General features: G+C 35.0%; 2 protein-coding genes across 4 annotated transcripts; both read right to left on the bottom strand.

The window, feature by feature from the left end:
* Positions 1-21,405: 21,405 nt before the first annotated feature.
* Positions 21,406-34,771, bottom strand: LOC145062140 (uncharacterized). Of its 3 annotated transcripts, XM_079009775.1 has the most exons (7): positions 34,629-34,771; positions 34,266-34,518; positions 34,042-34,198; positions 33,793-33,884; positions 33,555-33,678; positions 33,344-33,473; positions 21,406-21,536 (listed from the first exon to the last, which is right to left on the bottom strand). In XM_079009775.1, the coding sequence occupies exons 1-6, from the start codon at positions 34,759-34,761 to the stop codon at positions 33,390-33,392; spliced, it is 843 nt and encodes a 280-aa protein (XP_078865901.1). In that variant the 5' UTR covers positions 34,762-34,771; the 3' UTR covers positions 21,406-21,536; positions 33,344-33,389. The 3 variants fall into 3 exon arrangements, with proteins under 3 accessions (XP_078865901.1, XP_078865900.1, XP_078865902.1); XM_079009774.1 differs by lacking the exon at positions 21,406-21,536 and having other exon boundaries at positions 33,237-33,473; XM_079009776.1 differs by lacking the exon at positions 21,406-21,536 and having other exon boundaries at positions 33,237-33,473; positions 34,042-34,177.
* On the bottom strand, positions 28,179-28,706 carry LOC145064418 (uncharacterized). Its single transcript, XM_079011876.1, has one exon. The coding sequence runs from the start codon at positions 28,704-28,706 to the stop codon at positions 28,179-28,181; it is 528 nt and encodes a 175-aa protein (XP_078868002.1).
* Positions 34,772-72,089: the final 37,318 nt, after the last annotated feature.

Below are 72,089 nucleotides of genomic sequence, written 5' to 3'. Positions count from 1 at the left end.
GTTTATGGCAATTAAACCCTTGTGGAGTAGAGATTTCGAAATTAGGGTTGCTTAGGCCCAGAGTTCGAAATTTAGGAAAGGGTTGAAACCCTTTGCCTTGTTCTACAAGTTTCGATCTTGAAGGGTTTCTTTCTCCCCAAGATTTTTAAATTTAGTTAAGGATTGAAATCATTACCTTCCTCCCCATGCCACAAATTTCGAAAATGCTAGATGATGATAGAGTTATATATCTTATTTTTGGTAATTATCTAGTTAAATATGATAATTATAAAATTGGATATATCCCAACCCATTATTTTCAAAATTAGGGGGAAGGATTAGGATTAAATTATCTTGATTAATTTAATTGGATAATCCTAAATTGATTTAATAAATTTGTTAAATTTTTAATTAATAGATAATTATTAAATCATTTGGTTTAATTTTAAATTTAAATTTTTTTTTTAATTTTAAAAATTTGGTAATAAAACCTAGTATATTGAAAAGTTTAAAATACACATTATACTATATGTAAAATTAAATGTTTAATAATTACCATATGTATAAGAATAAGTCAGTTGAACTGCTAGTATGCATCATTCATGAAGTCGGTCTATAAGGGGAATTTAAGGAAGCGGCCTATTAAATCATCGTCATTAGGTATCTACTCTTACCCACCGCTCCCTTGATTGGTGGAGGGTCGTTAGCCGAACGGCTTTGAAAGGACAAGTTGAATTCTCATTAATAAGTATAATGTGATTAAAAAGCAACTAAACTATTTTCTTAAAATCTCAATCTTAGTTACTTTAGAAAAAATGTGAATTTGTATGCTAACCCATGAAATTGCACATTACACGTTGTAATTCGTTAATGGAGCGTGTGTGGTTAAATGACACACTAAATGGACTAATAAAGAGTAGAAATGGGTGTCTCGAAAATTATCATGTATTAATGGAGCACGTGCGGTTAATCGACACGTTAAGATGAGATGATAAATGACATCGAGAGTACCAAGCTAACTTGCATGGTTATTCACATCTTGTTTGTGATCCTCGGTATCCCAGTAACAAATGGAAGAGCATAATCAAGATTAAACATTCCATTGAAAAGTTCAATGAATCTCAAAAGATCTAGGAATTTCATTTGAAAACCTAATTCATTCAAATTTCGTTTTTCGGTAGTGAAAACGGTAAATCATCATTTACCTACCTTTATATAATTTACAATTAGACTACAACATCCCTTTTCTAAGTTGTGAATTATTTATTTGGATCATATCCTTGATATTTCATTTGGGTGTTATATTGAGGATTATTCTTATCTAACTAAAACTATCTATTTTCTATTTCAGATGTCTACTCCAACTGATGCTTCTGGTTCCTCCTCCTCCAACAACAACAACAACAACTTCTCTCTGTTGAACATCTGCTCGAAGGTGCAATTGGATGGCACCAATTACAACGATTGGATGTGTAACATTAAAATGGCATTTTATTTTGAGGACAAGGAATATGTCCTCGAGAAACCATTGGATGAATTTGACAGAATGTCACTCCTGATGAATTGGCCGCCTACAAGAGACATTATAATGATGCCATAAAAGTTGTGTGCATCATGGTGGCCACAATGACTCCAGAATTGCAAAGGAACTATGAGGATTATTGGTTGTACAATATGAACAAGGACCTTATGGAGAAATACCATAAGTGAGCTCGTTAGGAAAAGTATGAGGTGGTAAAATCCCTCATTGCTAGCAAGATGAAGAAGGGTGAGTATGTTAGTATCCACATTCAAAGAATGCAACGATACTTCGACAAGCTAATCAATCTCAACGTCAATTTTGATGAAGAGTTGACAGTTGACATAGTGTTGAACTCTCTGCCAAGTTGTTATGATCAGTTCATATTGACCTATCATTTGAACAACAATGAAACTACTTTGTCTTAACTGCACAACCTCCTGCGAATAGTTGAAGCAAGAATGAAGGAAAAAAGTGTTACCTCCACTCCTATTGGTGCTCCTGTTCTGGCCATTGGTCAAGTGAAGGGGAATAAGAGGAAAGGTCCTCCCAAGCAAAACTAGAAGGGAAAGTCCCAAGTTGGGTCATTAAGCACAGGACCCAAAGGAAAATACAATTATGATGCTCCTCCTATTTCTGATCCCAAAGAGGCCACTTGCTTCTATTGCAATGACAAGGGGCATTAGGAACGAAGCTGCCTAAAATACTTGCAGGACATCAAGGATGACAAGGTGAAGCCAACCTCGGCAGGTATTTACACTATCTTATATAATAACACATCATATTCTTGTTCTTGGGTCCTTGATACAGGATGTGGTTTTCACATTATTTTCTGGTTTGCAGGGGCTAAAAGGAAGTGAGAATGTGGAGCATGGAAGAATGAACTTGATCATGGGGAATAGGTGATCTTCACCTATCACCAAGATTGGAGTTTATGGCTTAGTGCTTAGTAGTGGGTTAGGGTTAAATTTAATAAATTTTTGCTACTCGTTAGAGATGACACAAAACATCATTTCTTTTCATGCATTGTTTAAACAAGGTTTTAGATATTCTTTTAATGATTAGAATGGTTCTATTTCTGCTTTTAAAAATTGTGTTTTATATTTTTAAGATTTACCTTGTGATGGTGTGTATGAAACTTTGATGATTGTGGACAATTTAGGTAATAGTATTTTTCAAATTGATTCGTCTAATGGTATAGACAAAGCATGCTTGTGACATTGTCGTCTTGGACATGTTAACAAGAAACGCATCACCCAACTCCAAAAGGATGGAGTGTTGGAATCATTTGACTTAAGGTCAAATGATACATGCGAGTCTTGTTTACTGGGAAAGATGACAAAATCACCTTTTATTGGTTCCTGTGAAAGAGGTGAAGGATTGTTGGATCTTGTACACACAGATGTGTGTGGGACCTTCAGATACACCACAAGGGATGCAAATCGATTCTATGTGACTTTTACTGATGATTATAGAAGATGTGGCTATATCTACTTAATCAAGTATAAGTCAGAAACTTTTGAAAAGTAAAAAGATTTTAAACATGAAGTCGAGAATCAATTGGGTAGGAATATAAAGATGCTTAAATCCGATAGAGGCGGTGAATATCTTAGTTTCAAGTTTCACGGCTACCTCACGGAATGTGGAATAGTTTCACAACTGACACCTCCTAGATCACTACAACTTAATGGTGTGGTTGAGAGGCGTAATCGAACCTTGTTGGACATGGTTCGTTCCAAGATGAGTCGATCTTCACATCCAATCTCATTATGGGGGTATCTATTAGAGACTGCCGCCCATATTCTTAATCTTGTCCCAACAAAGAAGGTTTCCAAAACACCTCACGAGATGTGGACAAGGAAAGTTCCCTCATTTTCACATATTAAGGTCTGGGTTGTGAAGCTTTCGTTAGAAGAGAGACTCGCTACAAGATTGAACCTTGAAGTGAGAGATGTATTTTCATCGGCTACCCACAGAAGTCCTTTGGATATTTTTTTTCTATAGACCTAGTGAGAATGTGGTCTTCGTAGTATGAATGGGAGTATTTCGTGAGAGGGAGAGAGAGAGATAGAGAGAGAGAGAGAGAGTGAGAGAGAGAGAGAGAGAGATAGTGAGAGAGAGAGAGAGAGATCATATGGAAAGAGGACAATGGGAGTATAATTGATCTTGAAGAAATTCAAGAGTTAGTCAATGAAGGAACCTCTAAAAATGCTAGGACTCAACCTGAGGAATAAATTCCAGTTGAACTAATTTACGAATCGTTACCTCTTAGGCGTTCCACTAGAATTAAAATGCAACCTGAGTTGTATAGTTTCCATATCACTACAGATGGTGATACGTTTATTAGTGCTAGTACACTAGTAAATTTGGATGAACCAACTAACTACAAGGAAGTAATGGCAGGACATGAGCCAGCCAAGTGAAAAGAGACAATGGACAGCGAGATCAGGTCCATGTATGACAATCAAGTTTGGAACTTGGTTGACAATGTATCAGGTCGTAAGACAGTTGGGTGCAATTGGATCTTCAAGAAGAAGACCGACATGGATGGAAAGGTACACACCTTCAAATCTCGACTAGTTACGAAGGGATTTACTCAAACCCCATGGGTTGAAAATGATGAGACATTCTCACCAATAGCTAAGATTAAATCTATTAGGGTAATGCTAGCCATAGTTGCGTTTCATGACTATGAAATTTGGCAGATGGATGTCAAAACCGCTTTCCTTAATGGAAAGTTGGTTGATGATGTTTACATGAGTCAGCCAGAGGGTTCTGTAGATGTGAAGTACCCTAATAGAGTGTGTAAGCTTGAGAAATCAATATATGGATTGAAACAAGCTTCTCGCAGATGGAATCTTTGTTTTGACGAGAAGGTCAAAGACTTTGGCTTCTCTAGAAGTGAAGATGAATCTTGTGTATACGTCAAAGCTAGTTGGAGTATAGTAACCTTCCCAATGTTGTATGTCGATGACATACTTTTTATATGAAACAACATTCCAACTTTGCAAGAGGTTAAGTCTTGGCTTGGAAAGTGTTTCACTATGAAGGATCTAGGAGAGGATGCTTATATTCTAGGGATAAGGATTTTAAGAGACAGGAGAAAAAGACTAACTGAACTTAGTCACATTACATACTTGGAAAAGGTACTAAAGCGTTTTAGAATGGAAAATTCCAAGAAAGTATAACTGCCTATACATAGTACTACCAAACTGAGTAAGACTCAGAGTCAGAGTGCCGATGTAGAAGATAACAGAAATGAGTAGACTTCCATATGCTTTCGTCGTTGGATCTATCATGTATGCTATGAAATGTACTCACCATGATGTGGCTTTTGCTTTGAGCATGGTTATTCGTTATCAGGGAAATCCGGGTAGAGCTCACTGGATAGCAGTTAAGAATATTCTCAAGTATCTGTGAAGAACAAAGGACTGGGTCCTTGTGGTTAGTGGCAGTGATAACTTGAGAGTAACTGGGTATAGTGATTCCCGCTTTCAAATAGACAAAGATAACTTCCGTGATCAGTATGGTTGGGTGTTTACGCTCATTGGAGGAGCAGTAACCTGGAAAAGTTCCAAACAGGAGACAGTGGCTTATTCTACCTATGAATCGGAGTACATAGCAGCGAGCGAAGCATCAAAGGAGGCTATTTGTTTGAAGAAATTCATCGGAGACCTTGGAGTTGTGTCAGCTATCAAGGAGCCAATGAAGATTTTTTATGATAATGAAAGAGCGGTTGCCTTAACAAATGAACCAAGAGATCATGGTAGATCAAGACATATCGACATAAAATACCATTTCATTAGACATAGAGTAAAGAATGTCACCTAGTTGTGAAGAGGGTATCATCAGAAGAGAATCCTGCATATCCCCTTACTATCTTTTGTCAATTTATTTGTTGTTTCATTTTGCATGTTTTACTTCCCGAATAATTGGATTATTCAAACATCCACAGTCGATCATACTTTTGGAAGTAAGTAGTGAATTAAGACTGTCATGAATTGGATTGTAGATTGACTAACGAGTTTTAGACATAGAAATAGTTTTGTTGCAATATTCATGAGTGCTTTAAAATGGAGAATTTAAGTATTGGATTAACCCACGCTCAGAGAATTACTTCATGGAATTTATCACAAGTAATTATAAGATGATAATATCTTATAGTCTTCAAACGGAGATATATGAGCTGTGGTTTACAGATCAGTTGTGCCTTCATGATACGTAAACGCATCAGTAACTTGATGTTATAAAACGTATTGTTGTGAGTGATTTGATGAGTAGATGGTACAAGAATATAAGTCAAATTTTATATGTTCCTTTTTTCCTTAAAGGGAAAATGTGATATCTTTGGGCCCCTTAGTGATTTGGTGTTGACTTATAGTGTCGGGCTCGGCCAAGACTAAATTGATGTGTTCGATTAGTAGTTCTTTGTCATTACAAATTAGAAATGGGGAAACAAACTATTGGAAAATGAGATTAATTCTATTCCATGTCTCGTGTCTAAATGATATCTTGAAGAACAGAGGATTATATGATCACTTATCTTAGGACACATGACTGACTAGGTCAGAGTTCGACAACAACTTTTGAGAGCTACAATTTGCTAATGAGTTTGGAACTTATACTGGCAATTATAATTATTAGACTTATCCAAGTGGGAGACTATTAGATTAGGTGTCTAAGTCCATAACTATAATTGGTATATAATTGAATTGATAGTAGCATAGTCCTTTTGGGTTGCCCTCAAAACTAGTAACTGGATATGATGACTTTTAGAGAGAGAGGTTGAAGTTATTATTTGATTAATAAATTTGAATAATTGATTTATTAATGTATTATAAAAATAATATATTAATTAGAAATCATATTATTTAATTTACAATTAGTCAGAAATTAATTGGAATTAATTTGGGGACTTAAAGAATTAATTAAAAGTACAAGGTCTATAGTGTAATTGTTCAATAGTTGAACAAGAGGCTCCAGAACCTTCCTAGGGAAGACTTAGACGGATTCTATATGGATAATCTAGGGTTTCTAGATTATCCCATGTGGATAAATAAAGAGTTGGATAATTACCAATTTCAAATATTATTATTATATTCAAATTAGGGTTATCCAAGGCATCCTTGTTGGACTATAAATAGACCATTACCCCTTATGATTTTCAGCCACTCATAACATTGAAGAGATAGCCGAAAATTATAATCTCCTTCTTTTCTCTCTTCTCTCATCCTCTTGCTAGTGTTGGGTGTGAACCACTAAAGGCACGACATTTGTGGTGCTTACTCTCAAGGCTTCAACAATACAATGATTCTTTGTTATTTGTCAATAACAATCAAGTTATGTTTCTCTTAACCCTAATCATATTTTCAAAAATAGGCTATGTATCTTATGGTTTTATTTTGATGTTCAAAGTTGTATGTTCAATTAGAGAAAACATAGATCAAGAATTAGGGTTGCATGCACACATAAGAATTTTGTTTCTTATGCTTAAAACCCATGACTTTCGTTTGGAAATCAGGTCACCCTTTCTAAATCAGTCCTTGGCAGTTTACCCCTTTATTAATTCTCTTTTTATGGTACGGAAACCTTTTATCGAGTCATTGGACGTAGAAGGTTTTTCTGGGGTGGTGACGATAAGAGAAATAAAATCCATTGGGTGGCCCGGAATATTGTTCCAGGCCCGAAAAGCAAATGGTGGGCTTGGAATCGGTTCTTTAGCTTCTCTAAATTGAGCCTTGATTATCAAGTGGATATGCCGGTTTAAAACGGACCCGTAAGCGTTGTGGCGGAGGGTTATATGTGGGACTAATAACTTATCTAGGAAATTGGTGACAACCCTCTTAAAGAAAACCATTTCGGGCACTTGGCACATCATCTCTAAGGTGATCACAAACCTTGAAGACACTGACATCTCCTTTTCTTTTGTGTTTGAAAAGCAAATTGGTTCAGGTAGGGCTACGTTGTTCTGGCTTGACAACTAGACTAACGATGGAGATTTTGCTACTAGGTTCCCTCATGCCTTAGAGCTGGATAAAAGGAAGTCTTGTTTCATTAGTGAGCGAATTTGTCCAAGGATGGGGGGACGGGTTTGGAAACAACAATCGAACATTCATGTGGAAATTGATGATGTTGCGGTGTTGCAACATGCAGTTTCTTCTTTCTCTCTAAGTGATGTGGCTGGCACTTGGAAATCGACATTATATTTCGATGGAAAGTGCTACATGAATGACTTGAGGTCGCTTATTGATTCCTTTGTGACAGAGTCGATGTATAATGTCATGATCTGGGTGTACCTTGTCCTTTTAAAGGTTAATTGTTTCATATGGAGAGGTTGCATTGACAAAATTCCCACCGCAAGTGCTCTCTCTCATCGTGGGTTAAACATAGATGACGTTTAGGGAATTATAGATGGATTGATTGTTGTTGTTGTCCTTTTAACATTATGTAAGTGTTTGTTTGTTTTTTGCGCTTATTAGTCCCTTTCTAAGTATTAGAAAGTGGCCGTCGTTTCAAAAAAAAGTTGCCTTGTTTTTACAAACTTTTGTTGGTAACCCTAATTATTATAATCAAGTTATCATTTACTAGTTTATACATAGATAAATTGGTATTTTTTTGTTACAAATTATAATTATTGTTGACAGATTGTTATATAATAGTATAAATATCGATGGTTGACAGTTTGTTGTGTAACACTTTTGAAATCATTCTAGCTTTTTTTGGAACCGGCAAATAATATATTAGATAAAAAGACCAAATAGCAAGAAACTCTAGGCCAAAAGTACAAAAAGTTGACAAGAAATATTTACATACAAGAGAAAGGATTAGTATACCAATCAATTCATTTATAAGACTAGTTAGTTCCCCCATGTTTAATCCATGTAAACATCATGGACTGAATGTTTTCTGCCAGTTGGTTAGGTGATCTCCGAATCTTCTTAAATATATAGTCGCACATTGCTGTCCAGATTAGTCATGCAATACCATAGCAAATGCTAATTAAGTTCCTCCTCTTTAAGCATCGGCCCATACAGAACAAAACTTCACCATGTCGCTTAGATTCTCAAAGTGGGGATGAAATCATCCTAGCTATTTCATCATTTCAAGTATCATTAAACATGGGAATGGTTTTTTTATGTACAATTACTAAAGGTATATTCGGGATAATTTAAAAAAGCTTGGTATCTTCGTTAAATTAATGTAGTATTGATGGCTTTTTAAAAATACCTTAAAACCCTTTTTTCTCAAACAAAATAGCTTAACTGACAAATCTAAAAAAAATAAAAAATAAACTAGTTGCAGTGTGTCAAACTTTTTGATTAATCGAAAAGATCATTAAAACACACCACATGACGTAAGAAGTAACCTTTGGGTTTGATATCAATAGTTTTAAACAGATATACAATGAAAGCACAAAAGTGAAAGAGTAAAATCAATTAAAAAAAAAAATAAAAAAAAAAAAAAAAACTTACATCAAATAGAACATGAGTATAAACACATCAAACTCTACCCAAAACAATGATGATCATTAATTCAGGAGGATGTTCAACTTTAATAGTACAATGAAAATTGGCCCCCTATATTTATTTCTCAGTTATGCATTAACTGTAGGGCATGGACCGTGTTAGGGATTGACCAATTCCCACGGCTGAGTCGACTCGTAACGGAACCACCTTTCTTATTTGAGTCAACTCGACTTGGTTAAGCTAAATTTAGGAAGAAAAAAAAATCAAATCCATCAACGAACTCTTTTTATTTTTTTGTCATAAAAGATTTTTTTTTATACGTCAGGTCCCTAAAAAATAATTGGTCGCTAGATTTTTTGTGTACACTTATGGTCCCTAAAATATTATATATTGTGCTTTTATATGATTTATCAAAGAATTATAAGTTATTATCGATTTTTTTTTATTTATTAAAAACCAAATTTATTTTTGTTTACAAAAAAAGACAGATTTCCAACTAAAACTTTTGAATAATTATTTTTGATTGGTTTTGCAAATTTAGCAAGTATTCTGTCTTTTTTCGTTAATCTGTCAAAATATTTAGACTTTTCTAAAAATTATATTATTTTTTACTAATAACCAAAATATTGAGATTTTTCTGTAGATTATCTTTGAATGAATCTATATTATTACTTTATTTTTACCGATAATCAAAATATTGAGACTTTTCTAAAGATTACCCTTGAACTAATTTTGGTTATTGGTAAAAAAAATGTTTCTTCAGAAAATTCCTAATATTTTGGCCAATTAACTAAAATGACGAGATACTTGCTAAATTTACGAAACCGGCCAAAAAGAATTATTCCGAAGTTTTAGTTGATACTCTGTCTGTTTTTGTACACAAAAATTAATTTGGGATTAAACCGTAATCTGACCCAGTATATTAAGACTTTATTGAAGTTTTCCCTTTTAATTTCAACACAATTTATTGTATTTATTTATTTATTTTTGGAAACGGAAAATGAATTAAGTGGAAGCTTACTCGCAATATTTCAACAAGCACCTCGTGTTCGAGCTCCTTTACAGGGTAAACCCGGCCCCTGTAGGGATTTCCAAGGAAAAAATTCTCACATGTGGCACCATAAAAGGTAGTTTAAGGGAATCGAACTCCCAATCTCACGCCCCACATGGATATAAAATCTGGTGCATCAACCGAGCTAGGTTGTACTTGCATTTGTTGTATTTATTTGCTTAGGTTGATTAATGGATTGACATATACTATAATGAAACTTTTTTAATTTTTACGTGTTAGCCAAAATAAATCTTTTGCGTTGCTAATACTTGTTTTCGTATTTTTAACTTTTATTCTAAGTCATATAAATATGAGTTTTATCTAAACAAACTGTATCACTTAAACAAAAATAAAAAACATTTCAATATGGTAGCCAAGTTACTAAGTCTCAACATATTGTTCGGTAGTAGTAAATTGTAATATGAATATTACATATAATAAGACATAGATAATAATATAATAACATTTGGTTAGCATAAAATCACATAAAATGTAAAAAAGAAAATGTTTAAAGACCATAAGTATACAAAAGAAGGTTTAGTAAACAAAATGGAACAAAAAGAGTTTCATGCGTTAATGGTTGCCCTTGAGTTGTCCCCGTGTTCCTCTCGAATGCCTCTAATTCCACGATTTCGGAACTTATTGGTTAGACCTGGCAATTTCAGACACGAATACATGAATCTGTGAAAGACACGACACGACACGAATACATCTTAAAAACTGAGATAAAGTTTATTTCTCATCGTGTCAAATTCTGACACGTTTTTATGACACGAATACACGAATTGTCAGGTCTATCATTGGTAGACTAGGATTTTGCAGTTCGCAATCATATTGACTCCATGCACCTCGGACATTTGGAGGAGGGTGGTCGAAGTTTGTTCCAAATAAAGTTTACATTTTTGTTTGAACGTGTATTACTAGATTGTCTCCTAACTAGAGATAAACACTCTTTTATGGAGTGAAGTTCTCATCATGGGTTAAAAGTTTACAAGTGATGTGAAGTTGTTTTGCTTATTATTGGATCGATCGGCTAAGTCTTTAATTGAAACTTTCTTTTGTTCAGAAAAAATGTAGTAGAAGCTATTTTTACACGATGTGGACGTTTGAAAATTTCGTAATTATGCTACGTTCGTATCTTTCTAATAATGTAGTTGCTACTATTTATTTGTGGTTTGTATTTAGATGTCGAAAGATAGTTATTTTGTGGGTAGGGTGGATGTAAATTCTGGCTTTGGCTTGTACTATGTAATTACTTCTAGCTCTTGCTAGTTTTTTTTTTTTTTTTTTTTTTTTTTTAAATAAATTCAGCCATTAAAAAAAGAGTTCAGTAAACACAAAAAAATCTACTTAATTAGTAAATCCATTGTAATCAGTCACACAAATGTTAACGCAACAAAAGAAAATTTGGGACCCAACGTCAAACAAAACAAAATTCTCATGATCAATTTGAAAAAAATGAAAATAGTTGATCAGGTAGAGTTTAAAATATTTTTTCCATAAAAATTCATCGGTTTGCATATATAGTAAAAGTTGTTACCTTAAAAATAAATAAATAAAGATTAAAAAAAAAAAAACGAGATAAACAAAAAACAAATAATAATAATAATAATAATAATAATAATAAGTAAGAACTAACAATTGATTCCACTTAGAAATCATAATACATAAGTATGAGTTTGATGGCTTAAGGGGACCAGACAACATTTGCTATCCAATATATTAATGGCCTGTGTGTTCTTTTCATAATGGATATAATTAATACAGTGGCCTTACCTGCCCTATTAATTTTTTAACCGCTGGCTTAACAACATTAAATGCAGTCTTATTCAACTGTGAGGACTTAATTAATCCAAAGTCCAAACATATTAAAGGGGAACCATTTTTATTTTTTCTCCAAAAAAAATAAAATAAAAAATAAGATAAATAGTGTTTTATTTTCAATACTATTTCATTTTTTACCTCATTTTTACCTTAAAAAATTTATAGTTTTAGTGTATTTCAATCTTCAAACTTATATAAATTTTCATACACACCCTTTCTACTAATTTGATTTTAACAAATATGTAATTTTTATTTTTTTTCATTACAATAATAGTAAATAAATAAGATTATAGTTATAATACTTAATTATAACCTTTTGTAAAATACGTTATCGTGTTTTAAAATTTCAATATGTATTTAAATTTTTATATGAATTTGATAAACAAAGAACAAACTTTATATTTATAATTAATTAATATAATTTATTTTATAACATAATATTCTAAGTTTTAAATATTATATTTAAATTATTATTAATAGATAAAAATAAACTAGAAATATATAAATATATAAAAAAAATAAATTAAAACCGATAACTCAAAGTTCATCTCATTTTAGAGGAAACGAATATCATAACACCACATATTTGCAGTAGGGTTGGAGAGGAATGGGAAAAGAAATTGAGTAAATAATGAAAAATAAAAGTGGATTGGATACACTCTAAGTCATGTTTAGATTGTAAAATGAAATCAAAAATAATTTATGAGTAACTAGATTTGTGGTTCCAAAAACAAAAAAAACACACAATTGCATAGTCACATAAGATTAAGAAACTATGCACATATTTAGCTAAAAAATTAATATAGCCAACTTTTGTAGTGATTTGCTAAAAAAAACCAAAAAATTCATATACTTATGCAAAATAGCAATCAATTTCATGCCATTAAAAATGACACTATTTGTATTCAATTTGTCTCCTTTATTTATGTCAATTTTTTATGTTTTCTTGTGTTTTCGATCATTTTGTTAAATCTCTCTCAATCTAAGACTTCGTTGTCGCAGTACGAAGCTTCATCTTGATCTGAAAAATTGTCTTTGAAGTTCCTTATTACAAGAAAAAAAAAGGTTCAAAAAACATTTTCTTAATAAAAAATCGAGATATTGACAAAAAACCCTTAAGTTTGCAATATATATATCTTTATTATCTTATAAAAGAAATCTCACTATTTCTAAAAATAGATTGAATATAATAATATTATTTTTTTTAAGACGTTCAAATCATTAAACTAATAGTACATGTAGTCATCAATAAAATAATATTAAATTTTAACATGTGTTTTGAATCCTTATATTTCTCAGCAAATTCTATCTCCTTCCCTGAATTTCGGATAATTCAAAATTTGAAACCATCAGAAAATACATGTTGATTCAAATATCCCTCTTGCGGATGGCTCTTTCTTAACGGGTTACATACCATCGTTGAAAATGTTTTAATTTGTGACCAAACTTGGTTTAAAATCACAATGAACAAGTTGACACCTGAGTATTTTGGCCTTCTCAAAGGCCTATTTATCGACTTTTGAATAACAACACCTGATATTCTAAAAATTTATTTTTATAAACTATTATTTATATATTTTAGCATTTTACATAGTAGGACATTAAATTAATAAAGGAATTAAGGGAAAAAAAAAAGGACGATAAACAGTACAAGTGGTTTGGTATGTATAAATGGAAGTAATAACCATTTAGGGGGTGTTTGGCAAAAAAGTTTATTGCTTATTAGTTTATTAGCTTATAAGTTAATAAGTAAGTGTAGGGTAACTTATGAAAAAATGACGTATTAGAGGTTCCCCACCGGAATAAGTTATTTTAATCCAAACACTTTTTTAACTTATAGTGATGTGGAACCTAATAAGTTGTTTTAAAAAAGCTTAGCCAAACACCCCCTTAATATGGTATGGTAATGCTCTTGAAAAATAGATGTCATTTAATATTAATTTCTCGAAATGAACGCAAAATGGTTTTAACTTTAAAGAGATCAAATTATTTACCGTCCGCCGCTTTACGCGGGTAGACGGCTAGTATATATATATATATATATATATATATACTCTAACACCACTTTTTGGTACGTTAAAACCCAAACTTTGAAAGTTAATTTCTACTTTTGTCTTTGTTAAATTTGATAACAGTTTTCCAAGGTATCATTAATTACTTTTTTACCTTTTTACCCTGATTGTTTTTTCATATCCTTCATGCGCAAAAAAAAAAAAAAAAAAAAAAAAAAAAAAAAAAAAAACAACGTATCTTCGTATGTCAATAATGTTTAATTAAACATTGTATTATGATTTTCATTAAATACGACTTCTTTACATACGATTTTTTTGTCTATTTATAAAGTTCGTAGTAGCATTTTACCAATGGCCCATTTCACAGTGTTTCATTTTGTAAGATTTTATTGGACTAATTATCCCCGTTTATAATCAACTAAACCCCTTTTTCCCAAGAAAGATCTACACTAAAAAAGAACTCAAATACTTATTTTTTAAATTCATTTTGGATGATCTTGTTTTGTAAAAATATGCAAAAAAATCAATAACCCAACCCCAATCAAGATTTGCGAAAAAAACAATCTTTAAAGAAAAAAGAAGTTAGATTTAGCTGGTTGTAACTCCATCCAAAGATGAAGAGCTCAATATATGAAACACAACCATGGTATATAAAGGAAGTCCGATTTAGCTAATTGTAGGGCTGCTCTGTGTTCGATTGCATGATCATTTGTTTCTAATCTTATTTCGGGCTGTGTCGTCTCATATACTCTATAGAATGTGATCATCATCATATCTTTTCGGAAGTCACATTGGAAGTCTAGGGTGGGATGGAATAAAGATCGATTTTTTGATGGAAAGAATAAGAGAAACATATTTCAATCCAATCGCAATCATCATCTCGGTAGGTCTGATACTCATTCTTTTTATGTAACGGATTTTCCAGAATCTATTTTACCTTTTGATATGTGGCATTGATGTCTTTATTTCTAATAAGGAGTCGTGTATGGAAAAACATATTGGATTTTCATAATGTTGATCTTATGATTAGGAAATTATGTGATGTTTGGTTTGGCTTTCATAAAATGTTTACATCGATTCCACTTGTTGATAAAAAGGAGATCCATCATCACAAGATCCCTTCTAAGGTTGAAAAAGTAGGAAACTCCAACTTTTTTGTATGCAAGTCTGGTTAGAGGTCATTTTAGTGAGATAAGAAGAGTAAAGGAACTTGCGAGATTGCTATTGTTTTTTATTTAGGGGACTCTATTATCGATAATAAGAAGCTTGCATGCCTTGTCAAGGCTAGAGATTTTAATAGGTTACCTAATCTTGGGATGTTTTGTCTTGACGAGCGTTTTGAGAATTTTCGAATATGGTATATGGGTGATGCTCAAATTCAATTCTAAGGATGTGTGTAAAAACTTCATGGCAAGTGATGCGGTTAATCATTGGATCAATGAAAAACGAAAAATAGGATAGAAACTTTGTTCCATCGTATCGTATTATTTGGGTTGATATTGAAGGTTTACCCATATCGTATTATTTGGCTTTGAAAGATCTTGTATGTCCAAGAGTCATTATAGAATGTTATTGCTAATAAAGTAAAGGTCAATTCATTTTTGTATCCTTTGACTTATATGGAATGATGGTGTTAGACATACCTTTTGATTTGTTTATTACTTCATGTCATGCTTGTAAGGAAGCTCCATGCTTATATTATTTTATGTCCTCTTTTTGCACTAAGTGTTGGGGATAAAAATAAGGCATAAAGAATGAAAGAACTAGCTTTTTCATTCACTCTTTCTCTCATTTGGGGTAGCCAATTTTGTGGTTCTCCTTCCCTCCTTTTCTCCCTCTCCTTTATTTTTGCAAAAGGTGTTAAGATAAAGGGTTCATATTTTGCTTCTCTTTAAGCATATTTTGGTATATGTCTTAAAGCTTCAGAACAACATTTATACAAGTGTTTACTAGCATTATTTGGTGGTTCAAATCTTGCTTGGTGGATACATTATAGAGAACTTCTACATTGGAGTTTTAAAACCATTTTCATCAACTTTCTAATTTGCCAAAAGGAACCAAAGTCTTCAAAGGTTGTTATATTTTGTTCTTTTTTGTTATGTTTAATCTTTCTAAGTTCTTGAAAAATGATCATTGGTAGGTATAAAACTAGTTTTATTTTGTTCAAAATCAAGTCTTTCGTTGCTAATTGTCTTTATAATAGTAACATTTTGAATAAAAAGTCAACAATTGGTATCGGTGCCATTTTTGCAAGATTGGTTAGATTATTTGTTAAGTTTGTGAACCTTGGTTTTTGGAAAACAATGATGGTTTTCTCTTTGCAAGAAAAATTCATACATATTTTCTTTAACAAATTTATATTTATTATTTTTTGTTGACAAAGGTTTTCTCTTTACAAGAAAAATTAATACATATTTTCTTGGACCCTTATGTTGTTATTTGTATTGAATTGTTTAAAATGGTTGTAATAATTTATTTAGTTATTCATATGGTATGTAATAATTAAATATATTATTTTTAATTTTGTTGATTTTTGTAAGTAACATATTAGTTTTAGAAATAATTTATTTTGTACAAAAATGTAACAAGAAATGAAGATGGAGCCATTTTAGAAGGTCAAAAGGGGTTATTCTCACAATGTTTAATAACAGGTACAAATGTAACATCTTCTTAAAAGTGTTACGAAAAGTGTTGTTGTTGTTGAAAAAGTGTTGCATCAAATTCTTATAGCCCATGTCCTAAGTCAACACTTTCCTGTTGCATGTTGTTGATTTTAAGCCCTTTCAAGAAGTTTTTAACTTTTTGCAAGCAATAGATATTTTCTCAAGTGGGAGCTTCAACAAAAACATTACCAAAAGTTTTTTAGTCCCTTTAATGTCCCTTTAGTAATGGACTTGGCATTTTGTGATGGCTCACAAAATGTCATTAGATGGTTGGTTTATGCATATATATTTTTGGATGTTTGTTTTGTTTTATATTTTTGTTGTTATGGTTGATAAATTTGTTTTCAAATGATAAATAATATTTGATATAAGTAAACTTCACAAAGGAGTTTGGTTTTAATGGAATATGTAACACTTGGAAAATTTGTAAGTTTCATATTTAATCCCTAATCAAAAAAGTTTGCAAGAATGGTCCTTAAGGCTAGTACGCGAGGCGTACAGGGTGGTACACTTAGCCTACTAGCCCGATGCTTGATCGCGCCTTCGGACATGTATGTGGGCGTACGCTTATGTACGCGGGCCGTACGTATAGATAGTGAAACCCTAATTTTAGGGTGTTGCCTGATATTTAATCCTTGTGCTAGTCTCACTAGGTCATGTTTAGTCAGCCTCCATCCCTTCTTGTCCAGAAAATCGAGCCCTAAGTGAGATCCTGAGAGTTTGAGCCTTAAAGTGTGATTTTTGGTGCATTGTGAAGGAGAAGACGAAGTGAACCATTTGGAGTTGTGTTTGGAGCTTGAAGATCTAATATTTCCTCTTCATTTGTTTTCCTTGTGAGGTAAAAAGCTTCCATCTTGTTAATCTATAATGCTAGATCGAGTTGGGTGCCATTTTTATGCTCTTTGAGTCCACGGTTTGATTTTTGAGCCTCTTGCTTCACTCCAAAAGTGATTGCTGGTAGATCTAGGGCCCTTTTGGTCCCTTTGTCCATAAAAATGCAAGCTTAAGGGCATTAGTAGTCTCATGCATGTATTAAGTCATTTATTAAACTCTTTTGAGCTCTAAAGGCCCATTAATCCATGCATGCACGTAAAGCTGGCAACTTTACATGGTAAACCACTTTAAGGAAGTCAAATCTGAGCTTGGGTAGAAGTCTTAATCGATTAAGTGATGATTGTTGGTGAAAATGGTGGAGTACGTTGGGCGTACAAGCAAGTACGTCGCGTGTACAAGCCCTTAAGCGTGTACGCTGAGCATACAAGCTGAGTACGCCATGCGTACTCAACAGTGGGCTTCAGTTTCATGGGCTTCTCTGTATTTGGCTATGTTGGGCTTTTGATGTCTTGTGCCTTGTTGGGCTATCATGATTCTCTTGGTGGGTTGTTACGATTTTATTGTACTTTCTTGGGTGAAGACCCATGAAAGGGATTGGGCCAATTTGGAAAATTGGACCATATTTGGGCTTTAGGTGATTATTTTAGAATTTAGGCTTTTTGGACATTGGATTGGGCCTTGGCCTTGGGCCAAGTTTAGGAAAGGGTAAAAAGGTCTTTTACCCTAATTTGGAATCTTAGTGTGACTCGGGATCTAATTATTTGGATGTTATTTTATGATTGATAGAGTTAGGATTTTAGCAGATCTACAGCCAAAGATTTATATGTGGGTTTCGGTTGTCTGAGGTGAGTCTACTCAATGTACTATGGGTCGAAGGCATCAATGTTAGCCCATTAGCTTATGTGTTATTGGAAGACCAAGGGGTGGCCCTTAGGATTATATGAAAGACCCGGATGTGTCTCCTGGCAAATCTGTATGCAAGACCAGGGTTCGGACCTTGGCCGTTAAGTGTTAGAAAATTGGGGTATAGATATACTTAGATCAATGAGAGTTGTGGAACACTTTCAAATTAAAGCATTTCGAGGGTACACTCAAAATCTCTAATCGGATGAAACTCATTGTTTTCTAGAATGGAGAATGAAGAAGATGTTACGAAATTTGTACCCAAAAATGATTTCGAAAAATGATCGTATAACAGGAACTAACTTCCTGTCTTAAAACTACCATATTGTAGTTGCAAGAAAACAACTTCATAACCAAAAACTGTCACATTACCTATCACAAACTAACACAATATCGGGTCTATAAATGGATCACAAAACCGGGTGTATTTTAAAGTAAATACAAATTTCTAAGGCATTTTGTATAGAGCAACATAACTCATATAAAAAATTTATGAGCTGCCTGGCAGCTCGACCCCAGCCAGGGGCTCTGCCCCTTGTACCCCGCCAGGCGCTACCGCCCCTTGGACCCCACTACCAGGGGCACTGTCCTCGGACCCCCATTAGTTCAGGGGTTTCGCCCCTAAATAGTTGTATACTTTTAACAAAGACAAAATTAAATAAATGTGCACTCCGCACTATACCGATTTGTTCAGTAATTGTCAAAGTGACATTGATCATAAATTAACCCCCTTACACTTAAATAATACTAGTGATATAAAATCACCAGCAAAACCTCCACCATTTAAGTGTAATATCGATTAACTTAAAATTAAAATCATAACAACAACAAACCGATGCATAAATGAAATATCGTGACGATTGAATTTCACATTAGTATATTACTCATTCCAAATATTCGAATATCAGGGTGTCACTAAGGATTGAACCCTTTCTATTCTAAATGAACACATAAAGATAATATACAAAACAGTTTACATTATCAAAGTTATAACTTGACACTATATTTTACTAGCTTGTGCTCCATCCTTCAATAAGCATATCGAATTCAAGTCCCAACTTCTTGAAGCAACTAAACTTCCTGCTTATATAGGTAGTTCTTTTGTTCTTGCACCTACAAACGCAGTTTTTCAAAGAACTTTTAAGAAATAAAATTTCAACCTCCTTAACTTGCAGTACTGAACACATACCTTGGGATGATGATAATAATGTGTTCTAATCTTCAAATATCAAGTTTTTCACATTGAATTCAGCATCTAATATTGCATTAGATGGGAATTGGGTATCTTAATATAAAAGATTGTAGGTGGAATTTAAACCCATCCCTACAGCTGCCTTGTGCACAAGATCTCTAGTTAACCCTTTGGTTAAATGATCGACTAAGTTCAACTGAGTTCTCACAAACTCCACAGATATCACACCAGTCATGATGAGCTCAAAAATCATGTTATGTCCAACACCTAAATATCTATACTTCCCATTATACACTTGACTATAAGTTTTAGCCAAGGTTGTAGCACTATCACACCTGATAGAAATGGTAGATATTGGTTTTAGCCAGAGTGGAATTCATAAATCAAATTTCTTAGCCACTTAGCTTCTTTACCAGAGCAGACAATGAAACAAACTCATATTCCATGGTTGAGTTAGTAATACAAGTATGTTTCTTAGACGCCTAAGAAATGGCACATTCTCCAAGAAGAATGTCACACCCCAAAACTGGAACGGCGGAAACGTTCGGGGGTGGAGGACGTCATGTTTGGTATCACAAGACATGTATCATAGTAAGCAAGTAATAAACAACCATTTCATTAGAAAGAAAGTGTTTATAGTTTGTGTGTTCACAAAACATAGAATACATATGCAAATAACAAAACAAGACTTGAAGCTATACTGTTCCATCTTCTGAATTCCCAGAGCGTGCACATGTCTACTAGTCTCCTGAGAATACAAGTTATTTGAAAGAGTTGATCAGCAATTAAGTTGGTGAGTTCATAAGATTTTAGTGATGTATGTATGTTGTAGAAAGTTGTAGAAAATGTAGCTGAAACGTAGTAAGTTATAAGTTCTGCTTTAGAAAAGTTCGCTTGTTCCTATAGAAAATCCTATATTTCCTAATTTGATGAAAGATACCTAAAAATGATTCTACAATCCTTTCTATGAGTACTAAATGGATACAAGTTATATAAAACTCAGAGTAAACAAACAATCGACTGTGCACATCTGCCCTAAGCCCACAACCAAACAAGGAACAGAAAGTAAGGTGGATAGCACGCATCCCATTGTTTGTTAGGTCCTTGTTGTATATAACCCAGGTGTATTCAATTGTTACTCATGGAGTTAATTGTAATAGTTCCTTTATATTTTATGAAAAGATTCTTTAAGAAAACTCTTATTTCTTATAATAAAATAGTGACCACAGTGATTACTTCTATAATCACTTAGTTTATACTGGTTATGAACTAAGGTATTATAGAGTCAATCACCTAAAGTCCTTTAAGTTTATATTGGTTTAATAAAATGGATTAAACCCTTTACTAGTAAGTTTCTAGCTTTGAATACCAAAAGTTCTGTTTGAAAAGTATGTTTTGTACTAGAAAACTGTGCATTGAATTAGTGTCCTATGACCTGACCCATACCTGGTACTCCTTATGATGACTTATATATATATATATATATATATATATATATATATATATATATATATATATATATATATATATATATATATATATATATATATAAGATCGAATGGATAATAGGTTGGGTGAATCCGCTCTAAGCCCACAACCAAACAAGGAACATGAAATGAAACGGAAAGCACACATCTTATCACCTATTGGATCTCATTAATATATATCCCTTGATGTATACATTAAGGAATCATAAGTTTAGCATTATAGGTCCCTTTCTACTGAATGTATTAGACCCGACTGTTCTGTTTGTCGTTTGTAAAATGTAAGTACTGTAGTATTGTATATAGTAACTACTGTTGTACTAATTGCCTTAAATTGATTATTAAGGTATAATGTGATGGCTAGTGTAACATCCCAAAAATACGAGCCAAAAATTTCGTTTTTAAAAGATGTACTTAGCAAAACATTTAGGAATAAATCATTCAATGATCATTTCATTTCACAAAAGATGTTGCACGACGGAAAACATTTTCATAATCATAAAAGTGTCAGAGTACAATTTCCCAGGAAAAATATCAGAATACGGAATACAAGCAGGTGTGTGATGTACCGCTATCGCGCCAGCTCCTTCCCCTTCAAAGAAGAGGTACCTGAAACCAAAACTGAAAACTGTAAGCACGAAGCTTAGTGAGTTCCCCCAATATACCACATACCATACAATCACATATCATACATACTGTCGGACAATTCTGGGGTGCCCGACCTACCCGGTACGGCCATTCTAGGGTGCCGACCTACCCGTGTCAAGCCATTCTGGGGCGCTGACCTACCCGTGTCAAGCCATTCTGGGGTGCTGACCTACCCGTCGGTCCTAACAACCGACCCTCGGGGACTATTCCCCTCCTACTACCACTATCACATATAACATATTATACCAGCATATATCATATCATCACATACTGTCAGACATATATGGGGTGTCTGGCCTACCCTTCGGTCCTAACAACCGAACTGTACTACTATCACATATAACATATCATGCCAGCATATAACGTATCAGGTAGTAGCAAACCTAGATGATATCACAAAGACAATCATCCAACATACAACTCCTACTGGTGGGTCGGCATTGTGGCCATAGACCCACCGCTACTGGAAGGTAACTCACCTCGAAATAGTTGTTGATCTGTGTGGGAATTGACTATCCACTGCTGCTGCCGCTCCAGAAATCCTCCGGCTATAATTCCTACAAAATACTCAGTCAAATACTGCTAACCGACTTCAGGGTAAATTGACCATTTACCCTTAACAAATCAAGAGTCAAGTCACAGTCAACTGCCAGTTGACCAGACTCGCCGAGTTGGCTTGCCAACTCGCCGAGTCCCTATCCCTTTGTCTAACCATGAGCCCGTCTCTACTCGTCGAGTTAGGCATTAACTCGACGGGTTTTTCCTTCTAACCAAAGTCCAATAGTCCTTCATCCTACTCGCCGAGTTGTATGAACAACTCGGCGAGTTCATCTTCATCCGAAGAACACTCTAAGTTGTGACTCGCCGAGTTGTTCTTGAGACAAGAAGATTGCCTTGAACTCGTCGAGTCATGGCATTGACTCGCCGAGTGACTTCATGAGTGAGTCTGGCTTCCGACCCACTGAGTCACACCCAATGACTCACTACTCCCAACCCGCAAATGCGAAAAAGGGGAAACTCGGGGACTCGCGACTCGACTCGCCGAGTCGGCCACATGCAAAAACTATACGCGCGATTCTGCTTGGATCCAACTCATGCCATTCATAGATCTGGGTTTCTAGGGCATGAATAACACGTAAAGTTTCCAACTTTACGTATAAATAATCACCAATAAAGGTTTTAGCGCTCAAAATGCACCAAAAGAGTAGATCTAGGGCTTTCATGCAATATGGCTCCATAAAGACAGTAGATCTAAGCTCCTGGAGCTCAATCTCACCTAGATCTAGAGGCTAACCACTTATTACAACCCACAAAGCACGAACAAGCTTGGGGAAAGGCTCAAGAAGGACTTCCATGGAGCTAAAAGGGACTATAAGCATGAAAACAGAGGGGAAATCGAGTTATGCCTTAAGGAAAACATTGAGATAGCTCAAAGATGCCTAGCCTCCTCCTCTTCTTCTTGATCTACTCTCCTTCCCACTCCAAATCTTCAAGAAAACACACCAAATGCTTCAAACTCACAAGGAACAAGGCTTGAACGAGGTATAGAGCTCTGAGGGTGAATGGGGGCGAGCTTGGGGCGGAAAAAGGGGTTTAAATAGGGTGCAAACCCTTAAAATTTAGGGTTTCATCAGACAGCGGTGACTCGCCGAGTCCAGAATATGGACTCGCCGAGTCGCCAACTTAAACGTGTTCCGGATCCCGTCCCTACTCGGCGAGTCAGACCTACAACTCGCCGAGTCCAAGGCTAAAAAGAAAAACACTAAGATAAATTTTATGTACCAGGAACCAGGTGCTACAGCTAGATCCCATACTAAACGCTCTCCTTATCAAAAGATTATGGGAACCAAACGCGACCTCTACAATTAATTGCAAGCCGTGTACATCCACATTAAAGTTATATGAACATGTATACCCAATTTAACTATGACCTTTTGTTTAGAACAATGCATTAGTGATTCATTGGTATAATTAGATCCTGTAAGTGTTCCATGCTATAGCAACTTAGTATGTTCGTTCTGTTATAGTATTTTAGTATCTTCTATTGTTATAGTATGTTAGTATATTCTCTTGTTATAGTATCTTAGTATGTTCTTTTTGTTATCGTGTATTGTATCTAGTATGAACTGAACCTCTAAACTATATCCCTTATAGTTTACTAATGTTTTACTTGAACTGTTATTGAAAAGACTCATTTATCTACTAAGTTATGCTTATACTTTAAAAATGGAGTTTTGTGAAAATATGAAGTAACATAACTTTAAAAGAGTTTTTGAAATGTTTTGATCACTTATAGAAGGCATAAGCAACATTTTGAAAGATGTTTATAACAAACAATTACACAATTATCATTGTGTGCAACTTGTATTCCCCCCCCCCCCCCCCCTCTCTTAAAAGTATTTAAAACAGTTAAAAGATTCATTACGGGGTATGAACTCACCTAATGTGGGTGATTCAACGAATACGCGCGTAAGGATAAGAAGTTCCACGAATGAAGTCTCGAGACTTAACAAGTCCTAAATAACATATAATGGCATATACTGACATAAGTTTAGTGTTTAGAAGCAACCAAATGCAAGGAAACACCTCACGAGACTAGGAAACACTTTGATCAAGTGTTGGAATCACATGTGATTGGACTAAGGGGTGTGGAATGGCACTAACAAGAGTTTACTACCATGGGTTTGCGGCCAAAGGGAGTTTACGGCCGTAAACTCATGGTCAAACATGCATAAGTGTTTGTTTGAAGGCTAGGGAAGCTTGAGGGACTTTTGCTCTACACAAGGATGAGAAAGACCAAACCCAAGGAGGCTTTTGATGAGTTTACGGCCAAGCAAGGAGCTTACGGTCGTAAACTCATGGACATTATGAAATAAGTGTTGTTTAAGGTCCTAAACACATCAAGGAATGGTTCTAGGTCAAAGGCTTGCTTGTTTGGAAGAGTTTAAGGCCCAAATATGCCAAAACATGGAGTTTACGGCCTATGAAGATCTTGGGTCGTAAACTCATGATCTTCAAGGGAAAAGGCATGTTTCAAGGTTGTAATTCAAGGCCTCCTACTAGATATGAAGTGTAAGGAAGGGTACTTACGATATAGAGGCTTGAAATGGTTGATTTTGGCCAAGAACACTAGTATGTGTTCTTGGTGTTTCTTGAAGATCTAAGAAAACATGATTTCCATGGATGAAATCAAAGAGTGTAACTAGGAGATGAAGTGTAACAACAAATCAAGGAAATAACACTTACGATTTTTGATGATCTAAGATGATGAACTCGATGATACTTGAGAGGATTTGGAAGTGTTCTTGAGTTGGAAATGAAATAATGAAAGAAAGTTGAAGAATATGAGGTTATATAGGGGAGTTTACGGCCCTCCTTGAGTTTACGGCCGTAAACTCAAGTGCTTGAGGCCGTGAACTCTTCTTGATGAGGTTAAGGTTGGATTAGTTCACAGTGACTCTAGCAGGTACTTCCTAACACTCATTCCTTAAGTGTACTAGGCTCAATCTCCTTAGAATGACCTTCAACAATGCTAGAACTCATTACCAATGAGTCTGACACTCAGTTGAGTTAACTGTATGAGCTTCTTAAAGTAAAAAAAAATCGAGTTGCCACAAAGAAACACCCAGCCACTTGTAGAGGAGTAATCCTGTAAGTAGTTAATCTAGTTGGCATCAGAATAACCTTCCAAAACATAAGGATATCCACTATAAGTTAAACCATAATTCATGGTCCCTTTCAAGTACTTGAATACTCTACTCACAACTTGCCAATGATGTGTATTAGGATTACTAGTATATCTACTAAGCCTTCCCACATCATATGCTATATCAGGCCTAATACTGACCATGACATACATTAGACAACCAATAGCTCTTGAATTTTCAAGTTGAGACACTGGAGATCCTTTATTAGGTAGAAGCTTGAAACTAGGATCTATAGGAGTGCTAACAGGAGAACAATTTTCAAAGTTAAACTTTTTAAATATCTTCTCAATGTAATGAGATTTAGAAATTGAAATTTCATTGTTTACTTGTTTAATTCTTATACCAAGAATTATCCCAGCCCCTACAAGTCTTTTATTTCAAAACTATATGATAAGAATTTCTTGGTTTTATCAACTTTTTCTAAAACAGTACCAAAAATCAACATATCATCCACATATAGACAAATCATAACTCCTTAACCAGAAGTATCAAATTTGCTATATACACACTTGTCAGCTTAGTTTAATGCAAAACCATTAGACAAGACAACATCATCAAACTTTTGACGTCATTGTTTTGGTGCTTGTTTCAAACCATATAATGATTTTTTTCAACTTACATACTTTGTGTTCATTTCCAGGCAGCACAAACCCTTCAGGTTGTTTCATGTATATTTCCTGATCCAAGTCACCATTCAAAAATGCAGTTTTCACATCCATTTGGTGAAGCACAAGATTATGTATAGCTGCAAGAGCTAATAATAATCTAATAGTGGAAATTCTAGCAATATGAGCATAAGTATCAAAGAAATCAATGTCTTCATTTTGTCTAAAGCCTTGGATAACCAATCTGGCTTTATACTTATCAATTGTCACCTTCATTTTTCTTTTGAGGATCCATTTACATCCTAATGCCTTGCAAGCAGGAGGTAAATCAGACAATACCCAAGTATTATTATGCATGATAGAATCAATTTCATCATGAATTGCCTCTTTCCAGAAATGAACGTCGCTAGAAGCCATAGCTTCACTGAAAGTCTTTGGATCCTCTTCAATATTAAAACAATATTGATGTTGAGACACAGTCTCACCCCTTTTTCCTTCAACTAAGTATAGTTGAAAATCAGATCCAAAAGATTTTAGCTTTTCTAGCTCTTGTACTCTTTCTAAGTTCAGGCACAGAACTAGTACCACCAGAAGCATCTTTAGCTTGAGTTGTGTTCTTGCTGAAAGATTGTTGAATCATGTCTCTTGGTCTAAGTATAGATGTAAATCTTTCTTCATCAAAGATAACATCTTTTGACTCTATAGCAGTGTTCACAAACACAGAGTCATTAGATTCTAAAACATAGAATCTATAAGCTTTGGAATACTCAGCATATCCAATAAAGATACAATCTATACCTCTTTCACCTAATGTTTTTCTTTTGGATTCAGTGAGCCTCACAACTGCTCGATAACCCCAAACTTTGAGATAACTCGAATTTGGTACCTTTTTACACCAAAGTTCATAAGGAGTATTCTTACTCCTTTTGTTTGGAGTTCTATTCAAAATATAACATGCAGTTAACATAGCCTCACCCAAGAAACCTGCACTTAAACCTGAATATGACAGCATGGAATTAACCATTTCTTCAAAAGTCCTGTTTTTCCTTTCAGCTACACCATTTTGTTGTGGTGTATAAGGAGTCGTGGTTTAATGTATTATTCCAGTTGATTCAAAATAAACCGGATCATAATACTCACCACTTCTATCAGTACGTAAAAGTTTTATTAATTCATTTTTATGAAGTTCAACCTCTTGTTTATAAATCTTAAATTTATCAAGAGCTTCATCTTTAGAATGTAGCAAATAGACATAATAATATCTAGATGCATCATTAATAAAAGTAACAACATATTTTTTGTTTCCAAGGGAAGATGTTGCATGGAACTCCCATAAATCACTATGTATAAGTTCCAACACCTTGTTTTCCCTAACAACATCTTTGAAAGCTTGTCTTGTGACTTTAGTTAACATGCATGTTTTACATTTTCCATTGTTTATATCAAAAGCAGGAATTAAACTCATTTTTGACATATCTTTTAATCTCCTGTAATGAATATGTCTTGGTCTAGCATGCCATAAATCATATTTATTAAAGTTATTGCTAGTACTAGAAGAAGTCATGCAAACAGAATTATCATAACTAGGATAATTAATATTAAGCTTAATCATTCCATTACATACATATCTAAAACCCATAAAAGAACCATGTCTTGACAAGATATACTTGTCACTTTCTAATACTTGTTTATAACCACAATTATTTAAAATAATTTCAGACACAAGATTCTTTCGAATCCCCAGTACATATAAAACATTGTTTAGACACAAACACTTTCCAGAAGTAAAGTAAAACAGATCCTAAACCCTTGATTGGTTCAGTTGCAACATTTCCCATTTTCACCACAAATCCATCTTCAATTGGTTGACATTCCTTGAACCAACGAAGATCCTTACATATATGGCTTGTTGCTCCCGAATCAACACACCATGCAACATCATCATCATGCACATAAAATGCTTCAAAAATCACAAAAATATAATTTTGAACATATTTAGAATTCTGCATGAAAACAGAAATCTGACCTTGTTGTTTTTCAAGATCCTTGGATCCACTTGGTCCAACACCATCCGTGTTCACTTTATGAAAACAACAATCTTTCTTGAAGTGACCCAGTTTGTTACAATTCTAACAAACCAACTTAACCTTCTTGTTGGAAGACTTGTCATCCTTTCCTTTAAACTTCCTTTTTCCATTAGACTTCTTGGGATTCTTTGAACTTTCTCCTTCCACCATGTTCACAAAAGAGGAACCAACTTGGTTCTTGCCTTTAGGATTATTATCAAGTTCTTAAGTCCTTAAGTACTTTTCAATACGTAAATGACTTCCAAGTTGAGTCAAAGTTAATTCCTCATTGTTATGTTTCAGATTATGTTTAAAATCTTTCCAGGAAGGGAGCAGTTTGTCAATGATCACAGCCACAGAAATGGCTTCATCCATGTTCAGATTGTGTTGAGCAAACTGTCCCAGGATCCTTAACATTTCATGGAATTGTTCCATAACAGGCCTAGAGTCAGTCATCTTATAACCCATAAAGTTACTTACAAGAAACTTCTTTCTTAAAGCATCTTCAGTCATGTACTTGGATTCAAGAGAATCCCACAACTTTTTTGCAGTTTCAACATTTTGATAGATATCAAACAGAGAATCAGACATACCATTGAGAATATGACCATGACAGATGTAGTCATCATTGTCCCACTTTGATCTTCTCCTTGTTGCCTCCAAAGTTTCATCTTCAGCAAATTCTGGCATAGGTGTACTCAGAACATACACCACTTTCAAATAGTAAGGAGAAAGTGCATCTTCTTCTTCCATCTACGAAAATCTTGCCCTTCAAACTTGTTTAGTTTGTCAAACTTGCTTGTCATGTCCTTCACAAATTTTCCACTTGCCATGATCACAGAATGCTTTAGATCTTTATTAGAAAATCGTGGTATAGATGGATCAATGAGAGTTGTGAAACACTTTCAGATTAAAACATTTCGAAGGTACACTCAAAATCTCTAATCGAATGAAACTCACTGTTTTCTAGAATGGAGAATGAAGAAGATGTTATGAAATTTGTACCCAAAAATGATTTCGAAAAATGATCATATAACTAGAACTAACTTCCTGTCTTAAAACTGGCATATGGTAGTTGCAGGAAAACAACTTCCTGTCCAAAAAATGTCACATTACCTGTTACAAACTAACATAACACCAGGTCTATATATGGATCACAAAACCGGGTGTATTTTAAAGAAAATACGGATTTCTAAGTCATTTTTATATAGCAACTTAACTCATATAAAAAAAATTACGCTGACTTGGCAGTTCGACCCCAGCCAGGGACTCTGCCTCTTGTACCCCGCCAGGGGCTGCCACCCCTTGGACCCTGCTCCAGGGGCGCTGCCCCCGGACACCGGTTAGTTCAGCGGCTTCGCCTCTAAATAGCAGTATACTTTCAACAATGACAAAATTAAACACATGTGCACTCCGCACAATACTGATTTGTTCAGCAATTGTCAATGTGACATTGATCAACAAATTAACCCCATTACACTTAAATAAAATTAGTGATATAAAATCACCAACATTAAGTAGATTTTTAATTGTAGATTGTATGCTTGTTGTCTTTGTGATACTTGCATGAAAGACCAGGAGGTGGCTCTTGGCAATTGTCTATAAGACCCAGGGTATTAGCCCCCAGCCTGGCAAGGAAAGACCATGATACGGCTCGTGGCACAATGGCAAGACTATGGATGGCACATAGCATTTTCTATTGAATGTATGGTATGCGCTATTTTGGAGAACTCACTAAGCTTTGTGCTTACGCTTTATTGTTTATGGTTTCAGGTACTTCCGATTCAAAAGGGAAGGGTCTGACTTGATCGCAACGCATACACCCATGTTTTTCTGCAAATTTGTGATTTTGGGATTGTACTCTTATAACTGTTTAATTATTAAATACTTCTAAATGTTTGTTTAAAGGATAAATGGACGTTTTGATTGTGTTAAAAATGAAATTATTACCTTGGAATTTTAGGATGTTACAAGTTGGTATCAAAGCCTTGGTTTGAGGGACTCGGGCACACTCTCGAGTGTGTGACTGAACTCAAACTGAGGAATTGGTAATTTTTCTTAAAAAGAAAACGTGTTTTAAAAGATTTTTGTAAAAGGAAAGAAATTTCTAAAAGGACTATTGTAAAGACAAAGGGGGTGTGATGAGTGCAATCGGCCAAGCTCAAGTAAGTGATTCTCAGAATACCCATACATGTTTGATATGATTATATGTTATGAGGATTGCATGTTAGGATGAGGCTAGGGATACTTTCAGGGATTGCATGATAGATTGGTCTGATATGTGATGCCTTGTAGCCTAGGGAGCATTAGATGTTATGCTAGATTGGGAATATGTATTGGTATTAGTAATTGCTAACTGTATGCTTTAAAAATTATATACAATTAAGATCATATAGCCTTAGAATGATTGATTTGGCCTTACTTCCTGTTCCCCGTTTGGTTGTGGTCCTAGGGTAGAGTCTTTTATTCGATAGTCTATTTGATTATGTATTGTGTATAATCTGCATGCATAAGGCATCCGACAGTGAGGGTGGAAGTTCCTAGCATGAGTTGTACTAAGTGAGTTTGAATGTTCTTTGGTTATGCAGTGGATGCAGTGGATTGGAGTGTTATTGCACGAATGCTTCTTGCTTTGTGCTTTGTGGGAATCTTAAGTGATGTGAGTCAACTATTGAGTGAATATGTTAAGTCACATGTAACAAATGTTGAATAATCTCAAAGTGATGGATTTGACCCAATTGCGCAACTCTCGTTTGAGTCTAATTGTTGTAGGGATGAATATTTTACTCGAAGGATTATCTGAGCTTTGTTGCATGTGATTGTATTCGTGAGATAGCTAACTGACATTATGGGGAGTTCTTCAGCGGCTGATGGCAGGGTGAAGTCAGAAACCTAGGAAAGCCTAGGAAGTGCTTCAGTGAGTTTAGTTACGTTGTTTAGCGATCAATTGGAGTATCAGTTTGAGAAGGCGACCTAAAGGATTCGAGATGATTTTTGAGGAAAGTATGGATAAGTGTGGAAGGTAGTATTGGGCTTGTACTACTAAAAGCACATGATCCATACTCGAATCAGGGAGAGTCTTGGAGAATCTAGGAAGCCTATATGATGAGGTTGTTTGGGTATGTTCTGATCTTTTGCATGTTGTTTTTTCAATTGGTGATGAGCACTCAGGAGGGAGGTTCGGGTTTTGGTTCCGACTCAGGTTCAGGTACTAAGCCGATTAGCGAGCAGATGTGGGAGTTCATCTCTTCGGAGATTACCCACAGCATTTTGGAGCAGACTCATGTGATCTTTGGTACGTTCAAGGAAGGGATTTTGGAGATTTTCGATGAGTGTCTGGGTGCCTTCTGCGCTGAGGTTATGGCTATTGTCGGAGCTCGCACTCTTTCTTTCCGTGAGTTTCATGCTTGTGGAGCTCCCGTGTTCCTTGGGGAGAAGAACCCCATTGCCAGTAGGACATTGTTATCAGATATGGCTAACGCATTCAAGAAGAGTTTATGCCCTGAGGGGTTGGAGATTAGATTTGCTTCCTGTCTTTTGAAAAAATGAGCTTAAGATTGGTGGGAGGAGGTAGACTTCGCCTTGGGAGGCGAGGCCTTGGAGACGATGACTTAGGATAAGTTTGTGACTCGATGTAAGGCTGAGTTCGCACCAACTATTGAGGTATAACAGCTGGCGAGAGAGTTTCAGGACCTTTGTCAGACTACAAAGACTATGGCAGAGATCATTGTCAAGTTCCGAGAGAGAGAGTTCTATTGGTTCCACAGTATGCAACGGATGAGGAAATGAATAAGGTAAGGTATCATGATATGCTTAAGGATCACATCAAGGAGTTCGTGAGTATTTCAGGGTGCAAGACCTTGAATGATATGATTTCTAGAGCCCGAGAGCAGTAGAAATATCCTCCTTTATTTTCTTGGGATTATACTTCAATCATTATTAATTGTATCTTAAATACAAACACCAACTAATAAGGAGATAAAAACACTTTGTAAGATTTGTATGGAAATGCTCCATCCTTATCTTACTTAATGTATTATGGATTTAAAACCTATGTCAGATTAAAGCTTCTAATCTTAAGATCTATTAAATACATATTTGTATAATACTCTAAAAGATTGTTTAGATTATTATATACAAACTCACCAAGAATAAGTTTTCTTATTCCTCTAAAAGTTGAGTTAACAGAAAACAAGCTTTTAATGACAACAGAAGTGGGAGGCACATGGAACTTGAAGCGACTCAAGAACCACAGTCTGATGTAGCACAACTTGGCATTAATTTTAACAAGAAATTGTTAAACAAGAATAATAGGTATTCATAAACACAAATCGTTCGCATTATTGGTATAAATCATCTATGACTTGAGAAATGTGGGGTCTCTCATTGATTCGTACAACATGGTTAGCCTTACTACAACCCTGTAATATTTTTCCCACAATACATCTGTAACAGTCCTCGACTTCAACCATCCTGCCTTTATATGATAATTAATGCATACTGAACTCCTCATTCTTTATGGATCATAACACATCCTGCCTTTATATGATAATTAATGCATACTGAACTCCTCATTCTTTATGGATCATAGCACGGATGCTTGAAACTCTCATTTGGGTGAAGATCTACTCATACAAACATCTACAATCTATGCAACCATTATGGACCCTAAAATTGCAAAAGGCATTTTTTCGAACTGAGTTGATCGATAAGCCTTTCTCTTCCAACATCGTGTTCCAAACATCCAACTTTGCATTCTAACTAAATGAACATACACCACGACACCCCTCCAAGGATCTTATGAGATAATTCATCCAAGATCAAAGTGAAGACGTATGGTGATACGTACTAATCTATAGGATGTTTGAAAGTAGGTTTATTATGGTACTAATCAAACCAAAAATAAAAAACAATGGCAAAAGACTTGGGATATTGAATTGAGGATAAAGTATCTAAACAACACCAAAATTAATCAAATTGATAAAAGTTGAATACTAATGGTGATAAATCCATATAACCATAACAACAATATTGACACCTTATGTGTATAGAACACTCCAAATAGCTTCATAAGTTGATATTCGATATCAAAAGATGTCATACATAACAACTTGGAAACCTTTATACGAATTCATTCCCAAAACAAACACTTTATTCTTGCTTTGAAAAAGAAAGCTTAAAAGACTAAGGAAAGCTAAAGAGTTGGAAAATATTAAAGAGCTATTAATTGAACTCATAACTCAAATAAATGAGTCGAAGGAGTCAAGATTGAGCTACAACATAGAAATAGAACACTTTAATCTTATAAAAATAGGGAATTCATCATATTTAACCTAGAGCACATGTCATTATACAAAATGTTGAACATGATTTACCAAACAAAACCTTACCTCTTTTTGTTTATACAAGTTCTAGCCATTAGTCAAAGGTGCAACTTCATTGACCAACACCCCAATATGCAACATTACCAAAATAAGCAGTTTTGCCCTTCAAAAACCCATGCACATAATTTTCTTCAATCTGAAATCCATGAACAACATATAACTTACACAAAAAGCTAAAAGTAATTGCAATCAAATATGAATACATATAAGTTATAACCTCAACATTTAGAGGAGGAGAAGAGAGCCAAGAAAGTTGTTCAACTTCACAAACATCCACATTTCGAGGCAAAAACATAATGATGTTTGGGGTTATTGTTTGAGCTACTTGAAACAATGTATACCTGAATATAAATTATAAAATGCAATTATTACATTTATATGCATCACAATTATCTATCAACTATGATAATCATAATTTAGTGTAGCATGAGAAATAGTATGACATATTGACATACCCATTAACTGGCTTGAGTAAATCGAGTGTAAAATTGTTTGTATTCTTATATGAAGGTCCTCCCCATGGTGGAGAAAGAAATGCTACATTACCCTTAACATAAACATGATAACCAAAGAAGAATATTATTATTGTATCCAGGAAAAAATTCAAACTTTTCAAGAACAAACTATGACCAAATGAATTCTGTCAACTAGTTTGGTTGATTAGGGTTTATATGCTGTAATAAGATTGTAATGAACAAGAATACCTTTAGAAATGGTGCTAATTGCAAAAAGTCTCCGACTATGAAATCAATATAATTGTCCACACCATAGATCTTTGCATTGTTTGATGCCATTTCAACCTTTCGAGGATCAATATCTATCGCAATAACGTGATATCCCCTACAAAGTAAATACGAACATCTAATGATTCTTAGAAAAAAATCTGAAATGTGTAATTGTTATATGATTTGGAAACGTAGGGACTTACAATGAAGCAAATTGAATGGAATTGCCACCCATACCAGCAAAGCAATCAACCACAACTCCACCGCCAACACTCCGCTGGGCATGTCGGACTGCAATTTCCTCCGGCGTGACTGAGAACCATCCTTCTTCGTCCATTTTGATACCTTCATCGTACCTTGAAAATAAACTGTATCGTTGTAGCCAGTACTTTTTAATCTTTGGGCTGATAATGGGGCGTGATTCTTTAGTAGCTCGAAATTTCGCCCTAATATTCACTGGTATCGGAATGCAAACAATTAACGGAGAAGCTCAGAGGAAAAATTGAAGATAAAAAATCAATTTCTTTAGATCACTTTGTAAATGAAATTGAAAGCAACTTTCTCACCCTCTTGTTTTCGAAGTTTTCTGCGCTTCTTCGATCGACGACTTGCCGTTGTCATTGTGAAAACTGAAACATGACGCAGAGTTGAAGACGAAGAGCTTGCCAAATTGCCCCCATGGCTATGGGAATTTACCATTGGTTATATGAGATGGGCTTCCGCTTTAGAAAAGGCCTTCATTGGGTCGACTGCTTTAAAATCTCATTGTATCTCCAACTTGTGGCCCATGAATCTGTGCTTATTCATTTGTTTAGTCAAAACCAATTATATATATATATATATATATATATATATATATATATATATATATATATATATATATATATATATATATATAAAGGTTCAAATGAGAATCAAAAAAGGTTAAGAACCGTAAGAACCTCTAATTTTAGGGTTTAGGGGTTAGGGGTTATGGGTTAGGGGTTAGGGGTTAGAGTTTAGGGTTTAAAGTTTAGGGTTTAGGGTTATCCTAAACCCTTTATAAACATCTAAAGTTAGAGGTTCTTACGGTTCTTAACCTTTTTTGGTTCTCATTTGAACCACTCCATATATATATATATATATATATATATATATATATATATATATATATATATATATATATATATGTCTTATGATTGGTTTATGGTAGTTTGACTTATGAAGTTTGTTTTTGTTTGAGGGGGAATGTATGGAAGTTTGAACTAAGTGAGTTACTTCTTTTTTGTATTTGTGTAATTTACAGGTATTGTGTCATGCTTGATATGGTTGATATTGTTTTCATAGCTTTAGTTGTTATCAAAATGAAATATGATATTCATTGTGGTTGATATGTGACAACCCAAGTTGTTCCGTTACATTTCCCCGTTACCGTTAACGGAATATTCCAGTTTATAAAAGTTCCGTTAATTAGAAGTCGTCAAGTAAATAAATGTGTTATTTATTTATTTTATATGCCGTTAAAGTCGTGATAAAAGAAATAAAGATACTTATTTTATATTTCATTTATTTGGAAAATGTTAGTTTTTATTATTACGACCACTAAATCGGGTGCGACCAAAAGCCCCGTATAACGGCAATATCGGGTAGAATTCCACTGAGCTCCAACTCCCACCCATATATAAGGGAGAGTAAACTCCATTTGAGCCTTTTCCACCCTCTCTCTCTATACTCTCTCTCTAGACTCGTTTTCGACCCGAATCCGCAACCAAACGCTTCCAAATCGTAAGTCCACTTATCCTAACTTGTTCTAAACATTATGATTCGTGTTTATAGCTTAAAATTCGACCATTTAAGCTGTTGAAAAGGAGTTCACGGCCTAAGATCCTCCTTAGGCTGTAAACACCTTAAATATGGCCAAAAAGAACCAAACTTGTCCCTAAAAGCTTGGAAATAAATTGAGGATTTAGCCTAGGAGTGTTTGATCATTTAAAACCATCAAAATGAGGCACAAAAGAGAGTTTACGGCCCAAGCACCTGCTTAGGCCGTAAACACCTCTAAACCTTGTCAAAATGCCCCAAAAACACTCCCAAACCACCCTTAGGCTTAATACATAAATTAGGGGCTTGCTATTTCGGGTTTAGTACAATTAAACACAATGAAATGAAGGGACAAAAGGAGTTTACGGCCCAGACATGTGTCAAGGCCGTAAACACCCTCAAACATGCCAAAACATTGATTTTTATTCCCTAAATGGCCTTAGACTATTACTATAAAATGCTAGGAGTGATTTAAGGGCTTAAAACTTCACTTAACTCATGGCATAGGAGTTCACGGCCGTGAACTCCCTTAGGGATGGTTCATGGGACGTAAACTCCATAATGGTGCCCTTAAAGACCCTAAACTCATTCATACCATTTAGATTTGGACCTAGAAAAATCCCGCGAACAAGATTGAGCCCTTAAAACACACTAGAACCCCTCACCATGAGTTTACGACGGTAAACTCATGGGGAGTTGTCCCTGGGCCGTAAACTAAGTGTAGAGAGTTTACTCTCGGAGAGTAAACTCCATTCCTAAGCCATACACACCCTTAGATGTTACCCGGGACACCCCAAACGCTTAACCAAAGTGTTTTCCGCTCCTTAGAGAGCGTATACTTGTTTAATTAGTATTAAATATACTAATTGTATGTGAACATATGTTATCATATGTTAAATAGGTCATTTAGTGTGTTCGAGTCTTTACTTGACAACCGAACACCCAACCAGCACCTTCGTCGGATCTACTTATGCCAGGTGAGTTCATACCCCTGAATGAACCTTTTGAATGTTTTTACATGTTTTATAGGGGGAATACAAGTTAAACATGCCAGTTATCATATCAATCACATGCGATTGATAACCCGCATGCACAAGGTTTTACCACACTGTACACTGTTTTACCAAGTAGGATACTATAAAGGGGTTTTCAAAAAGGTTTTCATTTATTCAATACTCTTACTTATAATGTTTTATCTAAATACATTTTAAACTGGTTTATAAATGTCCCAAAGATTTTTAAAGGTTTTCAAACTTATCTTACCAAAGGATACCAAAATGTGATTTTCCCTGAGTATAAAGGTTTTTCCAAGGTTTTCATCAAAGTTCCCTTCACGTCTTACACTTTTACTTGTTAGTTACCACTGCTTCGCTTTCACTTATTTTAAACTCCTACTTGATAACGCTTTCACTTCTTGATACGCTTATACCTGTTATCGCCTCTATTTCGCTTATACTTGTAGTCGCTTATACCTGTTGTTGTCTCTATTTCGCTTATACTGGTAGTCACTTATAGCTGATAGACGCTTTCACTTCACCAGTTGTCGCTTCCACTTCATGATACACTTATACTTGGTACACTTATACTTCACGATTCGGTTATTCCACACTGTACGATTACACACCACGATGATACGTTTCCACTTGTTACACACTTAGTCGTAGTTAGATGTATGTATGGATATATATAAATAATGATTAAAGGACTTAGGAAGGTTCGTCCGCCCTATTTCCTTTTCTTCGTTGAGATGTGGTCTGGTGGGATCGGATGGCCGTCCGAAGGTCGTTTGGTTCATTAGTTATATATTATGTATACGAGTATAGATGTATAGGTATGCTCTAGTCAGTTCAGTCATGAGTCTCTACCTCTAGTTCAGCACTTACATTAGAAACCCACTACCCAGTAGAAACCCACTACCCACTGTTTGGAAGTCATTACCCACTATTTGGGATGCATCTTCGGGACACGGCCTTCTCCGTCGTCTAGTTGGTAACCAGAGTCTCCTGTAGGGAGAGCGGACATTGTGTGTATAGATCTATACGGGATTGACACCCCCGCACCCTGACTGCTAGCTACAGTCCACGGCCCACCAAGCCAAGGGGTGACAAATGTCATATTTTTAAGAGGTACAAGCTTTTACGCATCATATACAATAATTTTATGCATCGGAAAATAATAAATCTTATCCGGTCAAAGACACATTTTTAATAGGTCTTCTAAGCTTATCTTCAAATTGAATGGGTTAAATATGAAAAAGTCAAATAAGATGATGATGATAAGATTTTGAATGGGTCAAAGTTTGACCAAGTGTTCTTCATATCCAATTGAATCGGTAAATACTAAATCTTATCGGGTCAACATTTATGAAAAAGTCAAATAAGATGATGATGATAAGATTTTGAATGGGTCAAAGTTTGACAAAGTGTTCCTCATATCCAATTGAATCGGTAAATAATAAATCTTATCCGGTCAACATTTATGAAAAAGTCAAATAAGATGATATTGATAAGATTTTGAATGGGTCAAACTTTGACTAAGTGTTCCTCATATCCAATTGAATCGCTAAATACTGAATTTGTCAATAATAATGAAAAAGTCAAATAACATGATGATGATAAGATTTTGAATGAGTCAAAGTTTGACCAACTGTTCCTCATATCCAATTGAATTGGTAAATACTAAATCTTATCCGGTCAACATTTATGAAAAAGTCAAATAAGATGATGATGATAAGATTTTGAATAGGTCAAAGTTTGACCAAGTGTTCCTCATATCCAATTGAATCGGTAAATAATAAATCTTATCCGGTCAACATTTATGAAAAAGTCAAATAAGGTGATGATGATAAGATTTTGAATGGGTCAAACTTTGACCAAGTGTTCCTCATATTCAAATCGCTAAATACTAAATCTGTCAATAATAAGGAAAAAGTCAAATAAGATGATGATAAGATTTTGAATGGGTCAAAGTTTGACCAAGTGTTCTTCATATCCATTTGAATCGGTCTAATATGATGTACACGTTATAAAACATTTCATATAAACTGGAAGAGGTGCATTGATCTAGCATTCGTCTATCATGAATGCCTTGCCATTGACCGCAAAACTTTGGTTCTCTCTCATGCTCGCTACCTCCTCCTTTGTTTTTCTTTCTATTAAAATCGAATAAGCCCAAAAATGTCTTACGTTTAATCCTAGCCCAGGTATAAGAAATCTCTCTCTGTTCGTCATTTTGTTTAACAAATTTTTTATGACATTTTGTTGATCCGCACCCATCGCTTTGCGCGGGTAAACAGCTAGTATATGTATATGTATATATATATATATATATATATATATATATATATATATATAGGGTTAGGTTATTTTGTTTTCACTATCTATTGTGTGCATGTATGACTGATTCTAGACCAATCATTTTAGTTATTTTAAGAAAGTAATTAATGCATATTACATGTTGAAGATATAATAGGTATTAATTACATCTTCAGCATTTAATATGCATTAATTAGTTTCTTAAAATAATTAAAATGATTGGTCTAGAATCAGTCATACATGCACACAATAGATAGTGAAAACATTTGAACATAACTCTCTCTCTCTCTCTCTCTCTCTATATATATATATATATATATATATATATATATATATATATATATATATATATATATATATATAATGCCATGCTATTTAAACTTCAATATGCAAACTAGCAACTTCCAGCACAAAAGATTAAAAAATCATATGAGAAAATATTTATCTTTGTACTATTTTCACGTGAAGTTCCAAACCAAACCATTGGCACGCTCGATTTTCCTTCTATTTAAATTTTCTAATTCTTAACAAACATCCAAGAAGTCCATATATCCTATCCCTCTTTTGAAAATAGAACATTAAAGACAAAATACGGAGATAATAGATTTCCTGATTTATTTTTTTAATCTTTGGAAGTAATGGATTTCGTGATTTCATTTCTTAATCTTTGGAAGTAATGGATTTCGTGATTTCATTTCTTAATCTTTGGAGGTAATGGATTTCCTTATTTCTTTTTTAAACTTGGTAATTATAATTATCCTCACGAGATTTCTTTTTAAAACTTCTAAGTTATAGTGTTTTTCGTGGGTCAAAAACTATGTAAGGTGGCGCCCTCATTAAATAAACAGTGTCCATCTAGTATTAATTTGGATCTATTTCTAGTTCGTTCTGTTTGTGGTAATTATCAGTTCGAAGTGGCGAGTAGCAATGCTAGGGGTAGATCGGGTGGTCTCCTTACTATTTGGGATCCTGCCGTATTTAGTAGAAGTAAAGTTTGGTCTATGGAGAATTTCTTAGTTGTGGAAGGAGAGGTTGTTGCTTCAAAGATTAAATGTTATCTAATTAATGTTTATGCCCCCTGAGATAGAAGATTATTGTCGTGTTCTTAAGCCGTCATTCTGGTGAATTTATTATCTTTGGTGACTTCAATGTTGCCTGTGCTCCTAATGAAAGATATGGTTCGGTTTTCTATGGTAATGATGCAGATGGTTTCAATAGCTTCATTCTCGACATGGATGTGACGAATGTTTGTATGGGTGGGAGACGTTCCACTAGGGTTGATCGACTTCATTTGAAAATTGTTAAATTAGATCGATTTCTCGTTACTAATGGAGTGTCAGAACATATTTTTCCTAGTATGGTTGGGCTTGTTTTGCCTCGTCTCTAGTCAGACCACAGCCCCATTATTCTGAAGAATGAGAAATTTGATTATGGTCCTATGCCTTTTAAATTATTTCACTCCTGGTTCATGATTGATGGGGTTTCTAACACTGTCAAAGATGTGTGGTTGAATTTTACGCAAGCAGGCGATTAAAACAGGTTTATTTTATTTAAAAATAAACTTAAATTCGTGAAAGATATATTAAAAGTTTGGCATAAGGAGGTTGTGCATCAAAACTGTGGCCATAAGAGGGATTTGTTGTCAAAGCTTGATCATATTGATGGTGTGTTGGATGGTGGCCAGTATGATAGTGATTTAGTGACAAGTAGGATTGGTATCCTCAAATCCTTTGCAGATCTTGATAAAATTAAAGGCATAGATGCGGCTTAGAAGTCTAAATCCAAATGAGGGGTGGATGGAGATGAAAACTCAATTTTTTATCACTCCATGATTAGAAGAAATAGGCGAAAGTTAGCTATGTTTGGGATTATGGTGGATGGTTTTTGGGTTTCTATTTTTGGGTTTCTAACCCTTTTGAGGTGAAATCTCATTTTCTTCATTTTTTTAAAATAAATTTCAGTCTTTCCATGGGGCTTCCTTACTTCAGCCTAGTTCTAGGCTTGATAGACTTCACTTGGATCAGAGTAATTCTTTGTGCTCACGGTTTTCTCAAGAGGAGGTTAGAGTTGTGTAGTCGTGTGGTAGTGATCGGACGCCAGGTCTTGATCATTTTTCGTTTCGATTCGTTAAACAGTTTTGGGACATTTTGAAAGAAGATATATGTGGATTTGTTGATGAATTTTATGAGGACTATATTACAAACGGGTGTAATTCCTCATTTATAACTCTTATCCAAAAAGTCCATTCGCCTACTTGCTTCAAAGATTATAGATTGATCAGTCTCATTGGTATTCAGTATAAAAGCATTGAAAAGTTTTTAACTAACCGTTTGGCTAAGGTTATTGAATCGATACTCAATGGGCCTCTTATGGTTAATGAAATTTTGGGGTGGCTGAAAAATCGCAAGATGAAGAGTATAGTTTTCAAAGTGGACTTTGATAAAGCTTATGACTCAATTAGTTAGGATTATCTGCTGAAAATTATGGAGTTTATGGGTTTCCATAAAAAATGGTTACGTTGGGTTAAAGCTTGTCTTGTGTCTTCTAGAGCTTCCGTTCTTATTAATGGAAGACCTACGCAAGAGTTTTCTTTACAGCGAGGTCTTCGTCAAGGTGACCCCATGGTGCCGTTTTTATTCATAATGGTCATGGAGGGTCTTCATGTAGCAATGGAAGATCCTATTAATCAGGGGTTGGTTCGGGTAATTAGTGTTGGTGCAAACAACATTATGATATCCCACTTATTCTATACAGATGATACACTTTTCCTTGGATAATGGGAGTATGGTAATATTGCTAATTTAATTACTATTCTCAGCTGCTTCTATTTAGTCTCTAGTTTAAAAAATAATCTTCAAAAGTCAAATTTGTTCGTGGTGGGAGTCTCTAGTCAGGAGGTTGAAGAGATGGCAATGATTACAGGTTGTTTTGCGGCTTCTTTGCCTTTTTCTTATATTGGAGTCCCGGTTGGTGCTAATATGGGGCGTATTGAGAATTGGGATATTGTTGTAAAAAAATTTAAGAAGAGACTTGCTAATTGGAAAGTAAAAGTGATTTCTATTAGTGGTCGTCTGACTTTACTTAGATCTATTCTAGGTAGCTTGGTTATTTATTACATGTCTCTTTTCAAAATGCCAGAGAATGTGATAAAAACTCTTGAAATGATTCGTGCTAGATTTCTTTGGGGAGGTTCGGAGTTGAAAAGAAAGATTGCTTGTATCAAATGGATGGTGGTGCTGAATTCCAAAGATAAAGGTGGGTTAAGTGTGGGTAGTTTAAAAGCTTTAAACATCATGCTTTTATGGAAATGGGCTTGGCGGTTCTTCAATAATAAAAATTCCATATGGATTGGTGTGATTAAGAGTATACATGGGAGGAATGGTGGGATTGATGCCAAAGTTCTAAACCGAAGGGAGGAGGTGTTTGGTCTTCTTTGATTAAGTGTTTGGATAAAATGCATGACTCTCTTGTGCCTCTTTATTCTAATCTTAAAAAAATCATAGGAAATGGGGAAGGAACTCGGCTATGGGAGGATGTTTGGTTGGGTAATGTCCCCTTAAGGAGTAAATTCCCTAGGGTGTACGCTCTGGAAACCAATAAAGAGTGTCTTGTTGTAGACAGATGGAAAGATGACGGTTGGGCTTGGGAGTGGAGTCGTGAAATACGTGGAGGGGTGTTACTACTTCTCAATTCTCAGATCTTATCATGTTGCTTTCTAATGTACAACTTCTCGATAGTCCAGATAATTGAGTCTGGCAACTTGATAATTGTGGAACTTATTCTGTGAAATCTACTAGATGCCACGTTGATGTTTTGCTTCAGGGAGATCTGATTTCTACTAGATGGAGCCCTTGTGTTCCTATCAGAATTAATGTTTTTATTTGGAGGGTTTTGCATGATAGGATTCCAACGAGAGTAACTCTTGATGATAAAGGTGTGGAACTGCCTTCGATTCTTTGTCCTTAATGTTCGATGGGGGTGGAAAATTCTAATCATGTTTTTGTCTTGTGTGAGGTGGCTAATCAAGGTTGGTTAAAGGTGTTCAAATGGTTAGATCTTCCTTTCCCTCTGTTTCTTTACGTTGTTGAGTTACTATCTTTGGTAGTCACAAATTCTTAATCTTGCTTGAAGAATAAGGCTTTGGGGGTTATTATTTTGACTACTATTTGGTTAATATGGAGTTATCGAAATAGCGCCATCTTTCAGACACCTAGAATGAAAAGAAGCAACATATTTGATAGTATTGTTATTCATTCTTTTGATTGGTTTTCAAATAGATGTAGAAAAAGCTATATTACATGGAACTTGTGGTTACAGAACCCAATTATCCAAAATGTTTTGTAATTGTTTGGTTTTCTAGCTTCTTGCTAGTTGGTTTTTATTTTATCAGTTGTTCTAAAAAAACATGTTGTTCTAACTTAGGATCGACCTTGAAAAATATGGAAAAGTAAAACTCAAAATTTTAAAAATAAAAATTATAAAAAGAACAAACAGAGAAAAAAATAGAAAATCACACCTCCACGTTTGTAGATACTAGATGTTGTAAAAGTCGAAATGTTTGTTTCTTTAGTTTCGCATGTTAGTTATTTTACTAAGTCTTCATTTGTGCGAAGCGTATAGTTCAGGACTTAGTATATTTTTTGTACACTCAGGTTTCCTATAAATAGGGACTGAGGTTAGAAGTAGAGATACCGAATGCACGAGTGATTCATTAATCATTCGTAATTTCTCTCTGCTTATTTTGTAATCAGTTCTTCATCAATATAAGATCTGATTAATATTTACTTTCTATGTTCTTACTTTTCATTCATATAATCATGATTGCTTTCTAAATCTCGATAACAATTCTCTTCAATCGGTATCAGAGCAGGATTCAAACTGCATTGATCTGATTTTCGTTTTAGAATCATTTGCTTTTTGAGTAGTAACTTTACTCAAAATTTTCCATGCATTTTGGTTCTGAAAATCTCTCTTGATCTTCAGATTTGAATCGATTCTGCATTTGAATTGTTTAGTCGAGTGATCGATTAGCAATCGGTGATCAATTCGTTTGATCAATTCACAAATTCATCAAGTTTTTCAAGCTTTCTAAAAATTTCTCGTGTTCATCAATGGCGAACTTCAACATGAACACCATGACTTCTTTCTCTCACTTACTTGGTTCTTCAACCAAAATTCCAATGTTAATCCCTGAATACTATGATCAGTGGGCTGATAGGATGGATGATTACTTAAATGGAATCGATGAAGAGCTCTGGAATTGTATCAGTGGAAAAGGTCAACTTCCTGATAATATTCAACCAATTGGACAATCTGCTTCTTCAGATGAAATTGCTAATCAAGAGAATCGCATGAAGCAAAAAGAGAAAATGTGTATGAGAGAACTAAGAGGTGCTTTGTCTCCTGTGGTTTACAATTACATTCATAGTTGTAAAACAGCCAAGGACATTTGGATCACACTAAAAGAGAAGTATCAAGGTAGCGAAAAGACGAAGATCAATTCTGTTAAGCAATGTCTTGTTGAATTTAAGGAATTCAGACAAAAGGATGCTGAAACTCTTGAAAACTACTATGATCGTCTGAATGAGCTTGTTTATCATTGCAGTAGGTATGGAATCACAAGGTCTCTCATGGAATTCAATCTAACATTCATCATGGGTCTTCGCAAAGAATGGAGTAGTGTGAATATGATGATAAAGAACCAACAGAGTTTTGATACAACCAGCTTGAATGATCTCTACAACCAGCTGAAAACACACGAAAGTGAAGTTACAGAAATGTTTGAAGAATCTAAATAGAGTGTAGGAGGTCCTTTGGCTTTGGTTTCAAAGATTTCAGAAATTGATACTGGTGAAACAGAAGGATCAGACAATGAAGGTTTCTTAATGAACTCTGATGATGAAGCGGTTGCATTCTATTCAAACAACAGAGTTAAGAAATTTTTCAAAAAGCCTTTCTGTCCAAAAGGAAAGCCAAATGATGCGAAGAGTGGTTTCATAAAAGTTGGAGGTGAGGAAAAGAACAAATTGGAAAAGGTTGAAGAAAAGCAGAAAGATGCGAAGGAAGAGAAGAAACTAAAAGGTGATTCTGGAATTTATTGTCATTACTGTAATGGAGCAAATCACTTCACAGCTGATTGTATGCTGAAAAAGAAAGAGGAGAAGAAAAGCAAAATCAAAGATGAAGCATATTACTCAAAAAAGCTTGAGGAGGTGCGTGCGAAGGTGAAAGGCTTGCCATTAGTTGCGAAAGGAGAGTCTGATGAAGAAGAAAGTGGAACTTATCAGATCTGGTCTTCAAGATCCGATGATGAAGAACTGAGGCACCCAACTTATGGTGCAATGTTCGCAAACTATGAAGATAATTGCAAAGAGAATGTTTCTGGATGATGCTTTGTGTCCAAATCCACTGATAAATCTCCAATGACCACCAAGGTACGTGCTATTCTTGAATCATTTAATATTCTTTTATCTGCTTATGATGCTGAAATAACTTCATTTGATGATACTGTTGCTTATTTTGATTCTGTTATTATGTCTTCTAGTACATAAGCACAAAATCTAAAATTGCAACTAGTTGAGACAAGAAGAGAATTAGAAATTAAACGAAGCAGAGTAGATAAACTTGAACTACAAATGGAAAATGTAAATTGTGATAGGAACAATCTAGATAAAGAAGTTAGGTTGTTACTACCACAAAGAAACATTTATTGTAATTCTGCTAAACGTTTGTATGCGAAGTTAACAGCTTTACATCATTCATCTGAAATAAGCAAAGAACAAAATAGGAAACTTTTACCTTTTCTTGAATATGAATGCGAAAAAGTTGATGTTGTTTCTTATGACTGCGAAAACACAATTGCTCATTTTGACAAAATACCTGATGATAGATTCGCATATGGTATTGTCAAAATTGATGAATTCTTGAATGCTGATGAGTTGGTTAGTATTGTCAATGAAAGTTTGACAAAGAATGAACAAGTGAAAATCTTAATGAAAACTGAAACTTCAACTCTTGATTCTCAACTCAATTATGTTGATGTCGATGCCAATTTAGATAATGTGAGTGAAATCAGTGAGATTGAAGAGGAAGAAGAGGTTGATTGTTCTAAATTGTTAATCATTAATATCACATCTAAGGTCAAAGGTAAAGAAATTATAGTTGATTCGATAGTAAAGGATGAAAATGATAAACCCTCTACTTCGCAACATTGTGACTTTGATAATGTGGAAGTTGAAAGCGGGAAGACTGATGACACTGATGAAAACAAAGAAGAAGTGAAGGATTCACATGAAACACCTCAACGAGTAGTTGTTAATCAAGTGTTTGGTGATACAAAAGAATTCGACAAAATTCTTAATGACAAAGGTGCACATTATTTGGAAACTAACACTGTGGTTTATCCAAATTTTACATGTACAAATAACACAATCTTTCCAAATCAAGTTTTTGTCACAACTGGAAATGTTGAGAAAATTAAACCTGAATTCAACAAAATTGTTGAAAATGATAATCAAAGGTCAACTACTGGAGGTTTCTTTGCAAATCAAAATACAGTAGAAAACAATTTGACTCAAAATTCTTATGTTTTTCAATGTCAAAAATCATCACAAAAATGGGTGGTTAAACGTGAAAAGGCAAACAAAGTTTTTGAAAGAGATGAAACACCAAAGATGGAAGTGAAACTAAATTCTCATGAATTCAAATTGATGGTTGGAAATTATTCAACAGAAAATAATGTTTCAAAAAGAAAAGCAAGAAAAGCAGTCTTTTGGCAAGTTGTGTCTAATAATAAACCAAAAGTTGAAAAAGCACAAATTTCAAAGACAAAATCATCAAAATTTCAAAAGGATACAAGTTTTCACAAACCAATATATTCTATTGACAAAATTCCAATGAAAAATAATGATAAATATGTTCGGAAATATGACAACATTAGAAAATTTGAGACTTCGCAAAAATTTGTGAATGATCATAAGTTTCACAATGTTGGCAAATTAACGAATAAATCATCAACTTTGAATGTCAAAACTCAAGCAAAACCAAAATTTTCACCTAAACAACCAAAATTTCCAAATCCTTCAATCTCAAAACCGACCAAAGTTTCGTATACAAAAGGAAAATCTGATGTATATACGATCAACAATTGGCTTGAAGGGAAAGGAAAACAATATCAAAATGGGAAGTTTTCAGAGCAACAAATAAAGACTGCATTTGACAAGTTCGTGAATAAGTCTACTACTGGTAGTTCATCATCTCATGATTCACAAGTCCCGGTACAAAAATGGAAACCAGTTATGAAAGTTGCGAATGTTGTGAAGGATGAGATGAAAGTCAATGGAAATCCAAAACTATTGAACAGTTATATTTCAATATCTAGATCTGATGATGTTTATTTAATGGATAGTGTCTCAGACAAAGTGAAAACATGGTTTTTAAATTCAAAGAATTTGTTCAAAACTACTAATAAAGGACCCAATAAGTCTTGGGTTCCTAAATTTTTTCAATAAATGCAGGTGATATGTGATGAGCAATATGATGTGAAATGGTGTATCGATAGTGGTTGATCTCGTCACATGACTGGGAGAAAGGAAAACTTGCGAGATTATAGAATCTTGGAGAATGCTGGAGTAGTCAAATTTGGAAATAATCACAAGTGTCAAGTGAAAGGATATGGAAAGGTCACAAATGGATAATTCACAGTTAACAGGGTTGGTTATGTTGAAGGTCTTCAACATAACTTGATTAGTGTTTCGCAACTTGTTGTGGGTACTGGAAATCAGGTTGTGTTTAACGAAGAGGGAAGTATCATTTCAAACACAAAGACAAATAAAGTACTTCTCAAATCCAAAAGATATGGTGACATGTTTACACTAGACATCAAACCAATTGTCGGCAAACCTGCAGTGTGTTTACTCTCAAAGGCCTCTAATGATGTTAGCTGGCTCTGGCATAGAAGATTGTCGCATTTGAACTTTCGCAATATTAACAAACTTGTCACTGAAGATTTGGTTAGAGGTTTACCTATACTAAAATTTGACAATGATACTTTGTGTGCGGCTTGCGAACAAGGAAAACAACATAGAAAAGGTCATCCAATTGTGATTGATTCAAAGATCGTGGAACCATTGGAACTTCTTCACATTGACTTATGTAGGCCGTCGACTGTTGCTACAATCAATAAAAAGCGGTACATTTTAGTCATTGTTGATGATTTTTCTCGATTCACATGGGTATTTTTTTCTCACGTTAAAATCTGAAGTTGCTCAGATGATGATTGATTTTATCAAAAAGATTGAGATGAGTCTTAAAAAGAGTGTTCGCAGAATTAAAAGTGACAATGGTTCTGAGTTTAAAAATCAAACACTGGATTTCTTTCTTACAGGCAAAGGCATTTCGCATAATTTCTCATCACCATATACCCCACAACAAAATGGTGTTGTTGAAAGAAGAAATAGGTCTCTATGCGAAGTAGCCAGAACCATGTTAACATATGCGAACTTACCTCAATATCTTTGGGCTGAAGCAGTATCGACTGCATGTTTTACTCAGAATCGGTCATTCATTCCTCGAAGATTCAATGTCACTCCATATGAAATACTTAACAATCGAAAACCTAATGTAAAATTTTTCCATGTTTTTGGTTGTAAGTGTTTTATAATGAATCTAAAAGATAATTTGACCAAGTTCCAAGCTAAAGCTGATGAAGGCATATTCTTAGGATATTCGCAAAATTCAGTTGCATACAGGGTGTTAAACAAGCGAACAAGAAAAGTTGAAGAAACTTTCAACTTAACCTTTGATGATTACTATCTTAAACAAACGGATAGTAAATTTGAACATAAATTAATTCTTGTTGATTCAAATACTCAAATTGAAAATTCCGAAATAAATGATTTTGATTATGACTTAATTTTTGGAACTCCTGACAGGGCAATTGATGCGGAAGTTCATGCTCCTGATAATCAAACATCAGAATCCTGAAAACATACTGATGATTCAACAATAACTACAACGTCAATATCTTCCGAAAGCGTGCCTGAAGTTCGTATGGAGGGGGAGCATACGATCACCAATGTATAGAGAGAGCAAACTTTCGAGGGGGAGAATGAAAATATGAATCATCAAGTTGAGGGGGAGCATTCGCAATTTCAACAGGAACATCATTTTGAGGGGGAGCATCAAGATGAACATCATGTTGAGGGGGAGCATGATACAACAGAGACAATTAATCTTAATGAAAATGATGAATTTCATGAATTAAATGATAATTTTTCTGTTGCAGGATCTGAAAATGAAGAAATGTATGAAGATGCACCATTGGAATTTAATCCTGATTTTCCACCACTTGAGAAATGGACAAGAAATCATCCCAAAGAACAGGTGATTGGGAATCCACAAGATGGTGTGTTGACAAGAGCTCAAATTCGTGTGAAAAATGAGGTACTGAATGCGAACCAAGAATTGTGTATGTTTAATGTTTTTATTTCGAAAATAGAGCCAAAGACAGTAAAGGATGCTATGGAACACTCAGATTGGGTTGTTGCTATGCAATCTGAACTGGCTGAATTTGAACGAAATAAGGTTTGGAGATTAATTCCTAAACCTTCTGATGTTTCAATTGTCGGATTAAAATGGATTTTTAAAAATAAAACTGACAAAGATGGAAACATTATTTGTAATAAAGCTAGACTAGTTGTTAAAGGCTATTCGCAACAAGAAGGAATATACTATGAAGAAACATTTGCTCCTGTTGCAAGACTCGAAGCAGTTCACATATTTTTAGCTTATGCAGCTCACAAAGACTTTGATGTTTTTCAAATGGATGTTAAGTGTGCATTCTTAAATGGAGAACCAGAAGAAACAATTTATGTTGAACAACCACCAGGATTCATAAACGAGGAACATCCTGATCATGTCTACATACTAGACAAAGCAGTTTATGGGTTAAAACAAGCACCAAGAGCCTGGTACGCAACACTTACAAATTTTTTGAAACAATCTAAATTTAAACAAGGATCAGTTGACCCCACATTGTTTCGCAAGAAAGTTGGGAATCATCTCATGCTTGTTCAAATTTATGTTGATGATATTATTTTTGGCTCAACTGACCCAACATTATCAATTGAATTTGAAAATCTAATGAAGAATCAATTTGAAATGAGTATGATGGGAAAAATTAATAATTTTCTTGGTTTAAATATAAGACAAAACAGGGATGGAATTTTAATCAATCAAGAAAAATACACAAGAACCTGCTTGAAAAGTTTGGAATGACCAACAACACGAAGTTGAGAGTACCTATGGCAGTGGGAACAAGACTAACTCCTTCATTAGATACTCCTGTTGTTGATTTAACTCTTTATCGAAGCATGATAGGGTCTTTGTTATACTTAACTACAAGCAGACCTGATATTATGTTTTCGGTATGTAATTGTGCTAGGTATCAAGCTAATCCCAGAGAACCTCATTTAACTGCAGTGAAAAATATTTTTCGCTATCTTAAGGGGACAATTTCGTTAGGACTTTGGTATCCTTCAAAATCGGGATTCTTCATTCAAGCTTTTTCAGATTCTGATCTAGGAGGATGTACTATGGATAGAAAAAGTACAAGTGGTGGATGTCAACTATTGGATGGAAAATTGGTGAGTTGGCAGCCGAAGAAGCAAACTTGTGTTGCTATATCAACTGCTGAGGCTGAATACATTTCAGCTGCTGCTTGCACTTCGCAAATCATTTGGATTCAGAGTCAACTTCGGGATTATGCGATAAATATGAAAAAGATTCCCTCGTATTGTGATTCTCAAAGTGCAATTCGCATTTGTCATAATCCAGTACAACACTCAAAGACAAAACACATAGCTCTTCGATATCATTTTATCAAAGATCATGTGGAAGATGGGAATATTAAAATACATTTGTTAAAACCACTGAACAACTTGCTGATATTTTTACTAAACCTCTTGATGAAAAATCATTTGTAAGAATTTTAGCAGGTTTGGGGATGATCGATATGAATTCAGTTTCAAAATCAATAACTCAAGAATGAAAGGTCCATTCAGCAGCTCTGAGTCAAAATCATTCAGAAGTTATTGTGCGTTAAGAGGCTTCGCATTACTTCACATTCACAAATCTTGTAAATAAGGTTCAATTTAATTTTTTTTTCTTTGCGAAAAACTTGAAAAATCAAAAATATTTTCTTTTGTTTTTGTTCTTATTTTCGAAAATCCAAAAATCCAAAAAGATTTTATTTTGTTATGTTTTTATTTTCGAAAAACTTCAAAAACCACAAAAATATTTTTTTTACTTTGTTCTTTAAGTTTTGTGTGTTTTTTAGTTTTATTCAAGAGCAAAATGCGAAGAGGTCATGCTTATATGTTTCTATGGGAATGTATCATTTCTTTCAACTTTGTACTAGTTAGGATGTCCCTAGAATCATGTTGCAGCATGTTGACCCAAGCCTCATATGACTCTATGTGTGAGAAACGAAAGCCTTAATGAAATTATCTCATGAAAATTTCTTCCCAAGTAGGCTTATATTCGCATTAGTCAAAAGAGCTACTTTACTCTTCTCATATGAGTAAAGAGTTTTCTGTTTGGTCCACAAATAACAGAGGTACATTCGATCTTATAACCAATCTTTTTCATCACAAAATTCTTAACACAAATCACACACAAAGACGTATGTCCGAGAGGTCTCTGATCAAACCCATCGAGACCTAGATATACAAAAATTATGTGTTAATGATCTGACATCATGAGTCCGTGATGAAGGTGAAACCCAAACATCTTACAACTTAAGGAATTGACAGGGAACATTGTTCCAGATATTGACGAAACTTTTGTTTCAGTACCAAAATTCAAAACTCCAAATCATATTCAATTCGCATGAGTGGTCTTGATCAAACATTCGCAACCCACGATGTTTGTTACCCAACAAGATCCAGTACATAATTTTTTTTTCATGAATATGATTTTCGTGTGAGTTTCATTTGAATGTGCTAGTCATGATAAATATTTTCAAAGCTGACTTGTCACTGACTACACTGGTCATACAAGTAATTTCGGTTACAATTACTTACCTTATGTTTAGGATGATATGTAACGAAATTCGCAAACCACCATTATAAGCCTATAAAAGAAGCCATTCAATACTTTTCTATAAGTATTCGATTGTAATTCACGGGAACATACACAAGTTGTTGATCATCTCTCTTGATGATTAACGAAGCAACCTTTGCCCGGGGTTTAACTGCCTTTGTGTCAAATTGCATTTTTGACATCACAGAATTCCAAAAAAAAATTCTTGCTTCTTATCTTATTTCTTTGGAACACTGCACTCACGAAATCCTTGAGGTTTTAAGTAATACCAACTTAGGCTGAAGATTTCGCAAGTCTGGCATATGACTTTGCTTTTCATCCCAAAAGTGAAAGAGCCATGCCTCCATGCGAAGGGTTCTAACGGTTACAATTCAATAAAGGGAATATTGACAGGCTGTGTATACGTGACGTATGGTATTCTGCCCGGTTTTCTAGGCGACGTGACAGCTGCTTTTTGAAACATGGCTAACTTTTCGTAGTAATGGTCCGATTTTCAAGGTGCCACGTCGGATATCATTAAATGCATCCCACTTCAAATTCAAATCGATCAGGGTTACATGTAAAAGGGGGTTCAAGAGTGTTTTATACGGTTACGCGATCAAGATCAAAAAATTCCCAAATTCTCTGTTCTTCATTTTCTTCAAACCCTAACAATGGCTGCTACTCAATCCAACACATACAAAGTTGTTTCACAGTCTCTTATGAAGATTCAAAGCACCAACTACCAAGTTGATCCTAATGTTTCATCCTACCCAGAAGAATTGAAGATGTTGATTGTTGCACAGAAAAGGTCACCATTATCAACTGCTATGTTTAGTTCTTTTCCTGTTCCTATGAATTGGTTGTCAATGGCGGCATCAACTGCGTCATACAACTATGCAACTGATGTTATCACTTTCAATCTGGTGAATAACAAGAGAGTTTGTCTTACTAAGAACATGTTCATTGACTTCCTGAACATTCCTCATAACCCACCGTTCTTTAAACTCACCAATTCACATATTATCTTCATGTTCAATGGGATGGGACGTCAACCCACTCTTGAAAAGATAAGTGATTTCAGGAAATCAAGTTTACCATGTATTTGGTATCTTTCTAAGATGTTTGACCGGAAGGAGTGTCGGTCTAGACAGGGGAAGAATGGAGGTTTATGCAATGGTTATGGGTCTTTACTATGACTTAAGTGTCGATTATGGAACTCAGCTTTGGAAGGAGTTCAACAAAAGCTTAGAAAACACCAGTGTTGATAAGGGGATTTCTTGTGCAAGGTACTGGAGTTTGATTTTGGAAAAGATATACGCAAAAGAAGGCATTCAAGTTCCTGAAGAAGGAGAAGTTGTAGAATTTTCTTTATACCAGTTTCCAAAAGTTGTTGAAGATGATGAAAATATCTTCACAAGTGTTGCAAGAATTCCTGATGCAATGCTTCGCAAAGTATCCTCTACTCACAAGGTGTTAGTTCGCTACATGAAAACGTTTGATCCTAATGTGCGAACTGGAGTGTTGCTTGAAGTCAGTGCTGAGTCCTCAAAGAAAAAGAAGAAAACTCAAAAGAAAGACAAACATGAATTTTCCAAAGTGTCGAAGGCTGAAGGGGTTGAGAAAGATGAGCTTTCTCCCAAAACAAAGAAGGAGACTATACCAACAAAATCAGGGGTATTAAAGAAGTTTTTCAAGTCATCTCATATGACGACTACTTCTCCTACTATTCGCAAAACAGAGGTGAGTAGTAAGGGGGCTGTGTTTAGAGAAGTTCCAGCTCCTGTTTCTCCTGGTTCAAAAAGAAGAAGAGCTCAAGAAGTTGCGAAGCATATTACTCAAAAGCTCTACAAGAAACGAAAGATGATTATTTGCAATGAATCATCAAAAGATGAAGTTGTTCCAGAGACTCCACCTGTTTCTATCTCCACAGTGGTAAATGTTTCTCTTCCTATCACTTCGCAAATTTCCACTTCAACCATCATTCCACTCGAAGTAGTCACTACCAAATCAGTTTCTGAGGAGGTATCTACTTTGGATATGGTTGTCAACGTATCTGATATGGGGGCACCTATCAAGAGCGTCGCACTACAATGCCAATCATCTTATCTGCATCATTACCCATTTCATCACAAACTTTATCTGTTTCATTACCACCATTTTCTCTTCCAAATACAAGCACAACCACATCATCCATTTTTGATCATCCATTAAAACATCCATTTACCACATTATTTCCATCACAATCACCCAAAAATCCACAACCTTCGCAAGCTATGTCTGATGACGAAACCGAAGGAGGAGGTTTTTGAGGGACATTTGAGGCTTTAAATTTCGATTCAGAGGAGGAGGAGATACCTGATCATATGCTTATGTCAGGAAAGCAATTCAAAATCCTGAATCGAAAGTTAAATGCTATTATTCAATCACAAGCCGATTCGGGCACTAAGTCTTCCATTTCGATTTTGGAGGTTGAGTCAATGATTAAAGCTGTTGAGAAACGAATAACTGACAAAGTTGATCATTCTGACAAGAACAATGAGCTTCGCATTCAAGCTCTAGGAAAATCGTTTGATGGTGTTGTTAAGGAATTGAAAAATGTTACAAAAGAACGTCATGTTCTTTTTGTACAGGATGTCAAAAAGGTTCGAGAAGATGTTAATTTTAAAGTTGAAGAGTTAAAGCAGGAGATTGCAAAAGAGCTTAAAGATCTTAATTCTCAAAATTTGGAGGTGCAAAAGAGGGTTGATGTGGTTGCTAAAGCTCTTAACAAAATTGTCACTGATTATCAACCATCTGCTCAAATTATCGAAGCCAAACATAAGGAAAATAAGGAGCAGTTTGATAAACTAATTCAGTTAGTGACTGAATTAAAAACTTTTGTTTCGCAATCTTCTCACCAATCCATCCTTACTCCTGAATTCTTAACTCTTAAAGTCAACACTTTGGAGAAAACTATTCAGAAGGCATTGGATCCTATCACGAGCTTTACTTCCATATTACCGAAGAATGCCCCAGCTGCTTTCACAGGGGTGCAAGGGGGAGAAAGAAAAGGAAGTAAAGAAGAAGATGCAAAAACAGTAGGAAAGCTTATTTCTACCCAACTTGAAACATCTTTGCCAGTGCTCACAAAGCCAATTTCTTCAACAGTAACAACAACAAAACCAATTACCAAAGGAATTACAATTGGTTCAAAAGAAGGAGGAAGTTCAAGTGCGAAACCTCAAACTGAGGATATTGGAAAAGGAAAAGGGATAGTCTATGAAAAATCAAAAGAAGAAAAGAAAGTAGAGGCAGAAGCTGAAATGGAAAGATTAAGACAAGTACATAGTATTATGAGGCAAAGAGCAAATGACCCACCAACAATGAACAAGGGTGATCCTGCGAAGGTATATTCTTATGAGACCATTGAATCCAAAGTAATAGGGAGTCATTTGTACGAGTTTGAGAAAAAGCATAGAAGAAGTTATGATGTTGCAAACTCAGACAGAAGCCAACTTGATTTTCCAATAAACGAAATGATGTTTATTACGGCTCAGTACAAGATAAGTGAAAATTTTGAAAATGTTGATGAATACGCTTACTTGAGGATCAGATTTCATGTTGTACTTGCGAAGGATCAAGAGGAAGTTTGGTCTTTAATGAAAATCAAGAAAGTTCTGACAATCAAGAAGGATGTTATGTTCGAGAACATGCTTCAAAACTTTCGATATTTCGTGGTTCGTGCAGACAACAAGGCATTTGATTTTACCATAGCTGATTTTCCCTTGATGAATCTAAATGATCTCATTCAAGTGGCATCTATTCTTAAAGACATGGAAGAAAACAAGCTGAAAGGATATGATACTGATGTGTTCAGATTCGGTTTCGCACATATCAAGATATTCATAGATAACTACTATGATTAGTTGGCTTTGACTGATGAAGAACTTGCATCAGGTCTTGGAAGAAAAGTTACTGTTTCTTGGGAATCAACCTTGTCTCAAACGGAGTTAAAGAAGTATGCAGATGGAGAAATATGTCTTAAACCTTTTGGCATGGTTTTCGCAGGAAGAGATACGAAGGGGAAGCCCAAGAAGTTTTTGTTCAAAGTATCAGAGATTGAAAGATACACCACTTCGCAATATACGAATTTCATTGTTCGTATGAATAATTGCTCGAAGAATAATGATGGAGACAGGAAAGAGCTTAAAAAGATAATAACTTGGTATTCAGAAATTCGAAGAACAATTCACTCAACTATTCAACATCTCACAAACTGAATAGTTTCGACTGTTTACAAATGGGGAGATTGTAGAGACTAGATGTTGTAAAAGTCGAAATGTTTGTTTCTTTAGTTTCGCATGTTAGTTATTTTACTAAGTCTTCATTTGTGCGAAGCATATAGTTCAGGACTTAGTATATTTTTTGTACACTCAGGTTTCCTATAAATAGGGACTGAGGTTAGAAGTAGAGATACCGAATGCACGAGTGATTCATTAATCATTCGCAATTTCTCTCTGCTTATTTTGTAATCAGTTCTTCATCAATATAAGATCTGATTAATATTTACTTTCTGTGTTCTTACTTTTCATTCATACAATCATGATTGCTTTCTAAATCTCGATAACAATTCTCTTCAACGTTCCTGGTTCGAACCCTACTCCATCTCTCTAGATAATTTTACAACAAATCTCAATTTTAATTCCCACCGATCACTTTTCTAGCTTACAAATTTTCACTTGCGGTTGTACATTTGGGGATCGTTGCAAGGTTGTTCATTACTCACGACTCAAAAGAAATTTGTTTCAGTTCAGAAAAACTCTTAAAATTAGAAAATAACACTACTAATTCTTTTGCAAGATCGTTTATTACCAACGACCAAAAATTAAAAAGAAAGTTATTTCAGTTATCAAAAAAAATCTTAAAATTAAAAAATAGCACTATTAATTCTTCTCATAACCAAGATATTAAGATCGTTTGGCAATTTACATGTTATAGCAGGTATGTTACTCTTTTTCACTATACTAAAAATACTTAGTTTAACATCATTTATCCAGATTTCAGTTCTATCTTAAGATATTGAAATTCATTATTGGTTAAAAAGACACTAGAAATATTTTTTAACATTATTTATCATACTTCTGTCTGTCTTACGATATTGAAGTAGGTTATTGGTTAAAGAATACAATCATAAACGTTTTTTTTTTCTTTTTTTAGTGAGCCTTCGATCACAATCTTAAACATTTTTCTTTTTATTTTTAGTGAGTCATATGTGATTATCAACAGTACTAGCCAAAAGTATAAACAAACTTCTCCGCTGGATATAGAAGCAATTGTAAATTATTAAGAAGGGAAAATGACACATTAGCCCTACTATGTATTTCGATTTTGCTCATTCAGTCCCTAAAGTTATTTTCGAGCCTTTTAAGGGAACAAAATGTTTAGGGACTTGTACACATAATCCCCTTAACCTTTTTTAGCCGATTATTGCTTTTAGTTCTCTCTCTCTCTCTCTCTCCGTTGTTTTTGGAGAACATATGCATCTTCGTCTTCTTCGGGAGCCGCTAAAAACAGTACACACATACAAACACTAAATCATCTTAACCTTCATCCATATCATCTGCATCTTTCATCTAGATCACTTGAAAACCAAACAAACATACATTAAATCGATATCTCCTGCTAGGTTCTTTTCCCCTAGATTCAAAACAACTTATTGGCTTATGAGTTTTCTGATTTGAAGTCCTACGAGACGAACCTAGTAAGGAATTGGGTTGATTCATCTCACTCGATGAGATCTGGAGTGGAGATCAGACACAAAACCCTTTTGTCTGCTTTCCCTGCGAGTTGTTGGCCAGAAAAAATGGTTGTTGGAGTTAGACCAGAAACCATCTTCCAGATTGGGATTCAGGGGAGAAAAATGAGTTGCAAAAGATGGAAATCAGTTATCAGTTTCCGTCTGTTTCTTCGTGTTTCTTTTTTCTTTTCTTAAACTGCTAAAATATCAGCTTCCTTGCAATGAAGATGGATTTACTAGAGAAAAATCCATCAAATTTGGAGCTTCACCGAAATAAAGATGGATTCACCCGAATCAGCTTTACCAGAAAAGTTCCCAGATTCACTTATGTACAAACCAAAAACCTGATACACCAAGTTTCGATTCCTAGATTTGAACAAATCGATTTCGATTATATTTTCAGTTGTTTATAGATAAACACAGTGGCGAATCCAGGATTCAAACTTACAGGAGTCCGATTTAAATAAAATGACAAAACAAATGGATAAAAAAAATTAGTTTTCGAGTCGGGTTATCAGTAATATCATTTAAGCGATTTTCTTTTATTTCAATAATAAAAATCAAACATAACTTAAATAATAATAATAATTGTCCTATAATTATTTATAACAATTTGTCATATATTTTCATATATATAAAAATAAATAATAATCATCACAAACTCACGATCAAATCAATATTAAACCAAATTTTACTCAACCCAAATTATAGCACATAACATCATATACAAACAATAAAAATATAAGAAAAATATTCTAAATTATTAAGAAACTAATATGAACTATTGTTTTAACCCTTGGATATTGATGAAAGTGGGTTAGGTGAAAATTTGATAGCTTTAAAATGCTACTTTGGAAAATGATGCAACGTTAGCTTTTTACATCCTAGCCTTTGAATTTACATTTAAACATAGTCAGAGTATATATATATATATATATATATATATATATATATATATATATATATATAGTTCTACACAAAACTAAACACAGTAAGGGCTTGTTTGATTTGGTGCTGACCGGGTCCGGTCAGACATTTTTGTCTGATTCATTCCGGTCAGAGTGTTTGATTTTTGTAGAGTAGACGGCTGACCCGGTCTCTGTCCATAAAATTTATCTAACTCGGTCCTTCATAAAATGTTAGTTGACTCGGTCCTAGATGGTTATGTCACGATATTGATCTTTCCCTTATACCATCACATCTGAAAATCACAGTGGTAGGAACCATCGTTTCCATCGACTGAACGCCCTTATACCATCGCATTTGAAATTTGATACATTGAATGGGAATTGGAACATGAGAGAAGTTTGGCAAATTTGTTAAGAATTGGAAGATTTGATCATTTGCATGCTTATCTTGACTATATGATTTTGTTTGGTAGATTTCTGGGGAAAGTAAAGCCCCAAAAAGGCAGAAAAAAAAAGGTTATTTATGTTTGGAAGTTCTGAAGCACAAAGACATCGGAGGGAGATCACAACCAATTTACCAAAACTGATGTTAATGCTAGTGTGTGATTCTTTATTCCTTGTGTATGGAGACTGTGAATTTTATTATCATATAACAAATTTTTGGACTTAGGAGAGCCAATTATCCCTCTTTATTTCAAATTGTAGTCATTGTTCATTGTTTCAAAGTAAAAGTTCATTGTTGACTTGTTCTAATAGAAAGAAAAAATTGAGAGTTCAATGTTATGATTGAAAATTTAATGCTATAATAGAAAAATTAAAAATAATAAGATTTTTTTTATAAAATGGTAATTTGTTATGGTACTCAGTTATATGAAATAGAACATAAGGGTAAAATGGTCATTTTTAGTAGTCGGTATGGCCAGTCAGATGCGTAATCAAACTGTTGGATTAGTGTCTAAGTCCATAACTATTTTGGTATGTACTTGACCCGATGGTGCATGGTCCTTTTGGGTTGCCTTCACCAAAGCAACTTGATTGGAGAAATAATTAAAGCGGGAGAGGTTATTATGATTTATTAATATGTTATAAGAATAATATATTAAAGGAGAAATCATATTTGTTTAATTAATATTGGTCAATAATTAATTAAGAATTAATTTTGTGATCAAGTGTAATTAATTAAACTAGAGGGGCTGAATTGTAATTATGTGATAGTTACAAAATAAGGTAAGGATTATCTTATATATATGGTGAACGAATTTGAGGTGTAAATCTCTTAGAATTCGACTAGGATAAGGATTTCTAGGACTTATCTTATGGTTGCTTGGTGAACAAGCAACTAGATAAGGATAAGGACTAAAACCCTAATCTTTACACCTATATAAACCCCCTAAGGGTCATGAATTCGTGCAACCCTTCCCAAGAAGTCCTAAGGACGAATTCTAACCTCCCTCCTCTCTCTTTATACCTTCTCCATTTGCTCTTGGTGTTTGTAAGCCATTAGAGGAGTGACACTTGTGACTCTAAGCCTTCCAAAGCTAATTCAAAGGAGGAATTGGGATTGTTATTGCTACATAACAATCAAGGTAATATCATAAACCTAATTATATGTTTATATTGATTTCCATATGCTGGAATTAGGGTTTATAGTCTTGGATTCAAAGCATGTACAATAGAGAAACCTAGATCCAAGCATTAGGGTTTGTATGAGCACATAGGATGTCTTATGACCAAAACCCATCACAAACAACATAGTTTCAGTCAGAGGCAAATACAGTCAGAGCTTCAAACCCAGTCAGACCCTGACTCAGTCAGATCTAACTGGTCCAGTAATATAATGATGATAACTACACCTGCTGCACCAAGGGAGATTACCAGCATACCCAGTGACAGGTGCTTGAGCCTTAGACGAAATAACAGGAGTAGTGGTAGCTTGAACTATAGGAACAGCGGCAGGATTGGTAGCAACTTGGACTGCCACATTTTTGAGCTTCTTGGAGGGTCCTTGGGAACTCTGACCCTTCCGCTTTTTCCAGATAACCTTATTACTCTCATCAAACTCATTCTGATGCTCCTGAACATTTTCACGGTTTTGGGGGTAGGGGTTATATCCTGGACTAATGGACTTGTTAGGGTTCAAAATCGTCATTGCAGCCGTCACTGCAGCAGAAACAGCCAGCTGGAATATCACAGGGTCGAAGCAAGATGAGGGTGGGGACGAAGGGTCGTTGTTCTTCGAGCTGGGTTCTTTCCTTGAAGACATCTCGATCTAAAAGTTTAGGAAAAAGAGGATAATAAGTCCTCTAAATTGAATCAAGAGATATGAAACAAAGGATATCTCTTTATGATAGACGTATAATTCTATTAAGCGATAAGGCAGGAATGAATTATCATAGAAGACAAACTATCGCTAAAGGAATGATCGAAGGGCAATGCTTGAATGAAAATTCTCTACAACAAAGTTAGATCTAGAAATACTCCCATAGTATTTCACGATTCACCGCAACGAAGATTCGTTGTTTGTGGTATTTGGGTAAGTTTTAGGTATGCCGCATTCCACAGTCACTCCCAAGCACATGTTGGCCGTGTCTCGAATGAATATAGTTGATCAGGCTATATTGATCCTAGACACGACTACATAACTGCCCAGGTTTAACAGTAGCGTACAACACCCATTTACTTATGTTCTATTCTACTTATAGATACGATTCTCAACGGTTAGGTATACTTATATACTTTTTGAAAATACTTATAATTGAGATATACTTTTAGTTCAGAGCACTTAGGCCCCTTAATGTTTATAGTCTTATACCATGTAAAGTTTGGTATACTTAGTTCACTATAAACAAGGGCTCTGATATCAATCTGTCACACCCCGAAACCAAAGGCGAAAACGTCTCGGGGCGAAGGTGACTTCATGTGAATCATAACCAATGTACATAGTAAGCAAAGTAAAACACAAAACATTACATTACATAGATTTCATTACATCAGTTGAAAAGTAAAGTAGTATAAGTTTCATAAATATATAGTTTAAACAAAAGAAAGACGATTCTACTACGCACTCCGTCTTCACCAAAAGAGATCGTCGGGTACCTGTCTAAAGTGGACCTGAGAATACAAGCGGTTTGAAAATCAGCATAAAGCTGGTGAGTTCATAAGCGGTTTATTTTATGAAAAGAACGAGTTCCTTTAGTTTCCTGAAAAAGTGGTTAACCAAGAAAATCCCATATTTTCTTAAGTGTTAGATACCAAATCCAAATTGTAATGTAAAAGATGTACAATGAAAACATGATTGTTCTTATGATTTGTAAAGTTTAGTTATTTAAATTATTACACTTATCTGGTTACAAACTATTGTTACTCGGGAAAATCCTATACTTTCCTATATGTGTAAGTGTGAACTATTACTGGTTCTGTGTGAGCTAACTGATACTGATTCCGATTATGTTCATTAATATTCATAGGAAAACCCCATGTTTTCCTGAATATGTGTGTGTACTATTACCAATTCTGTGTATGCTAAATGTTACCGATTCTGATTATGTTCATTGTTATTCATAGGAAAACCCCATGTTTTCCTGAATGTGTGTGTGTGTGTGCATCATTACCGATTTTGGTTATGTTCAGTGTTCTCCCCAGGAAAACCCCATGTTTTCCTGAATGTGTGTATGTGTGTGCCTGTCATCCTTGAACGTACATTAGCTTTACTACGTACATAAAGCTAGTAAATGAGTCTAAAGCGTTAATAATCTAGATTGCGAGTCCTTAACCATACTCAGACTAGATATGACTCGAGTCATGGCCAGTATCTTTTTTATGACTTTCGTCACCCTTGAACCTTTCGGTTCGGCTGTAGCTAGCAGCCAGGTGCGGGATTGTCAGTCCCGTATAGATCTATACACTCAAGTCACGCTCTCCTATGTTCGGAGATTCTGGTTACAGGGGTAGTCCTCCACTCTCGTGCCACGGGACGTGTTACAAAGGACGTGTCTCCAATCTTTAAGATTACTCATTACATCTCGCCTAGGAGAAGTAGTATCTACGACTAACTAAGTTCTAATGAGCCTATCCTTTACACTCGAGCCTAGGTGTTATATTAAGGACGTTACAAATGTTCTATGTTTTCTAATGACGACTATCCATTTACACTCGAGCCGAGGTGTATTATTAAAGACATTACAATGTTCTATATTATCAAATGACTATTGTCCTTTACACTCGAGCCTAGGTGTATTATTAATGACATTTCGAAGTTTTATGTGTTCTTTATGGTGTCTGAATTTTATACTCGTGCCTATGGTATTTTATTACAGACTTTACAATGTTTTATGTTTTCTATCTATATAAGTATGAACAATCAAATGTGAAGTATACAATATGACAGTATATAATAAGAATTGAAAATCGGTTTTTAAACAAATAACTCTGCAAGTTAAAACAGTTTGTTAAAAGGGTTTTCAATCCTTAAAAATGTACAAGTATGAAACCATTTAACTAAAATCATAAATTTAAGTACAAGATATTCTTGTACTCTTGCTTGTATTCCCCCCCCCCCCCCCCCTGAAAACATTGAAAAACCATTGAAAAAGGGTAGGGGTATGAACTCACCGGACGCGGAAAGTGTCGAATGGGATGCTAAACGTCGAACCGAGGCTTGAATATGAGTGTGGTTCCTATGTAATATTAAATAATACACAATATATATCTAATTAGATTTAGATAACTAATTAGATACACTTGAACATTCTAAGACGCGAAAATACTCCAAAATGGGCGTTTGAAGTGACCCGGGTGGCGTTTCAGGACATGAATGACTAGGATTTAGAGTTTACTCTTCAAGGGTAAACTCTTAGGGAGTGTTCACGGGCCTAACACCACATCCCCATGATTTTACGGTCGTAAACTCATGGTGGGTGTTTTTATGAGCTAAAAGGCCTTAAATCAATTAAGAGGTGTTGATAGGTTTGGTTTTTGAGCAATTGAAAGGGATTAAATCATTATATGAATTAATAGAAGAGTTTAGGGCAGTAAACTAAGAGTTTACGGCCGTAAACTCTCACCCACATCCAACTTAATTATTTTGAAGGCCAAGGATTAATCACAAGTGATTCAACTAATTTTTACAAGGCTTAGGGTGAGTTTAAGGCTTCAAATGGCATCCATCTAGGAGTTTACGGCCCTGGAGCATATGCTCTGGCCGTAAACTCTCAATTAGAGTGTTTATGATGAGTTTAAGGCCCCTAAATGATTTTTGGTTGGTTCCATAATTTATTCCAAAGCCTAAGGGGTGTGTAGGTTGCATTTTAACACCCAAAAAGGAGTTTACCACCCATTTATATGAGTTTACGCCCAAGCATATTCTTGGGCAGTAAACTCATGTTTACTCCTTAAAATTGACATTCAAGGTGTTCCAAGTCCATTCCAATAATTCCTTAAGCCTTATCTAAGCTCCTATGGTGATTTGGAAGGGTTTTAAGGCTCAAAAACCCCAATTACATGTGTTCATGGCCTAAGGCTGATCCAGGGCCGTAAACACATGTTTATGGTCCTAACACATGATTTAAACACGAAATTGAAAGCTAAGGATGTTATACTAGGAGCTAGGATGCTTACCTTGGTGTTTTAAAGCTTGAAATGGTTGATTTTGGCTTAAAAATATGGATTTGAGGAGAGAGGTTAGAGAGAGAGTGAAAAAGCTTCAAATGAGGCTTAATCCACTTTAAATATGGTTTGAATTGGATACACGGTGGAATTTTACCTGATACCGACGTTAATCGATGCTTTGGGTCGCACCCGATTAAGTTGTCGTTACTCGATATGGTCGAAACTATAATTTTTCAAATTACTAGTTCGGGACGTTTTCGCATGTTTCCAACATGTTTGGATACTTACCAAGTCAAAATAAAGGTTTTGACTTAATTGACCTAGTTCAGGACGAAATCGGAACAATTCGCTTAAGACGAGTTTTGACGGAACGGTTACGGTGAGGAAGCAAAGTTTCGGGTTGTTACACCAGGTCATTACCTTCCTGGGTGATCCCGATGCCTTTTCAGATTTATAACATTTGGATTTCTCAGAGGACACAAATGATAAATTGGGAGCAAGTTTGGGCAGCCATTGATAATTAGGTTTTCTAAAAATCTCAGTTGATTTAGAAGTGGAATGTTTATCAGTCTGCTTAAAGCCTGTGAGTTTTCTACCAGAGTTGGTTAAAGACCCACTGTGGCTTCTTGACGAATCTGACCTTGGCTTGGCCGTGCTCGGTTTTGGCAGACTGCCTGTGACTTGGTGATGAAAAACTTTTTTATGCTTTTGAAAAACATCCCGTTTTCTACTCCGTTCATTTGCCCAATCATAATTTTGAGAGCGATTTCTAGAGGACTTTCTATTTAAAGACCTTCCTCTGAATTCGTTCTCTCCTCCTGGAAGTTCGAAATGTACAAACATACGATTTTGACAATTTCTAGCTATATGACCACCAACACCACAATTAAAACAAATATGTTTGTTACTGTTATAACTTGTGCTACATTGATCAGATTTAATTTCCATACTATCACCCCTGCTTCTCTCACAAGAACATGAACATGAATTAGGTTGTGAGGCAAGCGAGGGTACATTAGATGGAAAAGTTTGTGATGTTGATGGTTTCTCAAAATTATTATCACACACATCTAAATTGTCAACCAAATTGTTCAAACCGGACTTTTTCAAACCATTCAAAACAGTATCAGAAGTAATAAAAACACCATCACAAAAAACATTGTCTTTTGAAACATCAGAAAACATATTGTCTTTATTTAAAACTAAAGCTTCAGGTTTAGACTCGATTTTTTTTCAGAAACATATCCTTCAACTTCGTGCTTTGACTGATTCAAGGATTGATCTGCAGGAGAAGTAGAAATGTTAGTACTTTCAACATTAATAAATCCTCCCGAAATAAAACTAGATGGCTTGCCATAAACCATAAATGATTCATTGGCAATCTCTTCTTTGGACAAAGGCTTGGGCACATATGAATGATTGAATAGAGGGGGCACATGGTTATACCCAAGACCTTTTGATTGATTCTTCTTAAATTGCATGATGTGTTCTATCATATTTGCAACTACCTCACTTGAAAAATCATATTTTCTAACATCAAGCTTGGCGGTTTCAAATTTTCCTTTCAAAGATTCAATTTCAGCCACTAGTTCAGCGTTCTGTTTGACTACATAATCATAATTTTCACATTTATTACTGTAGTCTTCCTGTAGTCTCCTAAAGTCCTTAATTTTTTTATTCCAATTAAGCTTTGAGTGGTTTTTGACCTTTTCTAAGTTGGTACCCTTCATATCTAAGGTCTTCTACGTCCCTTATTAATTTGTCATTAAGTTCACGAAGAATCTTAAGATTTTCTACTTCACTGCCTAATGTCTCAATTTTGTCATGCATAGTTTTAACATAGTCAATACAGGCTTGAGAGCATGATGGAAGACTTACCTTGGCTGAATTAGGTTCATGAGAAGAGGATACCATCAATGCAAAATGCAGCTCCATCATCTTATCTTCGGCTGCCATAATCTCTGTTGAGGCATCATCACAAACTTGTGCTAGGTGGGCAACTTCACGTCCAGATAGATTCAGGGCTTGCATCTGATCCTCCCAATCAAATGGCTGAGCGACCATAGCCTTCTCGTTGTTTATTTGATTGCCACTACGATTGTTTCCAACTGTAACCACTGTCCTATCATTATTTAGTCTTTTGTCTGGCTGTGGACAATCACGAGCAAAATGCCATGGCTCGTGGCAGTTGAAGCATCGTAGCTTTCCTTTGCTGAACCCAACCTTTTTGTCAGCATTCATCCCCTATTTATTCTTTCCAGTCTTCTTGGCAAATTGCTTCGCCCTAAAGACTGCCATGGCAATTTGCCAAGTAATGTCCATCTCCTCAACGTCTTCAGGGTGAATCTGATCAAGATCGGCAAATGACAGTTGAGGTGGAAGATCCCCGGCTACAAGCGCATTGTAGCAATTGACTAGCCCCGAGGCAAGAGCAAGATTCTCATCGCCCTCCTTTCCCCTTGAAGAAGAAGCTCCAGTTGAGGATGAAGCAGCTTGAGCAGCCACAGATGATTGATTCTGCGAGAGGGGCATGGCTGAAGCAGAGGAAGCCGATGGAGTTTGAGTCTGAGCTTGCGAAGGAGGCATATTAAAAGATGAACCTGCAAAGGGATGAGAAACAGAAAAGGATGAAAGAGCATCGTGAGAGGAAATGCCAAGATTCGCAGCTGAATACGAGTTCACATGGTTAATTTCCCGCTGCTTGTCATCAATATCACATGCCTTGATGACTGCCATCACTTCAGCGAGAGAGAGGCGACTGAGATCCTTAGTTTTCTTAATGACAGCTACATTCATGTCCCAAGATTTTGGGAGAGCATTCAGTAGCTTCTTGTTCACTTCAGACTTTGTGTAGAAAATTCCAGCCACAGTCATTTCTGTAATGAGAGTTGTGAACCGATGCAGCTGTGATTCAAGGGTCTCTCCAAGAACATAACTAAACATATTAAAACGTTGTCGCAGCATATCCTGGCGACTCTCTCGCATATCTTCATTCCCTTCATACACCTCAATCAGGGCTTCCCACAAAGATTTAGCCGAGGTATACTCTCTGAACCCCTAAGCAATGTCTGGTGACAAGGCCATGGTTAAGATGGCCAACACCTTTTCCTGCTCCTCCACACTTTCAAAGTCTTCATCAGTATAATTTTCTATTTTCTTATCAACCACTTGCCCTGCAACTGTAGTGGTTACTCTGACTGGATTCTTGATGACACATTTCCACAACTTGAAATCTTTCATTTTTATGTACTTTTATATTTTGTACTTCCACTCGGGAAAACCATCAGTGGACATTAACCTTGGAATTCGCGTGGTGGTACCCATGACAGCATCAAGCTCTTGAAAGTGGTTTTGACTTTGAGATTCCATTTTTAATAATTAATTAAAATTAATTAAAGTTCAAATTAAAATATAAACTGATTTAGTTAAAATCCGATTTACTGTTAAAAAGGAGTTCACTGCCAAAAATGAGTTTGCGGCCGTAAACTCGGAGTTTGCGGCCGTAAGCTTGGGCCGTAAACAACGATTATTTCAGTTTCTCGATGAAACCAAAAATTCTTTTGCAGAAAAACACGAACTTGCTCTCAGTCCAATAAAACCTTGCTCCAAAATCGATTGTAGAAAGCCTTTGACACTGGTTCTGCTCTGATACCAATTGTAAGGTCCAAATAACGGATCTTACCAGAGATCAAAAGCAAATACAATCACACAAAGCAATAATAAACACAGAATAAGAACAAACCAAGCTTGCACATGTTTTATAGCAATAAACGTCTGGTACAACTTGATGGAAGTCGTGAACTCTAAAGGCATCAACAACTATAAAACGTCTGACTAACCCACTATTTATACACCACATGACCGAGAAGAGTTTACGGTCGTAAGGTGTTTACGGCCGTAAACTCATTACAACCGTAAACTAATACAAAACAAGCTACCAACACACCCCCTACTATTACATTGTAAAGCCTAGACCAAACCACTAAATTGTGCCCTTCAGAAAATACATTTCTTTAAAGAAATGCTTTGATAAATTCTTATCATATTTTGTTTTGGGAACAAATTCCGCAACTGTTTTCTGTAAACGATTACTCTGATTTTAAAACAACCATAAACAAATTGGTCTTTTCTAGTCGTGAAAATAGGGATGTCACAGTTAGTATCAAAGCATTAGTTTAAGCGAACTAGGAATTTGTAGGATTTCTAGACTTAAACTTAGAATGATAAGCGATCATTGTGAGATGAGTGTCTACCATATTTTAAGACACGAGCACTAGTATATTTAAGGAAAGATGCCTAAAATGCTTTTTATGTGCTAAATGTTATATGTTTGCCATATATGATATTATTTGTTTGGATCTATGGTTTGTTGTCAACCGGTTCTGGAAACCTTATGTGTTTAGGATTCTAAGCGTACGAATACTGTATTAGAACTAGCATGTAAACGTTTCAGGGTGATAAGGAGATTTAAACGTCTATCGTAAATAAAGCTTTCTTATCTTAAATTCTCGCCCGGTACACCGAACATCTGCTTGGATGTACAAAACTTTATTGAGAAGAATCGTAGAGAATTGTGTGACAACCCGAAATTTCTATTCGTACAAACCCTACAGTCAAACACTTCAAATAAAATTCAAATTCATTCCTGCTAATTTTTAGCTCGGTTTAAAGTCCGATTAAGTATTTTAAATATTTATTCTCCGAAAGAATAAACGAAAGGAATTATACTCTAGGATTAATGGTACAACATTTGAGTCGCAAAAATCCAAGAGTTAGGAGTTTTCGGCCCAATTGGTGTTTGGACCGAAAACCCTAAAGGGTATATAAATGACACTTAGTCATTTTTACCATTCTTTTTCCATTTCCAAGTCAAGAACAATTCTCTCTCAAGTATCATCCGAATTTTTGTCAAGATCTTCAAAATTATAAGTGTTTCCTTCCTTGTTTAGTTGATCTCTTCCATTATCTAGTGATCTTACATGATTTCATCCATGAAATCATTCCATTTTCTTAGATCTTCAAGTGTTCTTCATTTCACCAAGAACACACACTAGTGTTTTGGGCCGAAAACACCTTTCTTTGCTTCCATATTGTAAGTATCTATTTCTAATACATGTTACCTAGTAAGAATACTTGATTTAGGACTTGAAATCGGCAATCATCCATGAAAAAGAGGAGTTTTCGGTCTAGTGAATCTCCTTAGACCGAAAACCCTCATGAAGGGTGCAAAAGGGCCTTAAACCTTTCCTAAGGCTAAGCATGAACCCTAGAGACCGATCCCATTGAGCAAGGCTCCTTGAAGAACATTATTTTTACAATATTGGAGGAGCTTTCAGTTGAATCTCCTTAGACCGAAAACCCCCAGACCGAAAGGTCATTTGGACCGAAAACCTCCATGACCAAAAGGTCATTAGGACCAAATACCACTTTGACCGAAAGCTCCATTTGGTAGCTATACAACCCTTAGATGCAACCCTTGGTACTCCTATCACTTGAATCAAAGTGTTTTCCATGACCTAGGGTGTCTTAACTTGGTTAATTATTTGTTAAATGATTAATTGGTTACATATATGTGTTATTATATGATAAATAGGATCCATGTGTGTGCTCAAGTCTTCACTTGACACTTAGCATCCTATACCATCCGTTCATCCAAACCACTCACTACAGGTGAGTTCATACCCCTTAATTAACCTTTAAATTTCTTTAAATGTTTATAAATGCTTTTATGGGGGGAATACAAGTTGAATCATGCTAGTTAGTACATCAATCGCATGTGATTAATAACTAGCATTCAAATGAATTTACTACACTTTTAGCTGTTTTACCAAACATATTACTTTAAATGACTTTCTCAAACGTTTTTACTTGCTTAAAACTCTTTATAAAATTGTCTTATATATTGTATGTTTCCTTTCAAACTCTGTTACAATTGTGTTTCAAACAAAGGTTTTTTGATGCTTAAAACTATCCTTATCAAACAAACTGTTTTCAAATGGTTTTACAAACTAACATCAAGTCATCATTTCTTAGTTATTAAACTTTTCAAAGGTTTTACAAAACTTCTTTTATACTTTTATATTTTCAAATGCATGCCCATATATGTATAGTTATATAAGTAATGTTTAAAGAACTTAGGACGGCTAGCTCACTTTATTTCCTTTTCCTCGTTGGGATGTGGCCTTAGGGTATCGGTTATTCGTCTGAATGTCGTCTAAATATTAGTTATATATCATGTATACATATATAGACATAAAAGTTCCATTAGTCAGTTCAGTACCTTTGGGTAGCAAAGGCATACTTCGGTTATACACGTACATTACTAGTAGCTATAATAGGTATAGTTAGGAGATACTACTTACTATTCCAAGTACAGGGAATCACACAAGAGTCAGTTCATTCATGAGTTTATACTAATACAATACATACTATATGAAGAGATACAATTACAAAAGTACAATTTCAGACATACTAATACATTACATACTATATGAAGAGATACTATTTCATAGATACAATACACGACAAGGTGCTATAGCATGGAACAGTTACAGGATCTAACTATACCAATGAATCACTAACGCATTGTTTTAAACAAAAGGTGATAGTTATATCGGGTATACATGATCATAATAATGTGGATGTTCACGGCTTGCAGCATTGCAGGGGTCGCGTTTGGTTCTCAGAATCTCTTGACAGGGGAGCATTTAGTATGGGATCTAGCCATCACATTATACTTTAATACTCAATTAAGGCAATTAGTACAATAGTATTCACTTATTACAAATACTACGATACTTACACTTTACATACGACAAATACAAAAGGATACAAAAGGATACATACTATATTATATTATTATTACCTTTACTTTATGTCACATTCACATAATCGATGAGGTAGATTAGATTTGAATAATAATAGTTGTACAAAGAAAAACCTTCACTTATGTAGAGGTTCATACTTTCAAAACAGTCGGGTCTTGGTAGAAGGCTACTTTCAAAACAGTCGGGTCTTGGTAGAAGGCTACTTTCAAAATAGTCGGGTCTTGGTAGAAGGCTACTTTCAAAACAGTTGGTTCTTAGTAGAAGACTATCTTTTTATACTAGTAGGAAATATGGGATTTTCTAGGGTTTTTCAAACGTTTACAATTACTTACAAACATTTTCGTACTTATACAAACTTTTCTTCAAACATTTACAAGTCTTTCCTTTACAGTTTTTACAAGTCAAAGACACATAAGTACTTATGAATTCACCAGCTTTATTGCTAATACTCGCTTTCAAAATAACTTGTATTCTCAGGTCACAAATAGACAGGTACGACGACCAGGTTTTGTGAAGACGGAGCAGTCAAGACGCATTATTCATTATGTTGTTTTATACTATGAAAGAACACACTTGTAATTAAAATTATACTATTAATGCAATGGATGATGTTGTTGCTTGTTTACTACTTTGCATTGTTGTGATACTTTACATGACGTCCTCCGCCCCAGAACGTTTCCGCCGTTCTTGGTTTTGGGGTGTGACAAATTGA

The sequence above is a fragment of the Lactuca serriola genome, chromosome 7 (assembly GCF_051521515.1).
Source record: "Lactuca serriola cultivar US96UC23 chromosome 7, Lser_US96UC23_V15, whole genome shotgun sequence".
In the NCBI taxonomy this organism is placed as follows: domain Eukaryota; kingdom Viridiplantae; phylum Streptophyta; class Magnoliopsida; order Asterales; family Asteraceae; genus Lactuca; species Lactuca serriola.
This window is presented reverse-complemented; position numbering and strand designations above follow the sequence as displayed.

What these genes read in the sequence shown, in the direction of transcription:
- LOC145064418 (XM_079011876.1), bottom strand. Translation starts at nt 28,706, where the DNA reads ATGGAAGAAGAAGATGCACTTTCTCCTTACTATTTGAAAGTGGTGTAT.
- LOC145062140 (XM_079009775.1), bottom strand. Translation starts at nt 34,761, where the DNA reads ATGGTAAATTCCCATAGCCATGGGGGCAATTTGGCAAGCTCTTCGTCT. An exon ending in TTACTCAAGCCAGTTAATGG is followed by an intron (nt 33,679 to 33,792) that starts GTATGTCAATAT and finishes ATTTATATTCAG; the next exon opens with GTATACATTGTTTCAAGTAG. An exon ending in CTCCTCCTCTAAATGTTGAG is followed by an intron (nt 33,474 to 33,554) that starts GTTATAACTTAT and finishes CATGGATTTCAG; the next exon opens with ATTGAAGAAAATTATGTGCA.